Genomic DNA, 72089 nt, shown 5'->3' with positions numbered 1-72089 from the left:
ATTGGGTAATAAATGAAATGCTGATTGGCCAGTAGCCAGGCAGGAAGTACAGGCAGGATAAACAGAGAAGAAAATTCTGGGAAGAGGAAGGCTGAGTCAGGAGTTGCCAGCCAGACACACAAAAAAAGCAAGATGTAAAGATACTGGTAAACCACGAGCCACATGGCAAGGTATAGATTTGTAGAAATGGGTTAATTTAAGATGTAAGATCTAACTAACAAGAAGCCTGAGCCAATAGGCCGTACAGTTTTAATTAATATGAGCCTCTGTGTGTTTACTTGGGTCCGAGTGGCTGCGGGACTGGTGGGTGAGAGAGATTTGTCCTGACCACTGGTAGGCTGGGACACAGAAAAATCTTCTAGCTACACTTCTCTACCTTAGTCTCTTCTGGGCTCCTTTATTCAGCCCCCAGTGATGCTATAGTATCTTCTGCTGCTGGTATCTGTCTACCTCATGGCAAAGCCGGCAAGACAACCAAAGCCTGGCTATCAGGAAGCAAGGCTAAGTTAGTCTCCCTCTCATGGGTGTACCTGGATGCTCTTAGACATGCCTTTCATTTGGTATTATATGAGGAGGATTTTGCCTGGGAAGGGCGGGGTGAAATCATACAGCTCTCTGTTTCCAAAATATAATTTCAATCCCAAGAATTCTCTTCCTCTCTCTCTAGTCCTCTTTTTATACTGAGTAGGGGTGAGGAGTGATGTCATAGGAGAACCAGTTCAGCCATCCCTTTGTAGGTCCTGGAGCTGACTCTGACCCCATTACTTAGTAACTCTCCTTAGAGTTACTTGGTCCTTGGTCCTGGTCCCAGAGAAACAGCATTAAGAACAAACACCAGCTAAGAGAACCAACCAGTGTGTTTTATGTGTTGTCTGTGCCTTAGGGAGCCTCAGCCCAAGCTGGGCTCCAGGTCTCAAAGATCATCAGTCTGGGAGGCACTTGTTGAAAAGACCTCATGTTCTGTTTTACTCAGGGAGGAAAGAAACCAACCAAGACAGCACTAGCAGGGGCTGTGCAGGTCCTCAAAAGCATCTGCTGAGACTATGTTATGAATACTAAATCCCAGAGCCTATCTTAGAACTACTGATCCACGTTGGGAGAACAGAGGTCCTTGTGTTTATAGACAAGCACTAGGGAAACCAGGAATATTAAACACACAGGGTTGTCTCTTCAAAGGAAGAGGTGTTTAACCTGTTTTCTGCCCAGAAGGCTGGGAATGGAGGTGGTTAATTGCCTAGGCAACCTCTACACTATCTGTAGGGCCAAGCTACATCTGCCCCCCCGCCAGGTTCCCATAAGCAGCACCAGAGTTAGTTAATAGTCTAGGTGACCTCTGTGCTATCTATATGGCCAGGAGTATGGGAACCCACAGAGGCTATCTAGTGAGAACTTACTCAGTCAGAGAATCTGAGCTTGCTTTAGCCAGCAGGGCTGAATAATGGAATGATTTGACCACGGGCATGGTTACCAGGTGTTTGGAAGGGTCTACAATTGGCTGTACGGTGTGCTTTGATCTTGCAAGGGGGAGGTCTTTTGCCTCTCCCCTTGGCATATTGTAAAAAACCATTTTGAATAAATGAAGAGGCTGTTGGGTATTGACCCAGGCTCTCCCGAAGCTATCCTGTGTCTCTGTCTTTTTTCTTGTTGGCTAGTCCTCTCTTTCTATCTGTCATTTCTTAATTTCTCTCTCCTCCACCTAAGAACCCTTCAAAAGGTGGGGGAAGGTTGGAGCTGGTCTCCCACAGACTCCCACACAGGGGCTCCTCCAGGCTCTTGCTAACAGGACCAGAGGTGTCCTTTACTCTATCTGCATGACTGAGAATACACAAAATTCTCCCCCAAACCCCTAAGATAATACATGATAATACAGATTGTACATAGAACCCATCTCCATGGAAGTAGTGACATGTACTTTATAAAGAGTTTTGATATAATTACGCCTCAATGTGCACATGGGATTGAGTTACACCAGGAAACTCTTTTCCAAGTTGTACTATACTTAAATATGCCTATAAGAAACTGCCTTGTATCAGACTCTAGAAGTTTGAACCAACACAGGCTACTGAGTCATGTTGAACTGGACTTCTTTCATCTCTCATGCAGACTGTTAATCTGCCAGCCCTGGTGTTTGCAGAGACCCCTACAAATCCAGAGTCTACACTGTCAGCGAGATTAGCAAGTGATCTCTCAGTGAGTGACAGTTTGGGAAGCATGGGTCCAACTGGAAGGATTTATGTTATTTATATAAGCTTGCCACAAGGGAGCCAGCAGAGGGCAGTATTACAGAGCTTGTTGGAGCCTGGTGAGGGATTTCAGTTCAGTGAGGCTTCTTGGTAAAGATTTTGGGCAAATACTGGTCTATCCTCTTTGCATACAGGCCAGCTGCTTGAGTTTGCTGAAGGCAAACCCGCTGAGCGGCTTGAGTTTTGCTTTGTAGTACTGAGAATGGCACCCAGGGCTTCACATCTGCTATGTAAGTGCTCCACCACTGAGCTATCCCTCCAGCCTAACCTACTAAGTGTTTTGTTTCATTTTCCCAATTACCTTGGAGTTTCTTTAAACTAATAAAAGAGTCATAATGTTTTCATGCCATATATACTTGATTCTTTAAATAATAGTTGTGACAAACAACAGAAAGAATTAAGAACACTGCACTTGGGGTCGGAGAGATGGCTCAGTAATTAAGAGCACTTGCTGCTCTTGCAGAGGACCCACACTTCATTTTGCAGAATTCACATGGTGGTTAACAGCTATCTGTAACTTATAACTCCAGTCCTAAGGGATCTGACAACCTCTTCTGACCTCTGGGGACACCAAGCATGCATGTGTTGCACATACACATATACCTGCAGGCAAAACATTCATATACATAAAAATTTTAATTGTTTAAATGCTATACTTTAATGCAGCGTTTTTATATGATCCATACAAAACATCAATATTTTGGGTATGTAATTAAAGAAGTACCTCATTTTTCGAAATACTGTTGTAGCTAACACATAGAGGCATGCCTTATTGTGGCCCCAGGAATGCAATTTAGAAAAGAAAAAGAGTCACACTGGAATGACTCAATTTCTTTAGAATCACTGAGCAAGAAAAGCAACATTGGACTTTCATGAACTACCTTGACTTAAATCCAAGAGCAAAGTTAAGAAGTCCCTCCTCATGCGCCGGGCGGTGGTGGCGCACGCCTTTAATCCCAGCACTTGGGAGGCAGAGGCAGGCTGATCTCTGTGAGTTCGAGGCCAGCCTGGGCTACCAAGTGAGTTCCAGGAAAGGCGCAAAGCTACACAGAGAAACCCTGTTTCGAAAAACAAAAAAACAAACAAACAAAAAAAGAAGTCCCTCCTCTATTTTTGGTAAACAACTGCATGATAAACTCAGATGACTCTTCTCCTAGGTTTTACCTGGGACTGGTCTTTTAGATATTTTATTTAAAAGAGGGCAGGTTCTGCACTTTCATATGGTGTCATCAATGTCAGTATTTCTTACCATCTTGGGAAGATCCTTGATCTTTAAAGCAACACAGCATAGGCTAGAGTCCCTGCTAAGGCAGCCTCAGATTGCTCCAGTTTATTTTGTGCATCAGTTTGTAGGGCAGTCTTGTTTATGTTGGTCTCCAGCACCATTCCTCCATCACTATTTCCGCAAGAACACTGTGAACCTTGTGTATATGGAATACTCAATCCAGTTCACATACATTTTCAAACATTTATGTAATGTATCTATTAAAGCTTGAATTAGATCTAAAATGCCAAGTATGCTTGCTGAGGAATCCACACAGAAGACTATGGTGATATTTTATTTGTATTAAAATGTTATTTGTATGTTAATAAATAAAGTTGCCCGGGGGTCAGAGCTATTAGCAAGCCATAGGAAAGCAGAGCAGTGGTAGCGTACGCTTGTAATTCCAGCACTTGGTAGGCAGAGCTGGGTAAGTCTCTGTGTGTTCAGGGATACAGCCATTATTGGATACACATGCCTTTAATCTTAATACCAATCATGGAAAACCTGGAGGCCTATACAGACAGGCTGTGAGGAGGCGGTCATGTGGTTGGGTTTACAACCAATGAGAAGGCAGGACAGGAACTCTATATAAAGACTTTAACACAGGGGTAGCTCTGGTTCGGAGAGGTAGGACCACCGCAGGAGGAAGGGTAAGGTTTTAGCTCTTAGCTCTGATCTCTTGGCTTTCTTCTTTGCATTGGTTCTGTGTTTCTTATTTAATAAGAAGGTTGGATACATCTACAGAAGACAAATACAGTGTTGCACAAAGTCTATAAATCCATTTGTTGTCAGATCCTCTAATGAATAATCCTCCTTGTAGGAAATTATGAACATGTCCATTTCCCTTAGACACCAATGGAAAGCCTCCCTGATGGTTGGCTGCTGTGTCTCCACAGTAGAACTGGAAAGCTTCGGCTTCCTGTGGTTGTTGAAGATGAGGATGGCTTTGATTTGGGCTGGGCCAGGCTGACCTTGTAGCCACTGTGCCTCTAGGGTAGGCACAGGATGCAGGGTGGGAGCAGATCCCCCTCGAGCCTCACTTCCAGACTTTACTGATGCTGCTTTCCTGCCATCCCCTCCCAATAGCTTTTGATCATAGAGACACACAAGGGCCAGGGAACACATGAGATCAAGGCTTGGTCTTTGCTCTGAAACTTCTAAAGAAGTTCTTTAACTTCTAAAGAAGTCTTAACACAGGCTGTTGTGGGAAGATGTGTTTTTGCCCAGGCGCCTTCTGATTGGTTTAATAAAGAGCTGAGTGGTCAATAGCTACTCAGGAAAGGATAGGTGAGATTTCTGGGCACCGAGACTCCAGAGATTCACCAACCAAGTTGAACATACAGAATGGAGAAATGGTAAAAAAAAAAAGCCATGTGGCAGAACATAGATGAATAGAAGCAGGTTAATTTAAGTTATAAGAACTAGTTGGGGACAAGCCTAAGGTAAAGGCCAAGCTTTTATAATTAATAAGAAGTCTCCGTATCATTATTTGTGAGCTGGTGGTCCCAAAAGAAAGTCAAACACCAACAGGTAGTAGATTTCTACTCTAGTTTCATCTCTGTTTCTGTGATAAGACACTCTGACCCAAAGCAACCTAGGGGAGGAAAGGGTTTATTTCATCTTACAGATTACAGTCCATCATTGAGAGCAGGGTAGAAACTCAAGGCAGGAAACTAGAGACAGAAACCACGGAGGAGCACAACCTGCTGGCTGGCTCACTGGTTCACTCCAGCTCATACTCAGATAGCTCCTTATATGACCTAGAACTCCTGCCCTAGGAATGGTGCTGTCACAGTGGGCTGGGCCCTCCTACATCAATTATCAGTAAAGACAGCCTCTCACAAACAAGTCCATAGGCTAGCCTGATAAAGACAGTTACTCAACTGTGACTCTTTTTCAGATGATTCTTGGCTGTGTCCATTTGTCATTTGCTAATGAGGACAATATCCATGTGTCCACGAGGTACATCTTGCATTGGCATGCAAAAGGGGCCTATAAGCATGTCACATGGGGCCTAATGTTCAGAGTAATACTACACTTGAGTTAGTGTTCTGCTGTCATCATCTGTAAATTCTCCACCAATCCATCTTTCAACTTGTGTTTTTTAAGCCAAATCCATTAGAGCGGTGGAACATGTATGTGGGAGGAGGACATACATGGAAGATGTTGCCTCATTCACATTATACAGTCCTCACGATGCCCCGTGAGCACAGCACTCTAGTGGACCCACAATATAAGGGAGTGCGTTTAAACTCAAGTGAGGTCAAAGCAACTCCATTTGAGAAACCAGTGACTTTTAGGGAGCATTGGGAGATAATGTGCAATGTTTTTTGGTTAGCATTTACCTTATTATTTGGCACAGCCATATTTGAATGGAATGACCGAAGTTATGAAACCAGCACAGCTATTTGACAAAGACCCAGCAAAGCTGAGCCACATGATAGCTGCCATGCCACCTTTGGTTTTCACCTCTACCTGTTACATACTTGAGGCACTTTTAATATTTGTACAATCTGAGGATACCGGATTGATGGAAAATTTCTTATGAATCATTTATGCCTTCTCCCAGGAACGTTGCTTCAAAGCTTCCCCAGGAAAGTCCTGAACATACTATTTCCCCCACTTTTAGGGAGATATCCTTATCTACTTGAAGATCTTCCCTATACCTTGGAAGTTATGACACATAGAGAAGCCAGAGGTCTCTTCATGAGACTATGAGACATTCTTGAAACATCTGTCCCTGTACTTACTTGGGAACAAGATAATCAAAATAAAGTAAACTCAAAAAGGTCAACAAGATTCGGTGGGCTAGAGGAGTTGGCCATAGATCAGATTGCAACTCTCTTCCCACTATACAGTCAGACAATTACATGGCATATACAGCAACACAGTTAGATTAACTGAAGTTACTCTGCCCTACATAGAGACTTACACTGATGGGCAAAGAATGTTGTAAAAAGATGCTAAAAGAATGAGATGTCAGGACCTCCCTCTCTTAGAAAAGTTAGCTCATGCAGAGCCAATATGGTGACATATGACCAAAGAACAACAGAATGCCAGGATTAGACATATAGATAAATTCTATAAAGATATAAAATATAAACATTGTATTATGTCAGAATTTGAATAATAACTGCAGCAGCTTTAGCCTGAGGATTTTTTTCCTGGGCACTCTGACCATTAAGAGTTAATAATACACTGCTTGGGACATGGCAAAATGCCTGGGGTGGCTTGAAGATTTTGTTTTGGTTTTGCATCCTTGAAGCAACCAGAGCTACCAGCCTGAGAATAGGCTGTCATATATCTCTAGATTCTTAAAAATTGGGTTTTGGGTTAATGAGTAAGAATGATGTCAAAACTTGAGGGAAAATGATTGGAAATGATAATTCTGTTCTGTCATAGTTTATTAATGATGACTAAAAGATGAGCCAGAGGAAGTGAAACACATGTCCAAAACCAAAAATGATATGCTATGTTTTGGAACATCATGAATGTATCCCTGCTTACTAAATTCTGTATAAATAAAGAAGCATTCTAGCTGCTAGTCAGTCAGGCTGCAAGATTCTCCCAACCACCATGGTATGGCTTACTTCCTTCCCTTACCAACTCCTTACATCCTCTGCTGGAACTTGTCCTGCTGGGGATGGCTCCCTTTAGAGCAGGACAAGCCATACTGAGATGTGCTTGCTCTCTGTCCTTCTCTTGCATCCACCCATCTTCAGACTCTGCCCTCATCTGGAGCTGGACTCCGGCAGTTACTGTAAAACACAAATGCATATATGAACTACAAAATATGGGCTGGGTAATTTCAATGATTTCACATATAAATGAAATGTTCTTCTATTTGCATTTAAAACTGACTTTATGATATGCACAGTAAAATTTATGACAGTGATTTAAAATTTAGTGTTTTATTGATAGCAATATTAAAAAGTGAATGTAAAAATGTCTCAGATGGAAAGAAAAACTGCAGATGAAAAGGAAACATTTTGTAATTTAGACTTTAAATGATATCCTTTTCCTGCATTTTAAACAAGGGGCTCACATTTTTATGCTTGTGTTATAGCAGAAATTCTGTATCTGGTGCTTATGACCTGGACCATCTAAGATGGGATTTGCCTCATATTTCCAAGTTATCAGAATGGATAGTAATGTGGTTCCTGGAGAGGCATACCTGCCTCAGCATCTGAGGAGCATGCTCATTTGTGACATAAACAGACATTTCTTTTCTCATTACTGTTTTCCCAAAGTGTATCTTTTCGTTCCATTCCTCCTCTCCCATCAGGAAAACTGGGGGCCAGAAAAGGGTGCTACTTCCAGAAGTGAGGCTGAGATAGCCCAATTGGAGGAGGCAGTCTGCTGCCTTAAGGAGGCTAGGATAGCCCAATTGGAGGAGGCAGTCTGCTAAGATCTGAGGTTGGAATGGGACCATAGGCTGAACTGAGAAAGAGTAGCTGTCTTAGTGTGAGCACAGGCCAACTTCTGGTACAGGCAAAGTCCAAACTTTCTTGCATGCATTTATAATGCAGACAAAGTAGCTGCTCTCCAACCACCAGTAGTTCAAACCCAAGCTCCTTGCATTATGCCATTCTGCTTCCCAGACTGGCACATCAGTTCCATATTTTCTGTTGACTAGAAGCAATCACGTGACTGTAGCTGAAACAAAGGAAAAAGACAATTTTTCTGATGACCAAAGGAAAAAAAGCAAACAGTTTGGTGAACAAGTAGCATAGCCTCTGCCAGCATGATATGTGGAGAAGGGAAGGGCTTTACTTACTTATTTATTTGTTGGTTGGTTTATTGTTTTGTAGCCAGTAAAAGGAGAGGTGGAAGAGACTGATCTAGGTAAGCAGAAGGTGGTCTGTGGTGGGAAGTGTCCTGCAGGAAGACAGCATCCTTTAGTGACCTCTGAGTTCCAGGCCCATGAGGAGATTTAGAAGAGGGAACGTAAAGAATAAATCCTAGGAGTTACTAAAGGGTGAGTCTGGCAACTTCTGTCTGCTTGTAACGGAAGACCTTGCTGAGGATACCAGGTTGGTTTGATGGTTTTACTGTATCTAATGTATTTGAGTATTTGCTAGTATTTGAGTTGCTGTTTCAACAGAGACAAATGATGAAAGGACAACTGAGCACTCAGGTTCCCATGAAAGGCCTGGGGCAAAGCCTTGTGATAAAGCTCATGCTCAGTTCTCAGGAAACAAAGCTTACGTCTATTCACAGGAGACCTAAAGGGGCTCTGTTCAAACCACTGATGGAACTTGGTGGGAAGGAGGGAGCCTTGGAAGAGCTGGAACCCCTGGCATGGCATGGATGTTAGAGGTAGCATAACTGACCTTTCAGGTGCACTTACTCATAGGTGCCAAGATCTCTCTCTGCATTGTGTGTTTCCTACTTTGTCCAAATGCATGGAACCAGTACTTATGAAACATTTGGAACAACGGCAAAATTCTGCTTTGAGGATATCAAATATTTATTTAAACAGATAAGAAAACATTTGCAGGAGCAGGCATATAGTCCCAGCAGTAGAGCACCTGCCTACCATATACCAAGACCTAGTTAACCCTCACACAAAATAAAAATAAATTATCTTTAAAAAATCCAAAAAAAGCAGAATCTCATCCCCAGCTTGTAGCAGAACACCTGCTGTGGTCTCCTTTTTCTGTCCGACTCCATCCCTAATGGATCACAAAGAACTTCTCCAAATTTCCTTCCCCCAGTTCATCCCATGATTCCAGGCTCCAACACCAGCAGGCATTCCTTGCTAACATACCAGCTGAGCACGGAAAGGGGTAAGCTAACTCAAGAACTTCACTGCTCCCTCCTCTCCTCCAAATCCAGTCCCCCAGTCTCATCCCTAGCTCTGCAACAGAACAGCTGCTGCAGCATTCTCTCTAAGCACCGCCCCCCGCCCCGCCTCCGCCCCCGCCACCCCCACCCCCGCCCCCGCCCCCGCCCCCTGCTGCCGCCCCATATTCTGTGGCTCCCTCGGCCCTTCCCCGGCCCCACTTATTGCTTAATCACGGCCCCAATTTCAGCAGGCAGCCCCTGGGAACAACAGAGGCCACTCCTGCCAGAGAAGCAGGTAAGCTGCTGCAGATCTTCCCTCTCCTTCTGTTCCTCCAGATCCAATTCCCCAGTCTCATCCCAATGCTATAGCAGACCTTCTGGGTGACCTCTCTTCATTGTGCACCCCCATTCCACAGGACACCAAATAAGAAGATCCTGATTGAACAGTCTGTTCTCCTCCCTCTTGTGACCCCCCCCCCCCCAGCGCCCCAGATCCTTAGTTATCCCCTTGCCTAAAAGTCAGCTCTCCATAAGCAGGAACACATTTTATCTGGAACCCCAAGCGGTCACACCTTTCAGGTCCACAGAAAATTTCCTACCAGACAACACACAGCTATTACACTCTCCTAAAATCCAGAGAGGAAATGGAAACCAGGGAACAAAGCACCCACCCAACAAAAAAAAAACTGAAATCAGCCCTGAGATCTACAATCATTCCAATCCTGGATGCCTAGACATCAGCATCAAAACACAGTCAATAACAGCCAGGGTAATGTGTCTCCACTGGAGCCCAGCAACCCTACCACAGCTGGCCCTGAATATTCCAACATAGCTAGGCACAAGAAAAAAGACCTTAAAACAGCTTGTATAAAGATGATAGAGGCTCACAAAGAGGAAATAAAAATGAATAAATCCCTTAAGGAAAACACAAACAGTGAAAGGAAATGAATAAAATTGTTCAAGACCTGAAAATGGAAATAGAGTCAATAAAGGAAACCCAAACTAAGGGAATTCTGGAAATGAAAAATTTAGAAATTTGAACAGAAACTACAGAGACAAACTTAACCGACAAAATACAAGAGATGGAAGAGAGAATCTCAGGCATTAGAGGTGTGATAGAAGAAATGGATGCACTGGTCAAAGAAAATGTTAAATCTAAAAAACTCCTGGCACAAAATATTCAAGAACTCAATGAATCTGTGAAAAGACCAAGACTAAGAATAATAGGAATAGATGAAGAAGAAATCCAGCTCAAAGGCCCAGAAAATATTTTCAACAAAATCATTGGAGAAAACTTCCCTAATCTGAAGAAGGAAATACCTATCAAAGTACAAGAATCATACAAAACACCAAATGGATTAGACCAGCAAAGAAAGTTCCCTCAGCACATAATAATCAAAAGGCTAAATGTAGAGAACAAAGAAATAATATTAAAATCTGCAAAGAAAAAAGACCAAGTAACATATAGAGGGAGAACTATTAGAATTACACCTGACTTTGCAGTGGAGACTCTAAAATCCAGAGGGGCTGGAAGATGTGTTGCAGACTCTAAGAGACCACAGATGCCATCCTAGACTACTGCACTCTGCAAAGATTTCAGTCACCATAGATGGAGAAAATAAGACATTCCATGATAAAGCCAAATTTAAATAATATTTTCCACAAATCCAGACCTACAGAAGATGCTAGAAGGAAAACTCTAACCTAAGGAGGTTAACTACAACCATGAAAACACAGGGAATAAATAATCTCAGACCAGCAAAATAAAAAAAAAAGGAACACACACACATCACCACCACCACCAACAACAACAACAAAATAATAGGAATCAACAAACACTGTTCAATGATATCTCTTAATACCAATGGTTTCAATTCTCCAATAAAAAGACATGGACTAACAGAATGGCTGCAAAAACAGGATCCATCCTTCTGCTGCATCCAAGAAGTACACCTTAACATCAGGGTAAAGGGTTGGAAAAAGATATTCCATGCAAATTGACCTAAGAAGCAGCTGTGTAGTCATTTTTATATCTAACAAAACAGACTTCAAACCAAAACTAATCAGAAGAGATAGGGAAGGACACTACATATTCATCAAAGAAAAAATCCACTGAGAGAACACTGCAATTCTTAACATCTATGCCCCAAACACAAGGGCACCCAAGTTCATAAAATAAACAGTACTACAGCTTAAATCACAGATTGACTTTCACATAGTGATAGTGGGAGACCTCAGTAACCCAGTCTCATCAATAGCCAGGTCATCCAGACAAAAACTAAACAGAGAAATGCTGGAGCTAATTGATCTGTAAACCAAATGGACTTAAGAGATATTTACAGAACATTTCAACCAAGCACAAAAGAATATACCTCCTTCTCTGCACCTCATGGAACTTTCTCCAAAATTGACCACATACTCAGACACAAAGCAAGCCTCAAAAGATAGAAGAAAACTGAAATAACTTCTTGCATCCTCTCTGACTACCATGGATCAAAGCTGGATATCAATAACAACAGAAAGATTACAAATTCATGGAAACTGAACAACTCAAAATTGAATGAAAAATAGACCAAGACAGAAATTAAGAAAGAAATTAAAGACTTTCTAGAATTGGAGGAGAAAGAACACACATCCAAACTTATGGGATACAATGAAGGTGGTTCTAAGAGACAAGTTCCTAGTACTAAGTGACTATATGAAGAATTGGATAGATCTCACACTGAAAGTTCTAGACAAAAAAGAAGAAATCACACTGAAAAGGAGTAGATGGCAAGAAATAATCAATCAAACTTAGGGGAGAAATCAATAAAATATAAACAAGAGAACAATACAAAAAATCAATGAAACAAAGAATTGGTTCTTTGAGAAAACCAACAAGATAGACAAACCCTTATCCAAACTAGCTAAAAGGCAGGAGAGAATATCTAAATTAACAAAATCAGAAATGAAAAAAGGAACATAACAGCAGACACTGAGGAAATCATAAGGACATATTTTAAAAGCCCACATTCCACCAAATTGGAAAACCTAAAAGAAATGGATAATTTTCCTTTCTTTTTAATTTTTTTCCTTTTGTTGAAAATAGATTCTTTTCTCATACAATATATCCTCACTATAGTTTTCCCTTCCTCTACTCCTTCCAGTTTCTCCCCACTTCCCTTCCTCTCCAGATCCACTCCCTTTCTGTCCCATTAAAAAAGAGGAGGCTCCTAAAAGATAACAAACAAACATGACAAAATAAAATATAAGATAAAATAAAAACCATCACATCAATGCTGGACAAGGCAACCCAAAAGAAAGAAAAGGGCCCCAAGAGCAGGCACAGGAATAGGAGACCCATTCATTCATCCACTCAAGAGTTCCATGAAAATACTAAGCTATAATGCATATGCAGAGAATCTTCTGCAGACCTGTGTAGGCTCTTTGCTTGCTGCTTCAGTCTCTGTGAGTTCATACTAGCCTTGCTTGGTTGATTCAGAGAGCCTTGTTCCTCTGGTGTCCTCCATCCCCTCTGGCTCTTCTTATATACTTTCCACTTCCTCTTCCATGGGGTTCCCTGAACTCAGAGGGGAGGGATTTGGTGGCGACATCCCATTTCGACATCCCATTTAGTCTTTCTCTGTGTGTAGTATCTGGCTGTAGGTCTCTTCATCTGTTCTTGTCTGCTGCCAGAGGAAACCTATCTAATGATGACTGGGTAAGGCACCTATCTATGAGTATAGTGGACTATTATTAGGAGTCATTTATTGTGACTTAAAAAAAACAGTAGTGTTTTGTTTTACCCCAGGTCTCTGGGACATCAAGTCTCTGGCCCCTGGTCACTTAAGCAGTGTCAGGCATGTACTTCATGTCATGGGGTGGGCCTTAAGTCAAATCAGACATCGGTTGGATACTCCCACAAGTTCTGTGCCACCAGCATACTTGAAGGAAGGACTGATCATAGGCCAAAAGTTTGTGGCTGGGTTGGCTGGCATTCACATTTCATTTTTGATAGCCTGCAGAGTAGCTTCCTGCATGAAATATACCAGAATGCAAGGGTGAAATTTCCATGTACGTACCAGTTCGACTTCTCCATGTTCATTGAACTGTGTGGGTGTTGACCTCCACAATGGGCACTGTTGTCAGATTGTGAAGAGCAATAGCCTGGGTTGTGTGGGGATTTCCATTGGACCCCCTTGGCCAAAAGCTAAATTGAAACCAACCCAGTCCCACTACTGGAAGCCCCATTTGGTGACAGGAGTTGGCCAGTTGAGACTTTAGAAAGTTTGTACTACACTAGGCTTCCACACCAACCCTCAAATGCCTGTCAATTCCAGCCAACCCTCCCCAACTTCTCCTCCTCAACCCTATATCCCATCATCCTCTCCTCTTGATTCCCCTCCCATTCCTGTCCCTACCAACCCTAGTCCATCCACAAAATACATTCCCTTTTCCCCTTACAGGGAGATCCATATATCCCTCCCTAGACCCCTCCTCCACATTCAACCCCTTTGGGTCTATAGACTGCAGCTTGGCTTTCACCTATGGAATGGCCAATGTCCATATAGATGCAAACACGCACATACAATATTTATCTTTTGGGTCTGGTTTACCTCACTTAGGATGACCTTCTCCAGTTCCATCCATTTGTCTGCAAACTTCACAATGTCATTCTCTTCAACACCCAAGTAACACTCTACTGTGCAAATGGACCACATTTCTCCTATCCACTGCTCTGTTGAGGATCATCTAGTCTGCCTCTAGTCTCTGGCCATAACAAACAGAGCAGCAGTAAGCATTGTTCAGCAGATGTCCCTGTGATAGGATGCAGATTTCCTTGGGTATATGCCAAAGAGTACATACTGAGTGGTACAGCTCGATCTTGAGGAAGATCAATTCCCAACATTCTGAGGAACTGCCATATTGATTTCCACAGTAGCTGTACAAGTTTGCACTCCCACTGGCAATGGATGAGTGTTTCCCCAATTCTATATACTCACCAGCATGTGCTGACACATGTTATTGACACATGCTACACACTTAGCCGTTTCTGACAGGTGTAAGATGTAATCTCAAAGTAGTTTTGATTTGTTTTTCCCTGATGGCTAACATTTCCCCACGTGTTTCTCAGCTATTTGAATTTCCTCTACTGAGAATTTACCATTTAGATCTGTACCCCATCTTTTAATTGAATTATATGTTGTTGTTTTTTTGATACATAGTCTCAGAAAAGGATAATTTTCTCAATATGTACCACTTACCAAAATTAAATTAAGATAAGATAAACAATTTCAACAGACCTAGTGAAATAGAAGCAGTCATTAAAAGTATCCCAACCAGAAAAAAGTCATGGCCAGATGGTTTTAGTGCACAATTCTACCAGACTTTCAAAGCAGAGTTAATGCCAATACTCCTCTTCAAATTATTCCACAAAATAAGAACAGAAGGAACATTGCTCAATTTGTTTCATTAGGCCATAGTCACCCTGATACTCAAACTACATAAAGACCCAAAAAAGAAAGAGAATTACAGACCAATTTTCATAATGAACATAGATACAAAAATACTCAATAAAATACTTGCAAACCTAATCTAAGAAAATATCAAAAAGATCATCAACCATGATGATGTAGACTTCATCCCAGAGGTGTAATGTTTCAGTATATGAAAATCAATAAACACAATCCACCATATAAACAATCTGAAAGAAAAAAAATCACATGATCATCTCATTAGATGTAGAAAGGCCTTTGTCAAAATCCAGCACCCCTTCATGATAAAAGTCCTGGAGAAATTAGGGATACAAGGGATATACCTAAACAAAGTAAAAGCAGTTTACAGCAAGCCTATAGCCAACACCAAATTAAATATAGAGAAACCCAAAGCATTTCCACTAAAATCAGGAGCAAGATAAGCTTGTCCACTATCTCCATACCTTTTCAATATAGTGCTTGAAGTCTTAATCAGAGCAATAAGACAACTGAAGGTGATCAAGGGGATACAAATTGGAAAGAAAGAAGTCAAAGTATATTTATTTGCAGATGATATGATTGTATACATAAGTGACCCTAAAAATTCTACCAGGGAACTCTTACAGCTGATAAACACTTTCAGCAAAGTAGCTGGATAGAAAATTAACTCACAAAAATCAGTAGCCCTCCTATATACAAATGACAAATGGACTGATAAAGAGATCTGGGAAACAGCTCCTTTCACAATAGCATCAAATAATATAAAGTATCTGTCTTAACTCTTAACCAAGCAAGAGAAACACTTGTATGATAAAAAACAAACAAACAAACTTTAAGTCATTGAAAAAAGAAATCAAAGAAGATATCAGAAGATGGAAAGATATACCATGCTCATGGATTGGTAGGATTAATATAGTAAAAAGGGCCATCCTGTCAGAAGCCATCTACAGATTCAATGCAATCCTCATCAAAATTCCAACACAATTCTTTAAAGATCTTGAAACGACAATTTTCAGCTTCATATGGAAACACACATACAAAAAACCCAACAGGATAGCTTAAACAATCCTGAATAATAAAAGCACTGTGGGAGGTCTCACCACCTCCAATTTCAAGTACTGCAAAACTAAAAACTGCATGGTATTGGCACAAAATCAGATATGAATAAATGAAATCGAACTGAAGACCCAGACATCAACACACCTAGGAACTCCTGATTTTTGTTAAAGCAACCAGAAACACACACTAGGGGGAAAAGACAATAAGTTGTCTTTTTAAAAATAAACCATTCTTCAATAAATGGTTCTGGTCAAACTGGATGTTTGCATGTAGAAGAATGCAAGGAGATCTATACTTATCACGCTGCACAAAACTCCAAAAGGATCAAAAGACCTCAATATAAAACTAGATAGATTGAATGATAGAAGAGAAAGTGGGGAATAGTCTTGAACTCATTGGCCAAGAGAAGAGTTCTTAAACTCAACACTGATAGTGCAGGCACTATTATCAACAATTAATAAATGAGACTTCATGAAACTGAAAAGCCTCTGTAAGGCAAAGGACACTATCATTTGGACAAAGCAGCAGCCTACAGAATGGGAAAATATTTTCATCAATTCTACATCTGATAGAGGACTAATACTCAAAATATATAGACCTCAAGAAACTAAATATCAAAAATCGAAATAGTCCAATTAAAATGGGGTGCAGATCTAAACAGAGAATTTTCAATATAGGAAACTCAAATGTCTGAGAATCACTTAAAGAACTGTTCAACATCCTTAGCCATCAGGGAAATGCAAATCAAAAGTACTTTGAGATTCCATCTTATACCTATCAGAATGGCTAAGATCAATAACACAAGTCAGCTCATGCTGGCAAGGATGTGGAATAAGGGTAACATTCCTCCACTGCTGGTGGGAGTGCAAATTTGTACAGTCACTATGGAAATCAATATGACTGTTCCTCATGAAGATGGGAACTGGTCTACCTCAAGATCCAGCTATACCATTCTTGGGCATATACCCAAAGTTCATGTCTTCCTATCACAAGAACACTTGCTCAAAACCATGTTCATTGCTACTCTATTCATAATAGCCATAAATTGGAAGCAAACTAGATGTCCCTCAACTTAAGAATGGATAAAGAAAATGTGGTACATTTATACAATGGAATAATATTCATCTGTTAAAAGTGACAAATTTAATGACATCATTAAATTTGCAAGCAAATGGATGGAACTAGAAAAAATCAGCCTGAGTGAGGTAACCCAGACCCAGAAAGATAAATATGGTATGTATTTGTTTATATGTGGATATTAGTCATTAAAAAATGATAACCAAGTTACAATCCAAAGACCCAGAGAAGTTAGGTATAGAGGAAGGGCCTGGGGAGACACAAAGATTTCCTTGGAAGGGGGAAATTGAATAAATTTTATGGATGGAATGGGGGATGGGGGACAGGAACAGGAGGATCAGGTAAGGAGGTGTAGGGGGAATAGGGTTGAGATAGAGAATGTGGGGAGAATCAGATAGAATTTAGGTGATTTGAGGAGTGGTGTAAAAAGCTAGTGCAGTGGTATAAAAAGCTATATGAAGACAATCCTAATGAAGTGTAGCATGAATCTTAAAGAGTCTTATTAATAAGATCAAACCTGAGGCCAGTTATTGGGGTGAATGCTGGAAGATCAGAAAAGCAGAACAAGCCACAGCCACCTCATCTCGCCATTTTCTCATCTGATCCTGTTTCCTTAGACTGGAAGCCTCTGAGTCTTCATCCAAATGGATTTCAGCTGAACTGCTCCTCAAAAGCCTAAAAGCTTAACCAGCTAAAAGCTTCTAGTTTCTGGTCTTCATGCCTTATATACCTTTCTGCTTTCTGCCCTCACTTCCTGGGATTAAAGGCAGAGATCCAGATGGATTTCTGCCTCTGGAATGCTAGGATTAAAGATGTGAGTGCCACCATTTTCTAGCCTCTGTATCTAGTGGTTGTTCTGTTCTCTGACCCCAGATAAGTTTATTAGGGTGCACAATATTTTGGGGGAACACAATACCACCACAATGAAGTCTCCAAGTAATGAGTGAGATGGAGTCCCAATTGGCCATCTCTTGTCTTCAAATGAAGCTTCCAGTACCTAGACTGGGTTACATCCAATTGAGTTGTTGGCCAAAAAGGTTGAATGGAAATCCCCAAACAACCCAGGATGTTGACAAGAGCATAGGTTGCTCCCCACAAACTGACAGCAAGGCCCCATTGCTGAAGACAACACTCACAGAACACATGGAACATAGAGATGTCAAGCAGGTATCTACATTGAACCTTCACCCCTATATTCTAGAGTCTTTGGTACAGGAAGGCACTCTACAGGCTACCCGAAGAGAAATGTAAACATCAACTCAGTTTCAAAAGTTTTGATCTACAATCTGTCCTGCCTGAAAAATATGCTAGAACAATGGTGGCACAAAGCTTGTGGGAGTAGCCAACCAATGTCTGATTTGACTTAAGGCCCACTCCATGAGATGGAGCTGACACTGCTTGAGTGACCAAGAACCAAAGACTAGATAGCCTAGAGACCTATGGTAAAACCAAATACCACTGGTCTAAACAAAAAGAAAAAAGTAACAATAAAATGGCTCCTAATGGTATTCTGCTACTCTCATAGATCAGTGCCTTATTCAGCCATCACCAGAGAAACTTCCTCCTGCAGTAGATGGGAACAAATACATAGTCCCACAGCCAGATGTTATACAGAGAAAGACCTTGTAACATAAGGCTCTAAATGAGATGTCTCCATCCAATCCCTCCCCTCAGGGCTCAGGGTACCCTGTGGAAATGGAGGTGGAAAGAGTGTAAAAGCCAAAGGGGATGGAGGACACCAGAAGAACAAGTCTCTCTAAATCAACTGAGTAAAGGTCATTATGAACTTACAGAAACTGAAGGAGCAAGAACAGGGCCTATACAGGTCTTTATCAGGTCCTTTGCATATGCATTATAGCTTTAGTTTAGCATTTTTAATGAGACTCCTGAGTGTGTGAATGAGTGGGTCTCTGATTCTTTTTTTTTTTTTTTTTTTTCCGAGACAGGATCTCTGTGTATGTAGCTTTAGCACCTTTCCTGGAACTCACTCTGTAGCCCAGGCTGGTCTTGAACTCACAGAGATCTGCCTACCTTTGCTTCCCACATGCTGGGATTAAAGGTGTGTGCTACCACCACCCGGCAAGGTTCTCTGATTCTTGTGTGTGAGCTTGGGGCTCTTTTCCTTTTTGGGAGTTGCCTTGTCCAACTTCAATGTGATGGTTTTTGTTTTAGCTTATTATATTTTATTTTGTTTTGTTTTGTTGTTACTTCTTAGAAGTAGTGATGAACTGGGAGAATTAGAGGGAGGGGAAACTGTAATTAAGATATATTGTACAAGAAAAGAATTGATTAAAAAAAGAAAGAAAAAACCAACAACATTAACATAATGTAGTCACATATTTCAGTGAAAAAACTCCATTTATCTTCAATGAATGTTGGAAAACAAATAGGGTATATAAAATTAGATATTAACCACAATTTTTAAAAGGTTATTATAAAATCTTTGTAAAGGGATGGACACACAGGTCAGAGGCACATCACTTTTGTAGCATGCACAAAGCCCTGGACTTAACACTAGAATGGTAAGAAAATGCAAATCCTCACAAATGTTCAACAACACAATTTCTTCTGTCCCATAGAGCCAGAGCTGCTTTCCTGGTTAGGAGTACTGCTGGTGATAAAGGCAGGGTCTTGTGGCCTTGTAGTTTCATTCTTGAGTGAGAAGAGTTCATCTCAGGTCAGCAGGAAGGCATAAATGATGGGTACCATGACCACCAGCCAAGTTGCAATCCAAAGTACTCCAGAGGATTTGACTGAAAGAAGAAAATCCCAAATACTTAGACCTTGATCACTGTGTTGAGAAGGGAGATGAAGACCGGGCATAGGGGTTCCTCCCTGAACCTAATCCCAGGTGCTCAGGGAAATCTTCCTCCTTGCAAAAACTCAACCTCTTCAGATGTAAAGACTTTGGAAATTCCTTAAATATCATTGGCTTGGCTGAACCCTGTAGTGGACATTTACCTTGACTTATCTGTAGGACTAGGGAAGAACCAATCCCATACACAGGAGGGCAATGAGATAAGGTCATGCCAGGTGTAGATAGATGGCCTTGAAAATGTGCACCACTGACTGTAGGGACAGAGGGACCACATCTCCTTGTTTCTCTACCTCAATAATCATTTGTACTAACTAGGAGGAAGGTGGGGGGAGGGGACAGGAAAGAAGGAAGACAGATCACAACGAAGGGAAGAGGAGAAGTGTGAGCATAGGAAAGGGAATGAATGATAACAATGAGAAGGGAAATTGGAACACTTTCTAGGAAATTTCAAGTGGTAAAAGAATGTCAGGATTGGTTTAGCCTTTCTCAAAAGGGGGGGTGGTGGTGGCTTTGTTTTCTCTGTGGTCACTCCCACTTTTAAAGGGACAGGATTACACCTCTTGCTTTTTCCAGGTCTCAGAATGTTGTATTGACAGGAAAATGGCCAGCCTGATTGTGCTCTCATAAACCCATGTCTATTACGTTGGATCTGTAGCGAAAGAGCACGTTAGGAGAGGATAAAAAGACACGACCTGTCAGCTGAGGTGAGAACAAGAACATCTAGGCCCATGTGCAGAAGCAGAGGCAAAGGAGCTAAGGCTAAGCCCTGAAAAACCCAGAACAGTAGTGTCTCCAGGACCCAGGGTGTCTGGTGAGAGGATACTATGGAAGTTGCTATGGCCAGAATCTGGGCCCTGGTAACCCTAAGAACCTAGGGTCAGCCACTCATCTTTAATAGTTCAATTAAAGAGACAAAACAATAGTGAAAGCATAAAGGGGGGGTGTATTAAAACTACATTGGGAAGAGGGAGAAATAGGTCCAGCAACATTTCCCACTACAATGTCCACATTCAGCTTTTAACATGAAGTTCAGGTTTGAATAGAAGGCAGGAGGTGTGCATACGTTTGCTGTCTTAGTCAAAGTTGGTCCCTTATGTCATTGTCCTGGTTTTAATCTCTCCTGCAAGGTGTTCTGACAAGATGTCATAACTGTGTGAAATCTCTTCCCTGGAGACAAATCCTTCCTCTGGCTGGTGCCTGGCTTTATAGCCCCCATTTGTTTTATTATCAGATCCTGGAGAAATTCTAATTTTAGTGTGTGTGTGTCTGTTTTAGTCAGTGTTCTATTTCAGTGAAGAGACACCATGTCCATGGCAACTCCTATAAAGGAAAGCATTTTAACTGGGACTTGCTTACAGTTTCAGAGGTTTGGTCCATTATCAGCACAGCAGGAAGCCTGGTGGCATGAAGGCAGACATGGTGCTGGAGAAGGAGCTGAGAGGTCTACATCTGGCTCAGAAAGAGATCTTGGGCCTGGCTTGAGCATTTGAAACCCCAAAGCCCACTCCCAGTGACATGCTTCCTCCAATAAGGCCACAGCTACTACAACAAGGCCACACCTCCTATTCCCTGTCAAGGAGTCCCACTCCCTAATGAGCAAACATTCAAATACATGAGCCTGTGGGCACCAATCCTCTTCAAGCCACCACAGTGTCCATTGCTTTAATGGTCTAATCCAAATGGAAGGTAACATTATCTCTTTATTAGAATACCTTTATTCCTGCTAAGATGGTTACATTTCTACATTTCCGTGCTTTTTGTTTTTATATCTCAGTTTTTTTTAGTTGAAAAAATATTTTTTCATGCAATATGTTCTGATCATAGTTTTCCCTCTTTCCTCTCTTCCAGATCTTCCTCACTTTCTCACTCATCCAACCCTATACTTTCATTCTCTGTCTCTTTAGCAAACAAACAAACAAACAAACAAACCAGAATAAGACAAACAGAAAAAAAGGACAAAGAAAAAGATGAGAAACACATACACATGCAGACACATAACATCAGAAACCATAATATGTAAAGGTAAAAAATGCCCAAACAAACCATTATGAGACGAGTAAAAAATATTGCCCCAAATACCATTGAATTCATTTTGTGTTGGCCATCTACCGCTGGGCATGAGCCTGCTGTGTGGTGAGGTTTGTATATTCAGTGAGGGATTGGGGCTCATGTCCACTTCTCTCTCTCAGTGCTGGGACCTCATCTAGCTTGGACCTGTGCAGGCCCTGTACATGCTGCCATGGTCTCTATGAATTCATATGTGCGTCCGTCCTGTTCTGTCTGGAAGGCACTGTTTCTTTGGTGTCTTCCATCCCCACTGGTTCTTATGATCTTTCTGCCTCCTCTTCTGCATAGCTCCCTGAGACCTAGTGCACCTCAGTCTTGAGGTAAAATATGCTTACATCTGAAATAAATATCACAAATAGAATCCAAGTAGGGGCTGCAGTCAGAAGATAGTGAGTGTCCCCTAATTGTGCATAGTAATTTCTCCATAATCCCTTGGCTTTAGTTGCTTTGGGAAGGATTAGTTCAAGTGACTCCATTTCTATTGTTGGCATTGAGACAGGGTCTCACCACAAAGACCACACTGGCACCAAACAAATTTTATCCTCCTGCTTCAGTCTCCCAAGTGCTGGGATTAGATGAGCCAACATGCTCCACTTTCAACAGCTAATATTGAAATCACCTGTTCCCAAATGGAGAGCACATGTTTCTCTTTAGAGTATGTTTACTCCTGCCAGGAGAGTGTCATGAGCATGACATGGGTCACAGAAAAGCATTGTAACCACAGGTAGGAGATGGTCTGAAGAAAAACGTGTATTATCAGGGCTGAAGGATGGCACTTTTAAATATGGAAGATGGGATGGCTAGAGAGTTCTGGAGACTGTAAACAAATTCGTTAAGGGGTTCCCCCAAGTCCAGTTGTCTCCAGAGATAGAGGAACCAAACCTAACTTAGATATCATTAATTCACCATTAATTAATTACTGTTTACCATTTGTGACTATTTTGCCAGGATCAACGTTAGATAGATTACATGTATCATTTATTTATTCCTTGTAGCGTTGTAACTATATTGTCTTACATTTAAGAGAAATGTAGCTGGGAGAAACTAAGCCACCTAGCTAGTCACTAAGTGACTATGATAGCTAAACTCAGTGGTCAACTTGGTGAGCTGCGGACTCACCAGGAGATGCACATCTGAGAGTGTCTGTTAAGGATGTTTCTGGAGATATTTAACTAAGGAGGAAAGATCTGCACTGAATGGGGCAGCAGCATCCCATAAGCTAGGGAATGGAAGATGGGAAAGGAGGAAGACCACCGAGTACCAGCACTCATCTCTCTGCTCCCTGACTGTGGACACGACACGAACCGCCATCTTACATTTCTGTCGCCACGCCTTCCCTGTCACGACGGGCTGAATTCTTACCTTCCTCCCTTAAGCTGTTTTCATATGGTATTTTATCATATCAACAATAAAAATAACTAATACAGAGACTCTCTCAGGAGCGGCCTGAGGTGTGACTAACTCTAAAACCTAGGACTGCAGTGGCACCTGGTAGGTCTGAATTAAAGGGGCGTGACTCTATGTGAATGCATGTTTCTAGGCAACCCAGAGAAATCTGAAATCTGAAGCCTAGAGTTTGCCTTCCTACCTTTACCAAGGAGCATAATACTGGGGCAGTCTCTTCTTGCTTCTACTCACCAGCCTCTCTTTCACTCATCCACTTTTCCTGATTTCTTTGCCTGGACTCCTCTCCCACTTTCCTACTTTCCCTAATTGTTCTGATATCTCAGGCTGTCCTGCAATCACCCAGGACTCAGCTTTTAGGAAAGACAAGATGAGCTGGGTGGTATGTGACTGTAGAGCCGGGTAAAAGCCAGGTCTCTGAAACTCCAATGACACCTTTGAGACTCTCCACCACATTCTCTGTCAGAAGGCAGAGTAGGAACCCCATATCTTTCTTCATTCAAAGGAAATCAGTCATCATGTGCCCACTTCAGCTCCCTGGAAGATAATTCTTACCTGTACAAAGTGAAGTGAAGTACATGGTGTCGTTTTTGCTGCTTACAGGGTTGCTGACTTGGCAGGTGTAAGATGTAGACCAGTTCTGGGGAGTGATGATGAGATCAAGCACATCTCCTTGACCCTCTTTGGGGAGAGGCCTCGTGCTGTCATACCAAGTGTAGTCAACATTCTGTCCCTCTACCTTACATGATAGCTTTAGATGACAAGACTCAGCCGAATCTTCAGTCTTCTCAAAATTTATGGACGGCTTGGACACAGGATCTGAAAAAAGTTTGTTATGAGACAATGAGCTTATGCATTTTGGGGGCATTCACGATGCAAGGATTTGGCCAACAAACTACAAAGGCAAACAGGGAGGAGCCGTGATTGCCATTCAAGGTGGTTATGGACGAGAGACTCCTACAGATAGAGCCAAGGGAGCAACTTTGTCTTCAAGAGGCTACCTTTTGGTGGTGATGCTAAGGTAGATCCAGGAGGGGGAGCCAGAGTTCATTACATGCCATTAGGAACAGTGATAGTCATCTGTGAGCCAAGTGCTAATGGGGAGATCAGCTGGCTTCTGACTGTGTTTCCTAACTATCTGAGATACTCAGGGCCTGTTATCTAACAAAAGCCCACAGCCAGCACCAGTGGGGGCCACTCTGAACCTGGAGTTCAGATTCAGGGAGAATCCTGAAGGGCCTCAACCTGCACACAGCAAAGCCCTTCACACTGTCATTACAGGAGGCTTAGATCTATATACAAACCTGCCATCTTCGTCTTAGTTGTGAATCAGAAGCTCATAAAGAAAAATGAATTTGTTTAGTTTGCCCAGATGATATAATGTCATTTTCTATATGACTTTCTAAGTACTTAATAAACTCATTAAGTTTGCTTCATTCCTGCCCACCATGAATTCTTTTCTGTGGGGTAGTCAAGGATCCAGCTTTACCTGAGCAGAAATTCCCCAAAGGGAAGGTGAACTCTTTAGGCCACTGGTGGCTGTTTGGTTATCTCTCACCCCAAACAAACATTGTGCCTGTGGCCATCTTAGAAACTGTAAAAAGCTAGGAGACAAAGGCTAGAACACATACATTTAACTGCAAAATAGACTAATTGGTCTTTTCCTGAAGAAAATGGAATCTGGACTTTGGGTTGTTTCTGAAACCACTTTTATTTAATTCTGGGCCAAGGAAAATGTTTTAAGCCCAGCCATCTTGAAAGAGAAAAGATGTAGGGTTTCTACTCATTCTTGGCCTCATAGATTTCTTTGTTCCTAGCTCTGCCGGTGCAGCAGGGAGACACACCACAATACAGCCACCTAAGGAGTTTCCTATCCCTTTGGGAACCTTCATTTGGGTAAAGCTGGATCCTTGGTGACCTACAGAAAAGAATTCCATAGTGAACCATAATGAAACAAAGTTAATGAGTTTACTAAATATTTAGATGGAAGGTCACATAGCAAAAGACATTAAATAATCTAGGCAAACCATAAATAAATGGATTTTTCTTTATGAGTTGCTGATTAGGCGCTAAGCCAAGCACTGATAGTTAAGTCATTTTAATGGCCAGATCTGTAGATTCCTGAAGCTTGGGATTGAACTGGCCCTGTTCTCAGTCTTCCACCTCTCAGGCCTTCTTAGCTCTTTGGCACTCCCTTGAATTGCTCTACAGAGTTCCTTAGAACAACTTCTCCTTTTTTGGTAAAGGTACAAAAAGTTGGCTTCTGTCACTTCCCTCCAAAGAACCTTACCTAATATGGACAAAGAGATATTAATATCTTACCCCATGGTGCCACAGCTACTGAGTAACTGACCAGGGGGGTTTTAAAGTGTTAACGGGCACATAATAACTATATGGATTTGTGGGATACTATGTGATAATTAAATATACACATGTAATAATTACTTCAAGAAAATTAAGATTTGCCTCCTCAAATATTTATCATTTCGTGTTGGGAATATTTGAGATGTTCTTTCCCAGCTATTTTGAAGCACTGTGCTATGGAACCCCAGAGAGAACTCCTTCTATTTAACTTTATCTTGGTTTTCATTATCCAACTTCCCCTGAGTGACCATGAAATCAACCTTCTTGGCTTCCACAAATGAGTGAGAACATGGAGTGTTTGTCTTTCTGTACATAGTTATTTCATTGAACTGGAGCTTTGAACCTAGGTCTGTCTGGCCCCAAAGATGATGCCCTAATCTTATTTCTATATGAACTGGTTAGGCTGAAGCTGTAAGTAGAGGTTTTTGACTCAGTCTGATAGAACTCTCCTAGAGAACTGTCTCAACTTACATTTTTACTATCTTTTTTTCTATAAGTCTGATGCAATTCGAGTTCAGAAAGAATTAAGGTACCTTCAAAACTAATATAGGTTGCTTACAGGATGGAATGAAGGAACTAGAGAAGAAATAGTCTTTTTTGTTTTCAGTCTGGTAAGGTTTGTTTCTCCCTGTTTGTGGTTCCTCAAAGGAGACTCACATTGAAGGTTTGGTCACTAGTAGGCAGTACTTGTGGAAAGTGATTGGTTTAAAAAGTTATGATCTCATCAATTGATTGATTTACTGATGGACCAATAATTGAATGGGCTATTGGGAAATGGTAGAAAGTGGAAGGAGGGACCTAATTGAGAAAGGGAATCACTAGGAACATGTCTTTGAAAGATATATCATGTCCTTGGCCCTTAATCCTAGTACCTCCTTCCCAGTGGTACTAGGTGAGCAGCTCTGCTCCATTGCCCCTTTCCCCTACCCTGCCATGATGCTCTGCCTCCCAGAGTTCCATAGTGATGGAGCCAATGGACCATGGATCATACAATCTCTGAAGCCCAAATCAACCTTACCTTGTCTGAACTCTTTATCTGAGGATTTTATCTTAGGAATGAAAAACTAACACAATTTTTCCTTAAATCTTAGACTCACTTACTTCAGAAAGACTTTAAATGGGTGACAGTTATCAGCTTTGCTATTTGCTGGGTCAGACTCACTCACAATTAGATGTGTCTCTGGGAGAAATTAATTAAATGTATCCTGATGGTCTCTTCTCCCTGTCCAACTCCCTCCCCAACTCCCAGTAGACCAGCAAGGTCCCTGAATAGGCACTTGTTCCTTGACTCCAAAACTCACCAAATACATTCAGGGTTATCCTGTACTCTTCCTCAGTTTCACGTAATACTCTCATGTAGTAGAGACCTTTGTCTTCTTTCCGAACATTAGAGATATGAAGTTCACCACTTGTATGGTCAAGTTTGACCCTGTCCTTAAATCCAGAATTGTAGATAGTATCTGTACCATTGTATTCATATTCTAAAATCTTTTGTTTGGTAGTGTGAAGCCAGGTGAGACGTTTGTAGGATCCAAGATCTTTCTTGAGGACTTTCAGGGTTATGTTGCTGCCAGTTGAAGCATTTACCTCTAGTTGTGAATGATCTGCCAATGAAAGTCAGAGTGAGACCCATCCTGGAGAAAGCAGTGCTGTCCAACGGCCCAGCTTTTGCTTGAGCTGGTAGAAGAGGAAGAAGTTAGAAACTGAGAAACAGGGGTGGGGTAGGGTGGAGCAGAACATATTGATTATAATCCCAAATTTTTGCTGTCATACAAAAAGACAAAGGACACTAAGCTGATCCTGTTACTTTCTTGTTCATAGCCCCACCCCCCAGAGTTTTAAATAAATTGGTTCCAAGTCATCTCCCTCTGTGGGCCTGTTTCCTATTTATTCAGTTGTATTCAATAAACACATTAGTCATAGACATAGACATCATTATTATATAATTACACTCTAACAGAATTAATACACAAGTGTAAGCTGAACATAAAAACAAATCAGCCTGGGCTGAGGGTGTAGCTTAGCTGTTAGAGTGCTTTTCTGTAATCCTAGCCTTCAGGGGATACAGGCAAGAGGATCACAAGGTCAAGGTCCTCCTTGTCTACATAGTAAACTTGAGGCCAGCTTGGGATACATAAGACTCTGTCTTTAAAATTTAACATATAATGTCTTGTTACTACAGTAAAGACAAGGACAAGGTGGTGTGGGAATAAGCCACAATATGGAGTATAGAATAGGGGGCGGGGGAAAGCTGGGAAAAGCTCTTTGAAGCAATGGCCACTAATGTGAGTTAGAAGATGTTTAAAAGGGAATACTTGTTGAGAAGCATGTGTTAGGTGCTATATGAGGAGGTGGGAATATGTCGGTGAGTTAAACGTAAGAGGCCCTTGAGCTAACAATAAGAAATAAATATTCCTGCCAGAGAAGCAGGTAGGCTGACTGAAGATCTTCATCTCTCCGTCTACTCTTCCAGATTTAATCCCCCAGCCTCATCTCTAGATCTGCTTCCTTCTATTCTGTGGATACCCTCAGCCCTGCCAGCCCATACTCTAATCTAAGTGTCAGCTCCAATACCCATAAAAACATTTTAGCTGGAATATTCAGTGGCCACACCTATCAGGGCACCAGAAGAATTTCCAAAAGGCAATAGCCATCACACTATCCTAAAATCCAGAGAGGAAAAGAAACCAAGGAATGAAACACCCACCAACAAAGACAAGGCCGGATACCAACACCTAGAGCTACAATCTTCCAAATCTCAGATGCCTAGATACCATTGTAAAAACACAACCAATGATAACCAGGACAATGTGGCTCCAATAGAGCCCAGCAACCCTCTGACAGCAGACACTGAGGCACAAGGAAAAGACCTTAACAGCCTTTATGAATGTGGTAAAATTCCTTAAAGAGGAAATGAACAAGTCCCTTGAAGAAATCTACATAAACACAAATGAAGCGTGGAAGGAAATGAATCAGACCATTTAAGACCTGAAAGTAGAAATAGAATCAAGCCAAACTGTAGGAAATCAGGAAATGAAACATTTAGCAACTTGAATAGGAACCACAGAGGCAAGCTTCACCAGTGGAAGATAAGAGACAGAGAGAATCTCAGACATCAAAGACATAAGTGGATACACCATTCAAAGAAAATATTAAATCTAAAATCTCATTGTACAAAACAACCAAGAAATCTGGAACACTATGAAAAGACCATTTCTAGGAATAATAGGAGTAGAGGTGGGAGAAGAAACATAGGTCAAAGGCCTATGAAATATTTTCATATTTCAGAAAAACATTTTCAATGAAATCATAGAGGAAAATTTCCCTAACCTAAAGAAAGAAATGCCTATCAAAGTATAAGAAGTATACTGAATACCAAATAGACTGGACCAGAAAAGAAAGCCCCACCCCCTGCACATGATAATCAAAATGCTAAATGTACAGAACAAAAAAAGAATATTAAAATCTGCAAGGGGTAAAAGGCCAAGTAACTTATAAAGGCAGACATATTAGAATTACACCTGACTACTCAATGGAGACTTTAAAAGATAGAAGAGTCTGGACAGATGAGCTGCAGACTCTAAGAGACCACATATGCCATTCCTGACTAGTATACCCAGCAAAACTTTCAATTACTATATATATATAAAAAAAGATACTCCATGATAAAACCAAATTTAATCAATATCTTTCTAAAAATCCAGCCCTACAGAAGGTGCTAGAAGGAAAACTCCAAACTAAAGAGGTTAATTACATCTAAGAAAACACAGGGAATAAATAATCCCAGACAAGCAAAGTCAAAAAAAGGGAACCCACACCCACCCACACACACCACCACCACTACCACCACCAACAACAACAGCAATAACAACGAAATAATGGGATACAACAAACATTGCTCATTGACATCTCTCAATATCAATGGTCTCAATTCTCCAATTAAAAAAACCCACAAATTAAGAGAAAGGGTACAAAAAAACAGGATCCATCCTTCTGCTGCACCCAGCAAACACACTTTAATATCAAGGCTAGGCATCAAATCAGGTTAAAGAGTCGGAGAAAGATATTCCAAGCAAATAAACTAAAGGAGCTAGCTGGTATTGCCATTTTGATATCTAATAAAATAGATTCAACCCAAAACTTATCAGAAGAGATAGGGAAGGACACTACATAGTCATCAAAGGAAACATCCACCAAAAGGACATTGCAACTCTTAACATCTATGCCCCAAATGCAAGGGTACCCACATTTGTAAAAGAAACAGTACTACAGTTTAAATCACACACTGACTCTTACGCACTGATAGTGGGAGACTTCAATACCCCAGTCTCACCAATAGACAGGTCATCCAGACAAAAACTAAACAGAGAAATGCTGGAGCTAATTGATCTATAAACCAAATGAACCTAACAGACATTTACAGAACATTTCAACCAAGCACAAAAGAATATACCTTCTTCTCTGCACCTCATGGAGCTTTCTCCAAAATTGACCACATACTCAGACACAAAACAAGCCTCAAAAGATGGAAAAAATTGAAATAACTTCTTGCATCCTCCCTGACTACCATGGATTAAGCTGGATATCAACAAAAAACAGAAACAGCAGAAAGCTTACAAACTCATGGAACTGAACAACTCACAACTGAATAAAAAATAGACGAAGACAGAAATTAAAGACTTTCTAGAATTGAATGAAAATGAATACACAGCACACCCAAACTTATGGAATACAATTAAAGCGGTTCTAAGAGGCAAGTCTGTAGCACTAAGGGTCTACATGAAAAATTGGAGCAATCTCATACTAGTAACACAACAGAACACCTGAAAACTTTAGAGCAAAAATAAGTAACCACACCAAATAAGAGCAGAAGGTAAGAAATAATCAAACTCAGGGCTGAAATTAATAAAATAGAAACAAAGAGAACAATACAAAGAATCAATAAAATAAAAAGTTGCTACTTTGAGAAAATCAACAAACCCTTATCTAAATTAACCAACAGGCAGAGAGTGAATGTCCAAATTAACCATATCAGAAACAAAAAGGGGGGACATAACAACAGACATTGAGGGATCCATAGAATCATAAGAATATACTTTAAAAAACCTGCACTCCCATGAAATTGGAAAATCTAAAATAAGTGGATAATATTTTGATACATCCCACTCAACAAACCTAATCAAAAAAAGCAATTTAAACAGACCTAGTGAAATAGAAGCAGTTGTTAAAAGTCTCCCAATCAAAAAAGGTCATGGCCAGATAGTTTTAGCTCAGAATTCCATCAGACTTCCAAAGAAGAGTTAATGCCAATACTTTTCAAATTATTCCACAAAATAAAAACAGAAGGAACATTGCCCAGTTCATTTTTATGAGGTCACAGTTACTCTGATACTCAAACCACATAAAGACTCAACAAAGAAAGAGAATTACAGACTAGTTTCCCTTATGAACATAGATGCAAAAATACTTGCAAACTGAATCCAAGAAACATCAAAAATATCATTGACCATGATCAATTGGGCTTCAGCCCAGAGATGCAGGGATGGTCAATATATATATATATATATATATATATATATATATATATATATATATATATATATATATATAACTAAATACAATCTACCACATGAATAAATTGAAAGAGAAATTAAATCATCATCTCATTAGATACAGAAAGGCCTTTGACAAAATTCAATAGCCCTTTATGAGAAAAGTCCTAGAGAGATTAGGGATACAAGGGACATACCTCAACATAGCAAAGGAAGTTTACAATAAGCCTATAGCCAGCATCAAATTAAATGTAGAGAAAATCACAGCATTTCCACTAAAATCAGGAACAAGACAAGGTTGTCTGTTCTCTTGCTAGCTATTCAATATAGTGGTTGAAGTCTTAGCCAGAGTAGTAAGACAACTGAAGGAGATAAAGGGGATACAAACTGGAAAGGAAGAAGTCCAAGTATCTTTATTTGCAGATGATAGGACAGTATATAGAAGTGACCATAAAAATTGCCCCTGGGAACTCACACAGCTGATAAACACTTTCAGCAAAGTAGCTGGATACAAAATTAGCTCACAAAATCAGTAGCCCTCTGGGGTGGTTTGAAAGAAAGTGGTCCCCAAAGGAAGTGGTACTCTTAGGAGGTATGTATTTGTTGGAGTGTGTGTGGTCTTGTTGGAGGAAGCAGGTTTTGAGGTCTCATATATGCTCAAGCCACACCCAGTGAGACAGACCTTTTCCTGTTGCCTGCAAATCAAGATGTAGGAATCTCAGCTCCATCTCCAGCACCATCTCTGCCTGCGTGCTGCCTTGCTTCCCACCATGATGGTAAGGGACTAAACCCCTGAACTGTAAGTGAGCTACCCCATTAAATGTTTTCCTTTATAAGAGTTGCCATGGTCATGGTGTCTCTTCACAGCAATAGAAACATTAACTTAAGGCATCTTTCTATATACAAATGACAAACAGGCTGAGAAACAGATCAGGGAAGTAGCACCTTTCACAATAGCACCAAATGATATAAAGTGTGTTAACTCTAACCAAGCAAGTGAAAGACTTGTATGATAAAACCTCAAGTCATTGAGGAAAGAAATTGAAGAAGATATCAGAAGATGAAAAGATCTCCCTTTCCAATGGATCTGTAGGATTATCAGAGTAAAAATGGCCATCATGCCAGAAGCCATCTATATATTCAATTCAATCCTCACCAAAATTCCAACACAATTCTTTACAGATCTTGAAATGACAATTCTCACCTTCATATGGAAACCACACACACACACACACACACACACACACACACACACACACACACACACACACACCAACAAGATAGCTAAAACAATCTTGAATCAATAAAAGCTCTGTGGGAAGTATCACTAATCCCGATTTCATGTTCTATTACAAGGCTAAAAACAGCATGGTATTGGCACAAAAACAGATATGTAGATCAATGGAATTGAACTGAAGACCCAGACATAAATCCACATATCTATGGACACCTGATTTTTTTTTTTTTTTATAAAGAAGCCAGACACACACACAGGAAAAAAAAAACCAACTTTTTCTACAAATGGTCCTGGTCAAACTTGATGTAGACATGTAGAAGAAGGCAAGGAGATCCATACTAATCACTCTGTGCAAAACTCAAGTCCAAATGGATGAAAGACTTCAACATAAAACCAGATGCACTGAACCTGATAGAAGAGAAACTGGGGAATAGCCTTGAACTCAATGGCACAATGAAAGATGTCATGAACTGAACACTGTTAGCACATGCACTAAGATTGACAATTAATAAACAGGACCTCACGAAACTGAGAAGCTCCTGTTCAGCAAAGGACACTGTCACTTGGACAAAGTGGCAGCCCACAGAATGGGAAATGAGTTTCACCAAATCCACATTCAATAGAGGACTAATATTCAAAATATATGAAGAACTCAAGAAACTAGATTTAACCAACCCAATACTACAATTAAAAAAACAGGGGACCAATCTAAATTGAGAATTCTCAACATAGAAAACTCAAATGACTGAGAAACACTTAAAGAAATGTTCAACATCCTTAGTCATCAGAAAATGCAAAACAAAACTACCTTGAGATTTTATCTTACATCTGTCGGAATAGAGAAGATCAGTAACACAAGGGACAGCTCATGCTGTCAGGGATGTGGAGTAAAGGGAACACTCATCCATTGCTGGTGGGAGTGCAAACTTGTACAGCCACTATGGAAGTAAATATGGTGGTTCCTTAGGAAGATGGGAATGAATCTACCTTAAGATCTGCTATATCACTTGTAGTAGTTTGAATGAAATTGCCCCCCATAATCTCATAGGCAGTGGCACTATTAGGAGGTGTGCCTTTGTTGGAGTGAGTATGGCCTTGTTAGAGAAAGTGTGTCACTGTGGGGGCAGGTTTTGAGGTTTCTTATGCTCAGGATACCACCCAGCATCTCAGTCAACTTCCTGTTGCCTGCAAGATGTAGGACTCTCAGCTACTTTTCTAGTACTATGTCTGCCTACAGGCCACCATGCTCCCCACCACGATGATAAGGGACTGAACCTCTGAAACTGTAAGCAAGCCACCCCAATTAAATGTTTTCATTTATAAGAGTTGCCATGGTCATGGTGTCTCTTCACAGCAATAAATGCCCTAACTAAGACACCACTCTTGGGCATATATCTAAAGGATGCTTCATTCTACTACAGAGACACTTGCTCAACCATGTTCATTGCTGTTCTATTCATAATAACCACATATTAGAGACCATCTAGATATCCTTCAACAGAAGAATGGATTTTTTTAAATGTAGTATATTTACACAATGGAGTATTATTCATCTGCTTAAAAAAATGACATAATGAATTTTGCAGGTAAATGGATGGAACTAGAAAACATCCTGAGGGAGGTAACTCAGACCCAGAAAGACAAATATGTATGTAATTCACTTATATTAGCTATTAAATCAATGATAACCAAGCTACAATTCATAGAACCACAGAGGTAACGTATCAAGTAAGGGACTAGGGAATACAGATATATTTCCTTAGGAAATGGAAATAGAATAGATAGCTATGGATGGATGGTACAGCTGGTGCATGAAGACCAAGTAAGGAGGGAGAGGGAAAGAGGTCATGAGGGATGGAATATGGGGAAAGACACCTAAAATTAAGGGCAATTTGAGGGGTATTATGGAAACCTAATATAGTAGAATCTTCCATATATATATATATATATGAAGGTGATCTAAATGAAATCACCAAATAATGAGGGAGACAGAGTCCCAAATGGCCGTCTCTTGTCACCAATGAAGCTTCCAGTACCAGGATTGAGTTACATCAAATTGAGTTGTTGGTCAAAGTAGTCCATCTCATGGGAATTCCCAAACAACTTAGACTGTTGTCAAGACTATACATTGCTTTCCACAAACTGACAGCAAGTCTCCATTGCTGAAAACAATACCTACATAAACTCATTGAACATGGAGAAGTCGAACTGGTACCTAAATAGAGCCTTCACCCCTGTGTGCTAGCATCTTTGGTACAGAAAGGTACTTTGCAGGCTACCAAAGGAGAAAAGTGAACACCAAACAAGCCACAAACCCTTGATCTACAATGGTGTCCTGCCAGCAAGATGTGCTAGGGCAATGGTAGCACAAAGCTTGTAGGAGTAACCAACCAATATCTGATTTGACTTAAGGCCCACTCCATGAGATGGAACCCATACCTGACACTCCTTGGGTGACCAAGAACCAGAGACTATATAGGCCAGGTTTCAGTAAAACCAAATACTATTCTTCTAACAAAACAAAGCAAAACAAAACAAAACACCTTTTCAATAAAATGACTTCTAATGATGTTCTGCTATACTCATAGACCAGTACATTCAGCCATCATCAAAGAAGCTTCCTCCTGCAGGAGATGGGAACAAATACAGAGACCCACAGCCACACATTATATAGAGTGAGAACCTTGGAATATTCAGCCCTAAATGGGATATCTTTATCAAATCTTCCTGCTCAGTCCTCAAGGAACTCCATGGGAGAGGAGTTAGAAAGAATGTAAGAGCCAGAAAGGATGGAGGACACCAAGAACACAAGGTCCTTAAAATAAACATGATCAAAGCTCATATGAACTGAGAGAGATGAGGCAGCATGCACAAGGCCTGTGTGGGTCTGCATCAACTCCTCTGTGTATGTATTATGTTTTCCAGTTTAGTGTTTTTATGAGATTCCTGAGTATGTGAACAAGTGTATCTCTGATTCTTGTATCTTCTCTTAAGCTCTTTTCCTTTGATGTTTTTTGTCTTGTCCAATTCAACATGATGGCTTTTAATCTTATTACATTTTATTTTGTTATATTTTATTATTATCTCTTAGAAGCCTGTTTGTTTCCTAACAAGAGACAGAAAGGGAGTGGATCCAGTTAGAATGGGTGGTGGAGAGGAACTAGGAGGAGTAGAGGGAGAGGAAACCATAATCAGGATATATTATATGAGAAAAAAATCTATTTTCAATAAAAGGAAAAATTAATTAAATATAATAACTGAATATGTTATACAGCATATTAGGCAGTGATGATTGCTATGAAAAAAGAGAAAGCAGGGTTACGAATACAGGAGGAGAGTTAGGTCAGGAAGATGTCATGCATAAGGGCATGAGTTTGTTGCATCTGAGCAAAGGCTTCAAGGAGAGGAAACCTAACAGACATCTCCCGTGACCGTGATCCAGGTAGAGGGAGGTCTGCTGCAAAGGCCTGTGGTGGGGAGTGCACCTGCCATGTTTAACCAACACCAAAAAGATCACAGTGGGTGGTGTGGAGTGAAGAAGGAGAATGGGTAAAGAAAGGGGGTAGTGGAAGGGCGGAGGATAATCAGTAAAAGTATTTTTCTTTTAGTGATAGTGTTTTAATTTTGCTATAAAAAAAAATCCAACTAGGTACAGTGACTTGTAATCCCAGAACTAGGGAGCCTGAGGCAGGAAGGTCAGCAGTTTGGGACCAGCCTGGCTATATAGTGGATTTCAGGCTATCCTAGGCTACACAGCAAGAGCCTCTCAAAAGAAAAACAGAAAATTAATTATATTAGTAGTAATAAAATAAAACAAAAATTTTAAATTATCTTTAAAAATTCCCTGTAAAATAGCTTACATTTGCATAGGTATTTACATTGTTCATAAAAGCAAATCATCAGAAAGTAAGAAAGCGCAGATAATTTTCATAAAGTATTATCTGAGAAAGTTTGGTTTCAAGGCAGAATTACTATAAAGTGATGTCATCGAAGGTTTGGAGTTCCCGAGTTAGTCATTTCTCTGTTGCTGTGATAAAGTGTCATAACCAAAAGTAACTTGGGAGGCAGAGTTTAGCCTTCCATCACTGAGGGAAGTCAAACAGGAACTCAAGGTAGGAAGCTGGAGGCTGGAACTGAAGCAGAAACCATGGAGGATTGCTACTTACTGACTTGCTCAGCCTGCTTTCTTATCCAACTCTGTGCCTCCTGTCCTCATTGGCTCGGCCCACCCACAACAATCATTAATTAAGAAATGGCCTATGGATGGAGGCATTTTCCTCAATTGAGGTTTGTCTTCCTGGACAACTCTAGCTTATATCACCTGACAAAAACCTGATCAAGACAATCCCTTACGTCCTCGGAGGTGCCCTAACCATGTCTCTATGTACCAACAGGGTTTATTAAATAGCAATTTCAACACATGCAATGGGACCACTTGTTTTCAGTCCAACAGCATAATCTCTTCATCACTTTCACGCTGGGTGACTTCAGATTTGTGGGTATTTTGGAATCTGCCTAAGAGGAACTAGAATTGGGGGATATTTAGCTTGAGCTCAAAAGAATATGTTTGCATGGGTCATAGACTTTTCCATGAGAGGTACTGCCATCCACATAAACAAACAACTGATGCCCTGGAATATCCCTTCTGCCCACTGTAACACCTCATCTGCCATATGTTCCTGCTACATAGCAAGAGGATTGTTAAGTATCTACCAGCATCAAGAGCCTCCTCTTCAACTACCAAAAGATAAAAGCATCTATAGCCCCAGAGGTCCCAAAATTCATTCAACCCTTCCTTTCAGGATTCACTCATCCTTTCAGCCCACCTATCCATTCAACAAACACTTGTTGAGAACCAACTCACCTGTTAGGTCACAAAGCAGGCCCCCAAATGGCAGTGCTACCGATAATGTCCTAAGAAGATGACCAGGGCCCAACCCAGGTGATCAGAAGAACTCTTACCAGGTAAACCGAGACCTAAACTCAGCATGCCCCCAGACACCTTGTGATTTGGGTCTCTGTCAGGAAAGCACTATTTCCTTTCTCTGTCCCTAATAGTAAACTACTGTAAGCAAAGTGTACCTAGTTCCCAGGTAACTCAAACAGACAGAGTCCCCTAGAGACTCCCACCCTGCTGCCTGTCGTACACAATCTGTTCATTTTCCTGCCCAATCATTGCTCCCTACTCTCTGAGACATTCATCCCACATTAAGCTTTCTCTACACACGGAGTGGTCAGTTTGCTGGTTTCACTCCACTTGCTTAAACTGACTGCCCTGTCCTTTTACCTATGCAGATGCACCTAGACACTTGTTTCCAAGTTGCTTCTGATTGGTCCAGTCCATATTTTACTCTATCTCTCACAGAATCATTTCAGTCAGATACTGTACAGCCTCATACCCTGATACCTCTGGGCTTTGATAGCAATGCATGCAGGTGCCCAGCCTATTAGAGCACATAGCATAAGAGAATATTCCCACTGGGCTTTTTCTCTTAGCTGTTTTTAGATAAAGTGTCATGTAACCTAGGTTGATCTCAAACTCACTATGTAGTTAAAGATGACCTTTAGTAACAGATTCTCTTGCCTTAGCCTCCCAAATGCTGGGATAACAGCCATGTGCTACCATGTCCAGGATTTTAAGTCTTTGGATATACATTCCACATTTGCTCTCATTCTTATTTCCATGTGATTTTAATATGTGGCTTCAGTCAGTGATTTACTATTGATATTTTGATATTTGGGGCCAATGACACACATTTTTAGTAAAGGAGGAGTCTGTTCTGTGATTCCAAGAATCTAAGGTTCTGAGTAACCCTGGTCTCTGCCCACCAGACACTAGTAGCATTTCCTTACTGGGGACAACCAAAAGTGCCTCAGGCATTGGGACAAAAGTTCCCCACCCTCATTCATGAAGAACTAACTTAAGCCATCCACGACAGCCTCTCAGACAAACCAGATGTACACTCAGGAGATGGAAAAGCTCGTGATACAATGACAGAGGAAAATGAGCCCTAGACCCTTCCCACGCAGAGAGTGGCGAGAAGAAGTCATGAAGAGGATGTTGCATCTTCCTCCTCAACCATCTGCTTGTAACAATTCTGAAAAGGCTGACCTAGGCACTGGGTGTGGCTGCTTGCAAAAACAAGGAAGTGGTCTGTGGGTGGCTAAAGTCTTGCTGTACTTTCTTAATGGCTACGATTAATTTTTTAGAAGAGACAAAAGTAAAGGGAATGATTGGTTTTAATGTAATATGACAAAGCAGTTGGTGGTATGTCTAGATGCTTAAGACAAAGTAACAGTATTTTCCTGTAGCTTATAATAGAGATAGAAATAACCCCTGCCTCTGTCCATCCATGTCACTTGTCTGTTAGAAAAGCATAATTATATCTGTTGTGATAGCATATGACTGTATCCCAGCACTTGAAAGTTTGACTCAATAAAATCATGAGTTCAAGGCTGTCCTGTGCTACATGGTGAGACCCTTAAATCATAAACACACACACACACACACACACACACACACACACACACACACACACACACACACACGGGGGAGGGGTCATAATCTCATATGAAAGCATTATTCAGAAAAAAAGAAAATGTTCTAAAGAAGAAATTTTGATTAATAAAACCACAAATCTTGTATTTTTAGCAAAATTCTTAAAGAAGAAATGGAGATGAGTATTGAAGGCATTGGTGTGGTGCCACCTGGAGCTCTCTGATGAGACCAAACATTTAACAAGCCTATATAAACCCATTTAGGAACTAATTTGGCAATAGATATTAAGAGCCTAGATTTAGGTCTTGGTGACAATACCCAGGGTGATCTTTTCTGAGACAGGGAATATAATGAGTTTAGTAGGCCGATTTGACATGGATTCTGAATGTAGAAAGGAAAAACAGAAACCAGCCATCCTTTCAAGATATTACAGTGTGAATGGGAATGGGGCCAGAACATGTGAAAAGACATAGAAGGTGAAGAGAAGTTTCTATTTTTGTTTGCTTGATTTAGGGACTGAAATGGCTTAAATTTGTTGCTCAAGTCAAGGTTCTCTAGAATCACAGAACTGATAGAATGATTTATTAGATAGGGGATTTATTAGAGTGGCTCACAGGCTGTAGACCAGCTAGTCCAACAATGGCTGTCTTCTGACAGAGTGTCCAAGAACCCAGTAGTTACTCAGTTCACGAAGGTGAATTCCTCAACTGGTCTTCAGCATACAACAGGAATCCTGAAAAAGGAGGCTCTAATATCAGTGAAGGAATGGACTTGCCAGCAAGAGTGAGGGCTAGCAGGCAAAGATAAAAGCTTCCTCCTTCTTTGTCCTCTATACAGGCTGCTATGAGAAGGTGAGGCCAAATTTAGGGTGGCTCTTCATAACTCTAATGGTCCAATTAACTAATAATAGCATCCAGTATTCAAAGATGATGGGGCAAGTTTCATTTAAAATGAGACGAACACAGGCTAGGTGAGGGCAGGTGGTGGCTGCAAGAGGATGGATGGACTTCGTGCTCAAAATCTGAGCTCTCATTAGCCATAGCAGTTATTGAGGCATTTCACATTTAAAAAAAAAAGATGAAATATGCATAACTATTTTAGAAAATTTACACAAATAGCAGTATTCAAAATCAGCTAGGTACAGAGAACGGACCAAAAAGAGCAATTAGAATTGGTGAGTGCGACTGCTGGTCAATACCAGAAAGTGGTCATTTGGTCCACTTAGGAAAGATAATGGTAAATGGACTAGCATGTGTCTGGTTGTGAGAAGCAAAGAAAACGACTGAGAATAACTGCTAGAATTCTAGCTTGAGAAACTGAACAGATGGACGTGCTATTAATCAAGGCAGATACCAATGAAAGAATAGAAAAGTTGGGGAGGAGAGAAACTATGGAAGGGCTTTTGTTTTTAGTTAGTTTCTTTTTCTTGTTCCTGCTTGTTTAAGACAGGACCTTTCTATTACGTAGCCCTGGTCATCCTGGAACTTGTTTTATATACCAAGCTGGCCTGGACCACCCGAGTGCTGAGATTAACAGCATGCACCACCACACTTGGGTATGGGAATTTTTATTTTAAGTTGGAGCTGAGGATATAGCTCAGTGATAGAGTGGTCGACTGTCAGAAGCCCTATTCCACAAATTTTCATTTTTATCACCCCTCCCATCAGTAAATGGGTTTCGGGTCTTTTCCCCTTGAGGCCAGGTATGGTGGTTCAAATCTGTAATCCCAGCAGTTGGGAAGCAGACGCAGTAAGATTGGGAATTCAAGGTTGTTCTCAGCTACACAGCAAACATGAGGCCGGTCTGGGTTACAAGAGACCCTGTCTCAAAAGAACAATAACAACAACAATAAAAGAACAATAACAATTGTGTCCCCTCCTCTTGAAGCTGGATAGGCCTTCATGACTGCCTTAGTGAACAGAATGCCGAGGTGTGACTTGCAAAGCTAGGTGACTAATAATAGGCACTATTGGCTGGTGTGTTTTTACTGACTGTAGAGGCACTACAGTTAGACACTGACCATGTGAATGAAAATGCCTTTCAGATGGCCCTAGACTCCACCACGGTTCCGATACAAATAGGAGAGCCTCCTTAAATGAAAAGTACCTAGCGGAACCCACCTCCAACTCATGAGTGAAATTAGTTGTAGCTGTTATTTTTGGCACTAGTGCTTTGGGGGCTCGTTAAACAGACAGTTAAAAAAAGTCAGAACAAAAATGGTGAGTCAAATTTTGAACACAGATCTGGAAAGTCTAGAGTAGACAGTTTTGTTTTGTTTTTTTTTTTTAAAGATGAACAGAAATTCAGGTCTGAGGCACCGGCAAGAGTTTGGGGCCTGAGAGTTCATTTATGTGTATCCCCTGCTCCCATCTGCCTCGGGCTGCAAGTGTGACCTCAGTGCATCCTCACATTTTAAAACTGAGTCTGACTGGAAGTTCCTCATAGACACAGAAAGTATGGTATCATGCCCATTTTAGAGTAGAGGAAAAAATTTTAAAAAGCCCTACAAGATGGAGTCCAGACAGAAAAGAGCTCTTCTAGTTCCCAGTATAATGTCATTTCCAGTGCACCCTTCTACCTGTAGGGAGAGAGCAAAATGCCACTCAGGAGCAGAGGACACTCCGAATCAGCTCCTTGAAATGGACAGCCTAGGGAACCCCGAGGACAGATAAGGAAAGAGTTGTAAAGACTGCTTCTCAAACTGTACCCTGAAGACAAATATTACAAAAGAAAAGAAGCCAGTCAAACGCTCACGAAGTTATGGACATTTGGACCAAAGGGAGCTTTTGAAGCTACTCATTCATTTATGTCACAGCCATTTACTGAGTATATGCCATGCTCCCGGCACTGTGTCTGAGCAGCAGGATGCTGACTCAAGAAGATAGAAACAAATAAGTCATAAGCTACAATCTGAGCCCCAGGATTTCCAGGAGGAAGATGCATGAAAATGGAAGCCCATGGTGAGGCAGGATGAGTTCAGGGTGTACAGAATTCCAGACAGAAAGGCCTAGAGTTAAGAAGGGTGCTTCTTTCTAGGCAAACAACAAAGTTAAGTTCAGTCAGCTCGGTCTCAACAGTGGACCCATGCTTCCTATCAGCTCTAATATCAATGGCCATAATACTGTGCTACGAGCTGATTCAGCCCATGGTAGTAAGTAGAGTTACAAAGGGCCCTGCGGACAGTGCATCCCTAGACTTAAAGCCAGTCTGGGCCACGAGTGCCAGGCACAGATGCATGGCATATCAGTCAACTTTCCTCCACACAGGGCTAGCTCATCTACCTAAGACTTGCACACCAACACAGTCTTTAAATGCTCTATACTCTTGTTCATTTTACTCCTTTTTACCCATGGAACTGAAATTTGGATCTGTCTCTGACACAGTCATTTACCTCTGACACAGTTTTAGCTCAGGGCAGGACTCCTTATCTAAACGAAGTTCCCAACACCTAATGGGACACATTGCTTCTGAACATAAAACACGGCAGCTAAACAATGGAGCCCCCCTCAGCCGAGAGTTTCTCTTACTTAAAAATATGTTCTGTAATTTCACAGACCAACAGCCACGGGTTACAGTACCGAGGGCGTACTTCCCCATCTCCCTGCGTCCTGTCTCTCATGACTCCTCATGAAAAGAAATGGGGCCTGATTTTCCCGGGTTAAAGAATGCTCCCCAGCCTTCCCAGAGCCCTGCTGCCAGCATGGAAGTGCCCTGCCCAAGAGCTCACCCATTTCCAGAGTTGAGCTATGTCCCATCTCCCCTTTCCCAGCTGGCCATGCCTTCACTGCACAACCACAGGCAGGCTTGGTGGAAACTACCTTGAAGTCCCGTTATCAGAGGCAGGAGCAGAAGCGGCAGGACCAGGCACCATTCCTGTGTTCTGAGGTAGCACATGCTACTTTGCAAAGCTTCCCAGGAACGCCGGAGACGACTGTGAGAGAAGGCCGGGCACCTTTCCCCAGAAGCAGGAAGTTGTATCTGGTGGTTTTTTTTTTTCCCCCCTTGAGGCACCATAGCAACAGCCTCTTGTTTGTAACCAAGTTGACCTAGAACTCTCAGGAATCTTGCTTGCCTCTGCTTCCTGAGTGCTGGGATGAAAGGTGTGTGTCACCACCTGGCTGGAGAATCAGGAGTACCTTGAATCCATCCTGAGGGCTACCCACTCAGAAAGCCCAACAGAAGCTATGAACTTTCTCCTCACACAAAAAGCACCGTATTAAATATGGTATATATTACTATACCTTTGATTCTTAAAACCCAATCATTAGATTCAGTCAGGAGCTAAGACATAGAGGTGCCCATCCAAGCATGGGTGGGCAGAAAGTCTATGAGACCAGATCCATTGCTGGTTTTAATGCAGCACTGTGCTATTCATTATGTGGCACTGTTACCATGCGAGAAAGGCCACAAGGCATGACAAAACCTACTATAAGAGTTTTATTAGGAGGAGAGAGGAACAGGACGGAGTGTGTGGTCAGGCATGCTGAAAGACATGTGCAGAGAGAGAGGGAGGGAAAAGAAGAGAGGGGAGGAGTCTGTGATCTGCTCCTATGGATTCCCCTGCACATGCGCATATGGGTTTACAGAGCTACACATGCACATAGATTGCGTGATCACGCTGCACACAAATTACACGATCATGCAGCACATGGATTATGTAGAACATAAGGCCCCTTACTTGGCTACTGAACTGCACATGTGCGGTCATGTAGCTGGGGGAATGGCCAGGAATTCCATCATCCATAACTTAGTCCTGTTTTTTCCTGCCTACTGGTCTTCTCTCAGGGTAAATTCATGGTATGAAATTTCAAATTCTCCCCCACTGGACATCATCAGGAGCGATTCCTTGGCTTGAAAGAATGGATTTCTTCTCACCTTTGTTATCTCAGGCATTTTGAGCCCATTTCTCATTCTAATTTATTGAGTCTAAATAAACTATTTTCTCACCTAAGACAGTATGGGAGATTCAAGAGGTGAGTCATAGTCCCTGAGATAGGATATCCGAAATCATTTCAGAAGTGAAGATATTTCTGATTATCAGAATGGAAGTGATCAATAAAATGGCTTCTCTTCATCCTGTGAACTCTGTAGCCATCATCCCAAGGAGTCCGCAGGAGGAGACATCAGGCCAACTCATTACTTGGCATTGGACATGATGTCCCACTATCTTGATCACACCGGAGACCTGTGAGGTGGTCATGGCAGGCATCAATACCTGCACCTTATTGAAACTCAGGTCACACATTGCCTAAGTCATGTTTTAGCTACAGTGAATTCCCCATGTAGTCTCCACATGCAGAAAGATGTCAAGATTATGAGTCTGGCCCATGCCCTCCAGAAATCAGTCCTGGTCAGCCTCCAGCCTTCTTTCTTACGTCTCTTTGCACCGCGCCTGCTGCTTTCTCTGCCCGTCCCCCAGCCTGGGAGACAACAAAGCTTTGAACTAGAAGAGCAGATATGGCAGAACAAATGACAAAGTTTTAAAGTGGATTTAAAGGCAGGGAAGGGATCAAACCTCAAAAAGGAACTGAAGAAGAGGAGGTGGGGTGAAATAAGTGAGCGAGCAAGCAGGGTACAGGAAATAAGCTGGGTGTGCCCTTGGGTTTCTCAAAACCATCTCCCACCAATCTCAGGAGTGTCTTCCCAGAAAGACAGAAGAGAAAGGGCAGAACTGCAGAAGCAGAAGAGCCTGTGTGGGGGACCGTCAGCAGCACTTGTCAGTACAAAACACCCTTCTCGGGCTGCAGAGTGGCTCAGTAGTTAAGAACACTTGTGGTTCTTGCAAATCACCCAAGTTCAATTCCCAACACCCACATGGTAGATCAGAAGCACATGTAACTCCAGTTCCAGAGGATTCAACATCCTTTTATTACCTGCACGGGCACTAGGTTTACACATGATGCACATGCATACATGCAGACAAAACATTCTACACATAAAAATAAATAAACCTGGGGCTGGAGAGATGGCTCAGTGGTTCAGAGCACTGATTGCTCTCTTCCAGAGGACCTGGGTTCAATTCCCAGCACCCATATGGCAGCTCACAACTGTCTGCAACTCCAGGGGACCCTCACATAGACATAGATGCAGGCAAAACACAAATGCACATAAAATAAAAATAAATAATTCTTTAAAAAAGAGTCTGCTTAAAAAAATAAATAAATCTAAACTTAAAAAAATCATTCCTTACCTCAAAGGGAATATGAAAGAGTTTATTCTTGAATCAAATATGAGAGACCATAGCTCAGGAACACAGATTCATATAATCCTCAATAGCGTGTGCAATGTAGAAACTGTTTATAGAAGCTTTACAGTTACATATAAAAGAAAGCCATGAATCAAGGGGCTTTTGGAATATATTGATGGAAATAGGGTAATCCTTGCAATGCTCTCTGGTGACATTCTAAGCTTTTGGGTTGGTGAAAGGTCTTGATCTGAGTTTAATACATTCCAGGGGTATACTACATGGTAGTCACAAGGATATTTGTCCACAAAGATAATAAATGGGTATTAAAGGGACTAAAACTAGGCCAAAATAATTTGGCTTTGGAATTGCAATATTCTGATACTCTATAGTCACAAAGTTCAATTCAGTCAGCTAGCCTTGAAGAGTGTTTGCCATAGGTACGGCTATTCTTTTGGGAGTTACAGTTCACATAGTCTAGAAGTAGTCACCTGAAGAGAAGCCTCACTTTGAAAGAGAGTGTGCTGGAGGGTTGAGTAGGTCTGTGTTTAAGGCATTCCTCTACCCACCATTTTCTTCTCTCCTGCCCACTCACTCCAAGCTTCCTTGTGCCCAGAACTACCCACTTCCACATGTCCCATGCCCTAGAGATGATTCTCAAGTTCCCTGATCAGCTCCTTTAGGATTTGACTAGTCTAAGAATCTAAGCTAGAATGGAAAGACGTAGCAAATGAAGATTTTATATTGTCATCTTTTTTCTAAAATATGTATGGTTTGAAAGAGATCACAATGAAGCCAGACAATAAAGTAGGATGCTAGTGAGCTTATTGGGATGTTGTTTGGCACACACATTCCATCAACACATACCTGGCCCATCATTCACACATATTCTATTGTCCATGAGGAACCCAAGATTAGTAATCTGAACTGAGCTCTAACTGGCTTCTGCCTAGGCTTTGGTCATTTTTTTCTCTCTTGCTTCCTTGCTAATAGGTCCCCCCTACAATAAGTTTCTCCACTGATGCAGTAAGCTAGATCAAGCCAAATTGAAAAAAAAATATAGCAACAGGCTTATTGAGAGCAACTCCTGGACAGGTTTTCTAATAAGATAAGATATTCTGCCAAATAATTTTGAAATGTTCAATGAAGTTCCTATGTAACCAAAATTCCTCTGGAAACCCCCCAGCCCTCAGAAACCTTTTAGCCTTGCAGTTTTGGGAGCTATATAAACCCTACCTTCTGCTATGTTTGATGCTATTTTCTCAAACTCTGCTTTAGGGAGATAGCCATGTCTGACAGAAAATAAAGCCTGCATAATTTGACCAAAGAATTTGGGCAATGGTCTTTACTCCTGTTTGGTGGGATTAACACCTTCCCCCTTCTACAAGGCATCCCAGGAACAGGCACATTTGGAATGTCCATTCTGAGATGGGATGTGCCTCTTCAAGTCTGAAAAACTATAAAACCAAGGCTGGGAGAAGCTGCACAGAAAGGATCAGCAGCCTGCACAGGAATTAATCAGCTAATTGTGCCTTAGAATTGCAGTTGTCAAACTCCCTGAGGTCAAGATATGCCTACAGGGAGGGCTGCAGACACTTTGTGTGTGACTATGTGCAAGCAGACTGATCTCACCATGTGAATTTAAATAGAAGCTGGAGTATCTTGGCAGACCCTCTCCATTACTGCCTGCCTTTAAAAAAAGAGTTATGATAACAATAGAGTTTTTGAGTATTTGTATTAGTCAGGGTTCTCTAGAGTAACAGAACTTACATAATGAATTCTCTCTCTCTCTCTCTCTCTCTCTCTCTCTCTCTCTCTCTCTCTCTCTCTCTCGTGTGTGTGTGTGTGTGTGTGTGTGTGTGTGTGTGTGTGTGTGTGTGTGTGTGTGTGTGATTTATTAGAATGACTTACAGGCTGTGGTCCAGCTAATCCAACAATGGCTGACTGTTCACAGAAAATCCAAGATTCCAGAAGTTGCTCAGTCCACAAGACTGGATGTCTCAGCTGGTCTTCAGCAGATGCTAGAATCCTGAAGAAGTAGGCTCTAATGCCAGTGAAGGAATGGATTTGCTAGTGAGGGTGAGAAAAACCAGGCAAAAAGCAAAAGCTCCTGTGGTGGTTTGAAAGAAAAGGACCCCCAAAGGGAGTGGTACTATTGGGAGGTGTGGCCTTGTTGCAGAAAGTGTGTCACCCTGGGGAGGGGGAGCTTTGAGATCTCTTTTGCTTAAGCTTCACTCAGTGTGACAGTCAGACCATTTCCTGTTGCCTGCAAGATGTAGGACTCTCAGCTACTTCTCCAGCACCACAACTGCCTACGTGCCACCATGTCCCACCATGATGATAATGGACTGAATCTCTAAAACTGTAAGCAAGCCACCTCAATTAAATGTTTTCCTTTATAAGAGCTGCCATGGTCTTCACAGCAATAGAAACCCTAGACAGCTTCCTTCTTCCATGTCCATATATAAAGGATTACAGCAGAAGGTTTGACCCAGATTAAAGGTGTGTCTTCCCACCTTAAGATCCAGATCAAAGGCAGGGGCTTCCCACATCAAAGATCTAGATTAGAAGTAGATCTATCTACTTCAAATTAAGCAAACACTCCCTCTCAGGTGTGCCCTCTATTTTTGGATTTTAGTTAATTCCAGATGTAGTCAAGTGACAACCAAGAATAGCCATCACAGGTACCTACTAAGGCAGATACTTGACAGAACTTTTACATACATGAGCTTGTTCAAACTAGGCCATCCCAATGAAGGCACCCATAAGCCCTGCTCCCATTTTATGGAAGAGAAAACTCAGGTCCAGGGTTGTAGATGTAACTCAGTGGGTAGGGCTGTAGCTGAAGTTTTCCTGGTCCTGCCTGGCCCATGGTCAGGACAAATCTCTCTCATCTACCAGTCTCACAGCTGCTCAGACCCAACCAAACACACAGAGATGTAGCTAAAGTTTTCCTGCCTGGCCCACAGTCAGGAAAAATCTCTCTCACCTGCCAGTCCCACAGCCCCTCAGACCCAACCAAGTAAACACAGAGACTTATATTGGTTACAAACTGTATGGCCATGGCAGGCTTCTTGCTAACTGTTCTTACAGCTTAAATTAATCCATTTCCATTAATCTATACCTTGCCACATGGCTCATGGCTTACCAGCATCTTCCCATGCTGTTTGTCATCGTGGCGGCTGGCAGTGTCTCTCTGACTCAGCCTTCCACTTCCCAGCTTTATTCTCCTCCTTGTCCCGCCTATACTTCCTGCCTAGCCACTGGCCAATCAGTGATTTATTTATTGACCAATCAGCAACACATTTGACATACAGAACATCCCACAGCACAGAGACTTACATTACTTATAAACTATATGGCTGTGGTAGGTTTCTTGTTATCTAGTTCTTATGTCTTAAATTAACCCATTTCTATAAATCTATACCTTGCCACGTGGCTTGTGACTTACCAGTATCTTACATCATGCTTCTCCTCATGGTGGCTGGCAGCATCTCTCTCCCTCAGCTTTCTACCTCCCAGCATTCTCCTCTCTCCTTATCCCACCTACACTATACTTCCTGCCTGGTTACTGACCAGTCAGCATTTTATTTATCAATCAATCAGAACAACACATTCACAGCATCCCCAGCATAGGGCACTGGCCTAGCATGCAAAAACCATGAGTATGGTCTCCATAACTGCATAAATCAGGTGTAGTGGTACATGCTTGTGTGGTGGAAGTAGGAGGATTCAGAAGTTCAAGGTCATCCCTTACTGTGGGGAATTTATTAAGGCAACTCCATGTAGTTAAAAAGGAGGTTTATTTGGGGGTAACTTACAGCCAGTAAAGGGGTTGGTTACAGGATCTGGGAGAGGTGAGATGCAGTCTAGCAGAGTTCTCTGGAGAACTCCGCTCAGTCTACCATCCAGCATCCAGGATCACAAGGAACCAAGAGAGCTGGCACATCCAGATCTCAGGTCTTAAGGGCTCCTGTTTCAGCCCTTCTCCAGGGGCAGGTCATAGGTAGGTGTGGCAGTTACCAGAATTCGTATAGTGAATTTAAAGCCAGTCTGAGCTACACAAGATCCTGTCTCAAAAACAAACAAGAAACCCCCAAAGTTCAGAGAAAGAAAAACCTATTAGAGAGGCTCAGAGCCCATCCTGGTGGGATGGGATTTGTTTAGGAAGCTTCACACCTACAGTGAGAGTGACACCACCAGCAGACCACTGGAGCCAGAGAGGCTCAAAAGATCTGCACAGTGCTCTCAGGAACACACATTTTAAAGATAAGAAAGGGCTGGACCTGGTGCAGTCACAGCACCTACAAATGAAGATACTGAAAAACTGCTTCCTTTCTAAGTATTTGGTGTTCAGTACTTCAGCATTCAGCACTTGGCACTTAATGGAGCAGACACCATTTTAAAAATGTCTCTGCTGCATTGGTGATTTGACAGCTTGGGATGTCTGTAGACCACACTCTTGGGAAGCTCAGGGCCAGTGTTATGAAACTATTTGCAGAACATAGCTAGACTGTGGGGATAAAACTTTGACTTAGAACTGTGTAGCATTCAGCAAGCTGAAACCCAGGGAGCCAGAGGCTGTAAGGAACCTTCATACATGCCCGAAACAGTACCCTAAACATTGGGAAAGATCATACTGGGGGAGGGTAGCATTCACAAATAGACTCCAGAAGAATTATTTAGAGGTATGACCAGGTCTTAGATTCTACCTGTAAATAACACTCAGAGGCCTGTCTTACTTAGGGTTTCTATTGCCATGAAGAGTCACCATGACCACAGCAACTCTTATAAAGATAACATTTCATTGGGGTGGCTTGCTTACAGTTTCAGAGGTTCAGTCCATTTTCATTATGACAGGAAGCATTGTGGCATGCAGGCAGATGTGATGCTGGGGTAATAGCTGAGAGTCCTATATCTTACAGGCAACAGGAAGTCAACTGAGACATTGGGTGGTATCCTGAGCATAGGAAATCTCAAAGTCCACCTCCACAGTGACACTTTTCCTCCCATACCCACTCCAACAAAGCCACACTTCCTAATAGTGCCACTCCCTATGAGATTATAGGGGTCAATTGCATTCAAATTACTACAAGACCCAGTCAGGACTTGTAATGCAGTTTCCCAAAGAAGGACCCAAAGATGAAAAAATTACCACCCACAAGTATGCCTTGTGGGTGAAAACTCAATTTACAAAGAATGCCCAGGTATGAGATGGGCTTCTAAGAGTCTAGGAAGGGATGCAGAAGCTCAAAACTGAACGTAGCAAACAGGTCAACTCTGTTCTATTCTGTTCTTGTGCCCCTCCTTCTTCCCCTTTCTCCTCCTCCTCTTCTTCTTCTTCTTCTCCTTCTCCTTCTCCTTCTCCTTCTCCTTCTCCTTCTCCTTCTCCTTCTCCTTCTCCTTCTCCTTCTCCTTCTTCTTCTTCTTCTTCTTCTTCTTCTTCTTCTCCTCATCCTCACTCTTTCATTTTACTCTCCAAAAGTACATAGACTGGGTCTGATCTGTGGATTCTCTGTGTTATCACTGCCTGGGGGACCAGCCTCCAGGCAGCACAGGGCTCAAAGGAAAAGCCACAGCGCCGGCACAAAAGAGACTTTCTTATCTGAGAGAATTAGGGAAAAAATACTCACACACTCTCTTGATGGTTTCCTTCCTTATTCTTTGTTCTCCTTTGCTGTTCTGTCTTCTCATGTCTTTCTACAGCTTATATATCCCCAACAAACTCTTTCAGGCAATACAGGAGTCACAAAGAGGTTACATTCCATTATTAAGTGAATGATTATAGGTAAAAACATGTTCTTTTAATCCCCCTTATGTGATTAAAAACAGAGTCATCCTGACAACCCACATACAATATATCTAAGTATCTTGTCACAGAGTAATAGATCATGAGCAAGCAAGGAGCATAATTGACAGGCTTCAAATTGCGGTTACAAAGAAAGAGTCAACACTTTATTATCTATTTTGAGAGGTAATCTTATAAAGAATTTTAAAGGTGTCAGAAACCTGAACTTTTATACATAAAAACAGTCAGTCATTGGAACTTTAAATCTTCAGGGTATACACCCATATCAGAAAATTGAGGTCAGGAATAGGTGCAAGAAATTAACAATCAGGCTGTTTTGTATTTACAATCCCTAGCCTAATGAATCAAACAACTCAGCTATGTGCCCTTGTAAACTCTGGGTTGTTTTTCTGGGGTTATTTATTTTGAAAACCATTAGCAAGGCATCTTTCTAGTCTAACCTGAAATTATTTTTAAGCTTTGTTTCACCTAATGGTGCACACTGAAACCATGACTGCATCTTTTTGATATTATGAAGATTAGAGCCAGCTTGGCTCCTGGGGGAAAATTCAATTGTTTTCTTTAATCATAAACCTGAGCTTTGATCTAAAGCAGCTCCTTGGTGGAACTCATAGGCCTTAGGTATGAAACATATCCTTGTATTTATTTTTATTCATCAAAATTCTGTATAGGTTATCATTATCAATTAGACAGTACAGCATAGGGAGGAATCATCTCCTTGACAATCCACAGATAAAAATGCCCAGTAGACTGGGGGTATTTTCATGAGATAAAAACACTATGTCACACCCATTCACACCATGCCAGGTACCAGAGAAAGACAGCTGCAACAAGTATGTAAAGGCACGGCAGAAGCAAAAGACATTCCAGGGTCTGTGGTCTTGTAGCCTTGCTTAAATGAGATTGACTCATCAGAGAGTTCCCTCCTGGTGGACTGACACCTTAAACTTCAATTGCCACCTGCCGCTCCTTTGACATGGCCACTGTGTCTCATCTCCTTGGGGTTAGAACTATTCTACACGATCTGTTCATGATTATTTCCCTCTTTCTTTTCAGTCTACCTTTAGCCCATCTGCCTTATCTGGCCACAGTGTATTGTGAACACAGTTTATATTCTGTTTGCTTCCTTCTCTGTATTTACTCTATTCATCCAATCTAATCACTCATCTTACTCTGCATTTTTCCTTTTCGCTCACACCCACAGTGATTAATAAATGTAACAGCACACATTGTACTGTCAGAGACCCCTCCTCTATTCCCTAAAATTATTGATGTTTATGGGGGTGATATATTTTTTTCTTTACTATTTCTGTATTTTCATATTGGACCTACCCATTGATAGTGATTGTTCTTATAGATAGTAATCTACCATCAGAAGAGTACTGGGGACTAATCCTGGTGTCCTGAACACCAGTCTAGCAGAGGAAAATGACACATCAACCCAATTATAATCCAGGCTCTCCAGAACATTACAAACAAGTCCACTGAAAGAAGAAAGATGACTAAAAAAAATTTGATCAGTAATCTAACCCCAGATATACAAGTCCCAATGCATAAATACAATAAACATAAAAAACCAAGGTAGCAATTTTTCTTCAAAAATCACCAACCCCACAGTGATACCTGCAATGAGGATGAGTTAGATGAAATTCCAGACAAAACATTCAAAAGAATGACCATAAATAGTTTCAAAGAAATCAAAAGGACACAAACTCCTGAATAAATGTCAAGAAAATATAACAGCCAAATGAAAAAAAGGGAGCCAATATAGGATATGAAAATGGAATTCAATAAAAGGAAAGACTAAAGGAAAACCGTATTTGTCAGGAGCCATGTGAGGAGACCAACAGGTAACATTGGAACTCATGGAACATGGCTGGGCAGTTGGCAAAGTCACGCCCGAGTGAACCTTGGAGGGGCAAAGAGGACTATGTGTCTTGAGGATCTCATGCTGTTATTGAGCATAGCTCTGATTGTTGCCTTCATGGTCACCAGATCCCTCATAACTCTCAAGGGGTGTTCAGCCCCTCACTGGGCAGTGTTACTGGTACTTACAATAATAATGATTGACTTTTTCCAAACATTGCTGCCAGAGCAGATTAATGATTCAACTACCACCCTTAGAAAGAATTTAGACATGTAGATTGTAAGTAAGGTTAGGTTAAAGTGCTTTTGTTAATGCCTTCTAGGTAGAAAATCTTGGAGAACAACTTAAAGCTTAGAAAGACACACTTTTAATCCTTGAACAAGGGACTCATTGAGGTCAGGGAACAGGAATAGTGGCAGCCTGGCTATTGCTGGCTGGCCTACCTTTGTTTCTCGGATGGGTTGGTGATCAAAGGTGATGATTAATTTCTTGTACCCATTTCTGCTCTCTTCCTGATATAAAAAAAGCTGGTGATGAATGGGTATGCACCCTGAAGATTTAAAATAGAGCTGATTAATTGTTTTTCATACATAAAAGTTTAGATTTGTGATTCTTTTAAGATGTTACAAATTACCTTTTGAGAATAATAATAAAGTGATTGATCCTTTCTTTGTAACCACAAAATGCAGCCTGCCAGTAAAAGAACTGGCTGAAAAAACACCTTGCTTGCTTATACTCTGTTAATGGATAACAAGTTGCTTGGGTATGAATATATGTGGGTTCTTGGAAATAATTTGTTTTCACCTATAATATGTAAAATGTTTAATCATGTAAGGGAAATCAGAAACATGTTTGGCTTTTTTTAAACCTGTGTTTATTATAATCACTCACTTGAAAAATAGAACGTAACCACATTGGAATTTTTATATTGGTTGAAGGATTTTGCTGGGGTATATAAGCTGTAAGGGAAAAAATTAAGAATGCACAGAAGGGATACATCTGGATAGAGATAATAAAAGGAACAGAGATTTGAGAGAGATGATACACCCTAAAGGTGTGTGTGTGTGTGTGTGTTTCCCTTTTTTGCTAGCCACAGAGAATTTAGTTTTACTCCCTCAGATAGAAAAGTCAAATTGAGTGATTAGTTTGCCAACTCCGTGGCTTCCCTTCAGTTCCCGAGCTGCTGAAGGCTGGTCCTCACAGCAGCATATATTAAAACACTGGAAGTAAAAATTTCAGTAAGTCCAATAAAAAGATGCCAGGGAAAGACTTTGGTTTTACTGAATCACTGCGCAAGCTTCAGTGAAACATTTCACTATTAGGATAAGAATGTGTACTGTATCAAGCTGATAATAGAAAAATAAAATAAAATAATTTAAAAAAAGAAACAAAAGGAAAAACCTCAGGACCTTTTCTCCACCCCACATGGGCTAGGCCAGCGCTTCACCACTGAGTTAACACCCACGCCTTAGGCCAGCTCTTCAGCTGCTTCCTAAAATAAGAACACCAGGCTGAGGAACACTGAGGCCCCTTCCATACAGCCTCATTCGTTTTCAGGGGGAAGAAGATCTTGTGGCTGAGACAAGAACTGACAACAGAGAGTGGGGATGAGGAGAGAGACCACACTACAGCATCATTCACTCAGTAATAGCAGGCACTCCGTTATCCACCCAGGCACTCACAGTTACAACAATCTACATGCACCGGTTGGAAAAGGAGCTTGCTGTGTTCTGGAGATAGCCTAGTGTGGTTGTCAGGAAGTCCTGGTTCCTGTCTGGGCCCCAGCTTTCTGAGCTTCCTTCCTTCCTTAGGCACGCGTCCACATGTGGCCAGTCTCCACTGTGTGTACTCTTGGGGGGCAGACAGCCTTATTTGTGTCTCTAGCTCATCTCCTTCGTAATGTCTTGTGCAGGTAGATACCAGTGGATCCAGATGTAGAACTCTCAACTTCTTCAGTACCATGTAGGTCTGTCTGCTGTAATGCTGCCCAACATGACATTAATGGACTAAACCTCTGAAACTGTAAGCAAGCCCCCAGTTAAATGCTTTCTTTTCTAATAAAAAAAGACTTGCTAATAGAACTAATAACAAGAAGAACACAATATCATGGCTTGAAGACAAAGTAGAGAAATTTGAATGTTTAGCTTCTGACAAAGACCAACCAATGAAAATGTACAAATGGGCCATGTGAGATCCATGGGGCACCATGAAAAGACAAGATCTGAGCTTAGAAGAAAGAAGACTTTCATGACAAAGGCACAGAAAAAAATTTCAATATACTCATAGCAGAAAATGTCCAAGATCTAGGGGGAAGATACCTATTTACATAAAAGAAACATTTAGAAGACCAAATAGGTGAGATCAGAAAATAAACTCCCCACATCATATTACAGTTAAAACATTAAATATACAGGACAAGAACATATCCTTGAAAGCCATAAGAAACAAATACCAAGCCATGTGTAAAAGCAGGTGACTAGAGGAATGAAAATATTCTAGAGAGACACTGTGTCCCTCACTTTGGCAATCACACTATTGACACAAGGTAAACCAATGAATTAGATTTTCAACCCAGGAATCATGTGCTGGTAGAAGGAAAAGGCTCAAGTCTGGTGCCATCCAGAGGGGGATTCTTGTCTCCCAGAAAGCTGAGGGCTTGTCATCTTGCAGGAGAGATTGGAGATGAGATAATAATGGGACCACAATCAACCACATGACTGGAGCTGCTTGGCTGTGCATAATAACTATGGCACTCTGCCTAAACATAAACCTCCTGTCAAGGTCTCAGAGATGAACTGCGGAGGCAGTGAGGGGAGTGTGTCGTCATCAAATCTCTGTCTCTGTTCTCAAGGTTGCCACATTGTATCAATCTTTAATATTTTTTAATTATTTTGCTTTTCACTATAAAATTGGCTCATTTTTAATTAAAATGTAATTGCATCATTTCCCTCTCCCCCTTTATCCCTCCAACCCCTCCTACATCTCCTCCCTCCTAGTCTCCCCGTTCTCTTCCTTGAATACTATTATTACATATATATGTATTTATGTATATGTGTGCACAGATATATAAATATAATGTGCTAAGTGTAGCAGGAATCTTAGAGAGTCTTATTAATAAAATCAAACCCGAGGCCAGTTACTGGGGTGAACACTGGAAGGTCAGAGAGACAGAACAAGCCACAGCTAACCTCACCTGGCCAACTTCTCGACTGGTCCTGTTTCCTCAGACTAGAAGCCTCTGTGTCCTCATATCCAAATGGCTCTCAGCTGAATTGCTGCTCAAAAGCCTGAAGCTTTAACCAGCTAAAAGCTTAACCAGCCAAATGCTTAACCAGGCCAAATGCTTAACCAGTCAAATGCTTCTAGTTTCTGGTCCTCATGCCTTATAAACCTTTCTGCTTTCTACCACCACTCCCTGGGATTAAAGGCTGCTTTCTGGGATTAAAGGCGTGAGTCACCATGCCTGGTTGTTTCCAATGCGGCCTTGAATTCACAGAGATTCAGAGTGATTTCTGTCTCTGGAATGCTAGGATTAAAGGCGTGTGCTAACATTTTCTAGCCTAAGTATCTTGTGGCTTTTCTGTTCTCTGACCCCAGATAAGTTTATTAAGGTACACAATATTTTGGGGAACACAATACCACCACAGCTAAGCCTGTTTTGGTTGTTTGTTTATATATGGTTTCAGGATTGATCATTTAGTATTGGATCAATTGGGGCTCATCCCTAGGAAAGATTAACTTGCCCTCTTGACAGTTAACAGTTGCCTATGTAGATCCTTGTGCAGGGGTGTGATCTCGTGAGACTCATCCCTTCAGCATTAGTGTGTCTATTGATATTTCTACTGTTAAAATCTTGTTTATGCAGCCATTTCTAAGAAAAACTGTTGTCTCTGGCTCTTACAATATTATCAGCCCCTGTTCTGGGTTGTTCCCTGAGCTGTCAATACAAGAGCTGTGGTATAGATGCATCCATTGGGTCTGGGCTCCCTACAATCTGTTAACCTCTACATTTCATCTATCAGGGACTAAGGGGGTCCAGCCCCTCGATAGTCCCCTCCCAGGGTCCGGGAAGAATCTACAACCAGCTGATAATTAATCTTTGATGAGAAGAAATGAATCTATGTACATGAAACTCCTTAGTCCATATACTTTATTATTCTGTGTCAGTTACAAGCTTATATTCTGCTCTCATATTTAGGTCTTTTCTTGCCTGATTTCTCTCTACACTTGTCCGCGGTCCCCTCTGGGTTCTATCTTAATTCCTTCATCTTGTTCTGCCCCTCCTAGGTTCTCATCCATCTTGTTCCTTCCCATATCATCTTTTCTCCCATCTCTTTCTCTCTCCTCATCTCGTTCTTCCTCATCTTGTTGTTCCCCATCTGGCTCATCCTCATCTTCCATCTCGTTCCTCTAGTACTCTCTTCTAGCCCTTCAATCTAGTTCTTCCCCATCTCAGTTTGTTCCCCTCAAGTTCTTACCCGTCTAGTTCTTCCATTCTCTTTTCTCTTCTCCGACTCTCCGTGCCCTGGAAGTCCTGGTATATAAAGCCAGGCTTCCAGGGTCAAATGGAAGGGTGATAAGAATCACATAGGGAGGCAATAACCGTTAATTATCATTTGCAACCCCAAAGGGAAGTGACCAATGGGGAAATGGATTAACTAAAGGCTGAATTCAGGTAATATCTAAGAAGAGGGCTCTTATGTGCTCAACTATAATCTTAAACGTGATTGGTAGAAAATGTTAAGAATCTATAAGTTGCTAGGTCAATGGGAGAAAGTAAAACTGTCTTCTTTTTTCCTGTGGCTCCTATCTGTCCAAGCTATCTGCCGTTTTTTTCTGCAGGGTGGGGGAAAGTGTGCTCAGTCGCTAGGCAACCTGTGTATAGCTGGATGCCTCTGGTGATAGTTAAAGGGAGGTCTGGAACTGGAGGTAAGGTTTGGGAAAGGAGGAAGTAACGCTTAATTGGCACATCCGCCAGGCCTTCTCAAACAGGTAGCCTAGATGGTTAAGTCTGTTCTTAGAGAATACAGAGGTATCTCTGATAAAGTACTCTCCTCCATCTGGGGATGGACCTGGCCGGATGCTGCTAATGATGATAATTACAGGGAGGCTTGAACTGGGGTTCTGGCTGAGCATAGCTGTCAGCGCAGAAGGTTATCTAAATATTCCTAGAAGTGGTTAGGTAAGGAGTTAGCAGTCTATAAAGTTAGTAAGGCTGTAAGAAAGGGGGGTCTGAGCTGAATTGTGTAAAGCTATTACTTAATGTCCACCTGACCTAGGTGGTGTCTCCTTGTGGAATTTACCAGGAGACTTGCATGTGGACTGTTATTACTGCTAGTCCTTGAAAGTGGCTAAGGGAGATATCTGATTCCAGAGAAAGCCTTTCCTGAGGCTGTTCTCCAAATACCTGGAATATGTATGTCCAGAGAGTGATCAGTCCACACTGTTAGCCCTTCTTAGGGAAAAGTCAATTGGGAAAACTATGAAGGCACACATGATTTTCATAACAGAAGACAGCTGATATATAACAAGCCAAGTAACACCAAAAACTCCTTGGGATTTGGCTTCCTCTGGAGGAATTCCCTGATTCCTCCAGGTAGTGACTTTGTCATAACCAGCTGAGTTCTTATGATATATTCCTGCGGCCTGCAGCATTCATCTATTTGTGCTTTTCTGTGGTGGCCTCCATTTGCTGTAAACAGGAGTTTCTTTGATGAGGGATGATAGTTATACTTATCTGTGGGTATAAGGAAAAGTTTTAGAATGGGTTAGGAATTATGCTGGTCTAGTAAAGTGGTGGTAGTAGATTCTCTTCTAAGGTATGTGACCTCATTAGTCATGGGACACTCAGGTTCCACTACCATACATGGTTTCACTCCTTTTGAGTTCAGGTCTCAGGACCCGTGTAATAAGCTGAGTATGCTCCATGTATATTCTTTTAACCTGGCACTGGGGAGGGCAGAGACAGGAAGGAGGATCTTTATAGCTTGCTGGTTTCCAGCCTAGTTTAAAAAACATAAGCTCCAGGTTCGTGTTCTAGCCTCAAAGAAATAAGGCAGAGACTAATACGGAAGGACATTGGACACTCTCCTCTGTCCTGCACACACACACATGCATGTGCATGCACACACGCGCACACACACACACACACACACACACACACACACACACACACACACACACACATAAAATAAGTAAATGTAAAAACCTCTAAGGTTCAGCTAAGGGACATTTACACCACCGAATAAGTGTTTGGTGTTGACTTGAAGACATAAGAAGACAGATGCCACAATAATTGGAGAAGAGCTATGACGCCTGTGGTTGACACAACATGGTGGGTGGGAGAAAGCCAGCTCACCCCAGTGAAATTTCCCCAAAGTGGTGCAAGCAAAGAGAGGAGTAGAGTCTGTCTCCCTGCAAACAGATAAGGAGAACAGGCTGGTGAGGTTGCAGAAGAAAGCCTTGTCCCCTCTAGGATTCAGACCCTAAGGAATAAGAGCAATAAAGCAGAAGCGGAAGATAGCAAAAAGGGAAAAGCAACATTCCTTTCTGAGGTTTTCAGAAAGACTGCTGCCCAGTGACTGGTTGAAGTACTTGAGGCTTCAATTAGCAGAACTGTAACACTTTATTTTCAGCTCCAAGTCAGGAATCCTGCTGGCATTTCACTACTTCAGTAGGGGGCAGTATAACATAACATTTTCTGAGTCACAGACATATAGGGCATTCCCACTGAAAGAGAGAAAAAATACATGGGCCAGGAGCAGTATTTTGGGATAGGCTTAATTTTTAACTGAGATCAGAACAAAGGGATCTTTTTTTAAAAAATTTATTTTTCTTTATTAAGAAATTTTCTACTCATTCCTCATGCTATCCACAGACCCCCCTCCCACCCTCCAGCCCTCTTTCCCAAGACACCCCACATCCCCACAACCCCAAATCAAGGTCTCCCATGGGGAGTCAGCAGAGCCAAGCACACTCAGCCTAGGCAGGTCCAAGCCCCTTCCCACTGCACCAAGGCTGTGCAAGGTGTCACACCACAGGCACCGCATTCCCAGAAGCCTGCCCATGCACCAGGGACAGATCCCGATCCCCCTGCCTGAGTATCCCCCAAACAGTTCGAACCAAACAACCGTCTTCTGTGTCCAGAGGGCCTAGTCCAGTCCCATGGGGGCTCCACAGCCACTAGTCCACAGTTCATGGGCTTCCACTAGTGTGGCCAGTCATCTCTGCACGTCCTTCCATCATGATCTCGACGTCCCTCGCCTGCAGTATCTCTCCTCTCTCTCATCAATTGGATTCCTGGAGCTCAGCCTGGTGCCTGGCCGTGGATCTCTGTATCTGCCTCCATCTGTCACTGGACAAAGGCTCTGTGATGACAGCTAGGTTATTTGCTAGACTGGTCACCAGAGTAGACCAGTCCAGGTACCCTCTGGACCACTGCCAGCAGACCAAGGTGGGGTCAACCTTGTGGACTCCTGAGAGCCTCCCCAGAACCCTGACTCTTCCTATTCCCATGATGTCCTCATCTATCGTGGTATCTCCCTCCCTGCCCTCCTACTCTGTTCCTGTTCCAGCTTGACCCTCCCATTTCCCTATGTTCTCATCCCCCACTCCTCGTCCCCTGCCAACCCCCCACACCCAGTCCACTCATGTAGATCTTATCCACTTCTCCTTCACAGGGTCATCCATGTGTCCCTCCTAGGGTCTTTTCCTGTTAGCTAGCCTCTCTGGAGTTGTGGGTTGCAGTCTGGCCATCCCTTCCCTCCCATTTAGTATCCACTTATGAGTGAGTACATACTATGTTCTTCTGAGTCTGGGTTACCTAACTCAAGATGATATTTTCTAAATCTATCCATTTGCCTGCAAACCTCATGATGTCATTGTTTTTCTTACTGCTGAGTAGTACTCCATTGTGTATATGTGCCATATTTTCTTTATCCATTCTTCAGTTGAGGGGCATCTAGGTTGTTTCCAGGTTCTTGCTATTACGAATAATGCTGATATGAACATAGTTGAGCATGTGTCCTTGTGGTAAGATTGAGCATTCCTTGGTTATATGCCCAAGAGTGGTATAACTGGGTCTTGAGGAAGACTTATTCCCAATTTTCTGAGAAACCACCATACTGATTTTCAGAGTGGCTGTACACGTTTGCATTCCCACCAACAGTGGAGGAGAGTTCCCCTTGCTCCACATCCTCTCCAACATAAGCTGTCTTCAGTGTTTTTGATCTTAGCCATTCTGATAGGAGAACAAAGGGATCTTGAAGAGGAAAAATAGAATCATCAGTTAGATAGACATAAAGAATGCTAAGAGAAAATGACATCTCAAAAAATCCAGGGATCCCAATACTAAGGACGTAGAGGCAGGGGAATAAGAAGGTCAAGGTCATCCTCACCTATATAGAGAGTTCTAGGCCAGCTTGGAACATGTAAATCCTTGTCTCAAAAAAAAAAAGAGTCACAACTATATGCTGATTAACAAAAACTGTCATTGCATTTAGCAAGCGTATACTTATGAACGATTCTGACTAGACAAGAACCATTTTAGTAAAAGCAAAAACAGGGCTCTCCTTCCTTCCATCTCTTCTTACTCTTCCCTCCCTCTCTCACCCTACTGAAAACTTCTTAATTACATCTGGGGATGAAGATGAGTGAGTATGTGCAGCTTCGCTGAAGAACACAGGGAAGTGTGTTACAGTGTGAGGGTTAATCTTAATTATCAACTTGGCTGGATTTATAATTACCCAAGAGACATACTACTGGGGGTGTCTGTGATGACATTTCTGGAGAACATTAGCTGAGAAAGGGACATCTGCCAGCACCATCCCATGAGCAGGGCCCCTAGATTGAAAATGGGGGAGGAAAAGCTAGATTGGCACCCCTCTCCCAACTTCCTGGTCAGCTGCAATGTGAACAAGTAGCCATCTCACACTTCCATCTCTACAGAGCCACCCACCGTCATGCTCTTCTCACTATGATGGACTGTGTCTTAGTGTTCTATTGCTGTGAAAAGATGCTATGACCATGACAACTCTTAATAAAGGAAAGCATTTAATTAGGGTGTCTTAGGTTTTCTATTGCTGTGAAGAGACACTATGACCATGGTAACTCTTTTTTTTTATTTATTTATTTATTTATTTATTTATTTATTTATTTATTTATTTGAGATAGGGTTTCTCTGTGTAGCTTTGGAGCCTTTTCAAGAACTCACTCTGGAGCTGAGGCTGGCCTCAAGCTCACGGAGATCCACCCACCTCTGCCTCCTGAGTGCTGGGATTAAAGGCATGTGCCACCACTACCCAACGAAGTAACTCTATAAAGAAAACATTTCCTTGGGGTGGCTTGCTTACAGTTTCAGAGTTTCAGTCCATTATCATCATGGTGGGGATGGGGAATGTGGCAGTGTGCAGGTAGATATAGTGATGGAGTAATAGCTGAGAGTCCTACATCTTTCAGGCAACAGAAAGTCAATTGAGATACTGGGTGGTATCCTGAGAATAGGAAACATCAAAGCTTGCCCCCACAGTGACATACTTCCTCCAACATGGCCATACCCACGCCAACAAAGCCATACCTAATAGTGCCACTCCCTATTAGATTATGGGGACCAATTACACTCAAACTACCACATAAGCCAGGTTTATACTTGCAGAGACTTAGTTCATTATCAGCATGGCAGGCAGACAAGGTTGTTTAGAATTTTAAGTCTAGATCCACAGACAGACATGTTTACTGAGAGTTCTACATCTGGATCTGCAGGCAGCAGGAAGAGAAACCCACTGGGCCTGGCTTGGGGCTTTTGAAAGCCTCAAAGCCCACCTCCAGGAACACACTTCCTCCAACAAGGCCATACCTACCAATCCTTTCAAATAGTGCCACTCCCTGGTGACCACGCATTAAATCTATGAGCTTATAGGGGCCATTCAAACCACCACAGACTGCATCACTCCACACCAAAAGCTCACCTTCTTTATGGTGATTCTTGTCAGGTAGTTAGTCTCAGCAAGAAGAGTTAAAATCTAAGGAGTCAAGTCTTTTCAACAGCTGGAAATACAGAAGTGTTTTAGAGTGGCTAAAATAAGCATGAGCTTAGGAAAGAAGGCATGTGTGGCTAAGGTTTTGTGTAAATAAATAAGAGTTTCAGTTTGGTCCTGCAGGTTTGTGAAGGAAAGTCATTGGCTGATTTGAAGAAGATGAATGATATGCCGCTCTAAGTCACAAGTTAGAAAGAATACAGCGATGAAGAGAGAGGTGAGAATGGAAGCAACGAGACAATGTAAAGCTGTGGGATGGGTCCAGCCTTTCTAATAAAGATGTTAACAAAACCACGGGCAATTTTAGAAAGAGAAGGGTCACAATGGGCACAGCTTGATACTTGGTTGTGTGTGGGGATAAGAGTCAGAAAAGAAGTCCAGTTTCTGGCTTGAGTGATCAAATCAGTAGGTGGCATAAAGGATAAATTGGGACCTGAAAAATGATAAGTCCAGTTCTTGAATATGTTAGTATTAGGAAATCTAAGATACAGATATGTATATATGGGGCTCAAAAGAGAGAGAGAGAGATCTGAATTACATATCAGGTATATAAATTATGGTCAGGCCATTTCACATGTATGTACATTAAGGATTTCACTTGGAAAGGATATATGCATTGAGGGTAGTTAAGAAAGAAATTACCCAGAAATACCAACATTCAAGGGATGGCAAAGGAAGAAACATGTAAATGAAGTTGATAGAGACTGATTTGCAAAGTAGGAAGAAGCTAAAACATTTTGAAGGAAATTGGTAGAAAATTAGAGGATTTGAAGACCTGAGATGTTCATCTGGTGGGTGTCAGGGAAGGACAACAGTAAACAGTAGACAAAGACCAAGAGAAATTCAGACATACTAAACTCTAGTTATAAAAGGAATGGCCAGAAGGCCCATCATAGAGCACCAGACAAAACAGTAGGGAAGGGAGAGAATCCTTCCAAATGGGACTATAAGCAGTGCCTCCAGGTGTCCCATGACATACCACGTGTCACTGCGAGAAAATAAAGCTTAAGACAGGAGACCTGTAGCCCACACAGCAAGCAGACACCAAAGAGAGCCCCCTTCCACATTCTAACTTGCTCACTGGTGCCGTGGAGAGACATTCTCATGGGAAAGGTTTCATAGTTAAAACTTTGTCCAGGGAAAAGAGAAGGACATGCATTTTAAGTCTCCAAACCCCATAGGCCTCCCCTTCTGAACTGACTAAGTGAGTGACTGCCTCGAGGATCAGTATAGATCTGGAAAACTGGTTGTGATTGGGACTCAGCAGAGTTGCAGCCCAAACTCTGCTAAGAAGACAGAGAACAGCTGAGCATGGTAGTACATGCCTTTAACCCTAGCATTTGGAGGCCAGCCTGGTCTACACAGAAAGTCCCACTTTGCATATAGATAGATGGATAGATGATTGATAGATAGATAGATAGATAGATAGATAGATAGATAGATAGATAGATAGATGAGACCAATTGTACATGAAGAACTGAGATGTTGATGCTGCCAAATACAGAGTTGAGATGTGATGAGGTTATGAAGCTGTGTGCACTGAAACATGTTTAACCGGTCAATTTATAGAGTAGTATAGTGAGACTAGTGCCCTGCATCCTAGCCAGAGTAACTCCACTTTGCAGCAAGCCACCATTTAGATTGTCTATGGGCCAGACTTCAGACAAACAAGCCATCCTTCTCAGAGCTGGACAGTGTTTCCTGAAACCAACAAGATCCCTGACAAGGGAAGGATAGAGAACATTTATGTGTACAGCTGACCCAGAGCCTGTTTTCATCTGTGCAATATGTTATCTGATCTTGGTGTCATCTCTGCTGCTGTAAAAAAACTAGGCAGCACTGTGAGCAGAGGTTTGCATCAATTCTGCCTTAACTTAGTATCATATAAAATGAGAGTTTGGTAGCTAGAGTAATTGGTAACTTTAGGGAAATGCAGCTGTCTAGTAGTCCACTGTTCTCTAACTCACCTCTGATAACTCTTTCCACTGGTTGATAATCTTATATGAGTCACTCTTGGGACAGGTACTGTCCCTTTAGAAGCAGATGTTAATTTCACATCCCTCAGGGAAGTCACACAAGTCAGAATAAGAAAATAGACGGGAAGCATAGGAAAAGTACTATGTAAGAAATTTGAAAAATGCAAATTAAATAAAAATATTGTTCTCTTCAGGTTGTAAAAATAATTGAATTAATAGATTCCAGTGATGGTAAAAGTAGTAAGGACTACACACACGCAACAAATTGATGCTGTCATTTTGGAGGGAAGTTTAGTGTTATCTGAAATTTCAACTATTCATTACCTTTGGCAATGCATTCTACTTGCAATAAGCCACAGAAAAACATAATAATAGACCTGGAGACATAGCTCAGATGGTAAAGTGCCTGCCATATAAGCGTGAAGACCTGAGTTCGGACCCTCAGAACCCATATAAACATTGCAATGTCAATGCAGGTCTAAAACCCCAGCCTTTGTGAGAGCAGCCAAGATGGGTGGGTCCCTGGAATTCATTGGGTTGAGCTAGCTAACTAACTCACTAGTGCAGCTGAATTGCTAAGCTTCAGGTTCAGGAAGACCCCATCTCAAAAACTAAAAGGAAAGTGATCAAAGATGACACTCAACATCAATATCTAGCCTCCATATCCACATGCACACACATACAACACACATTTGCACACAGAAAAATATGCACAACTGCACAAGTATAAACTCACATACAACATGTGTGTGTGTGTGTGTGTGTGTGTGTGTGTGTGTGAGAGAGAGAGAGAGAGAGAGAGAGAGAGAGAGAGAGAGAGAGAGAGAGAGAGAGAGAGAATGTTTATATGTTTATATAGCTCTGGCTGTCTGGAACTCATTATGAAGACTAGACTGGCCTTGAACTCACAGAGATCCACCTGACTCTCTAGGTGTAGTTTATAATGAAGTTGAAAATGACCTACAAATACCAATCAAAAAGAGGTTAGATGTAGGTGGACTTTTCTTTCCTGCCTGCCAGTTCCCAATAACTGACACGGAATCTTAATAAGTAGTAATTATAAATGATTGGCCAATAGCTCAGGCCTGTTACTAGCTAACTCTTACACCTTAAATTAACCCATTTCCATTCCTTTACTTGCTGCCACATGGGTCATGGCTTGTTACCTCATTTTGTACACATCCTGCTTCCTCTGCATCTGGCTGGTGACTCCTGATTCTACCCTTCTTCTTCCCAGTGTCCTTAGCCTGGTTTTCCTGCCTAACCTTATCCTGTACAGCTATTGGCCAGTCAGTTTCTTTATTAAACCAATCACAGCATAATTGACACAGTGTACAGAAGGATTATTCCACAGTAGTTAGATAAACAAATTCATGTGTAAACAAGGACTTTTAGAGATATTCCAGGAAAATATCTCCAATAGATTATTGGGGGAAGGTTTATAGACAAATCCATATGATACTCTTATTTTTGTGAAAATCTATGTGTATAGGGAAATTGTGTTTAGTTGAAACAGTACTGATAGATTTGTATAAAATTGGACACTAGTTTCTAGCTCAGTATTGTGCTAGAAAGCCTGAATAAAGTTTTAGCCTTTATTGTGACTTGATGTTTTTTTCCACAATAAGCATGTTTTCTTTAAAAAGGATTTATTTTATGTATATGGACATTTTCCATATATGTATATATGTATGTATGTACGTATGCATGCATGTGTGTGTACCATGTGCTTGCCTGGTGCAAATGGAAGTCAGGAAAGGGTATAATGTCCCCTGTAACTGGTGCTATGGATGATTCTGAGGCATCATGGGGGTGCTGGGAATTGAAATCTGGTCCTCTGTAAGAATAGTAAGTGCTCTTAACCACTGAGCAATCTCTCTAACACCTAAGTATATGCTCTTAATTTCATCTGTTACTACACATTCAAAAGGAGTTAAGTTCCCATTGGATTTGATAAATCATCAATTTCAAATAAGTCATGAGAGAAAACATTATTATGTACTGAGTTAAGGAATAAATAGGTAGGGTATAAGTTTGAATTTGTGTTTGTTTTTTGTTTGTTTTGATAGTCCGTGGTATGAAGAAGAGGAAAGAACAACTTTTGGATTCATCCCCTCATCCTGCATTTCTATCCTGCCACACCCCTGGCCTCCACGAAAGGACTAAGGTTCACGGACAACCCAAGGACGTAAAACCAAGGTAGTTCTGCTAAAGCTTCTCTCTTACAATGCCAGAAACCAAGACTCAAGAGCATCTATGAAGAAAAGAAAGAAACTATTTCCCCCACAAAAAAGAGAAGAAAGAGGAAAATGATGAGAAAAGATAGTTTAAAGAGAGAGATACCGAACAGTGACTAGGAACAGAAGACTGAAGGAGCTAGAGATGTCATGTGACATGTGTGCACTTTGGGTTCCTGGCTACTTCTTAATTGTGCTAGATGGAATTTTGTTTTTTCACCAACATGTTAGAGTCATCCCTTGCTTCTACTACCCATTACATGCCACTGATACACTTTGGTCCCAGCTGTAATAACCCAAACTGTCTCCAGAAATCATCAGATATCCCTTGAAAGGCAAAAAATCCCTCTCAGTAGAGGACGGTTGCATACACTTCCAAGTTAGAACAAAGACATTGCTGGGATTTCAGCTGTGATGGCAGAGACCTGTAATCTTAGCGCTGGAAACGGTGGGGCTGGAGATCAGAAGTTTAAAGTCAGTCTGGCCTTGAAACCACAACTTTTTTTAAATCACTGGGGGGTTTTGTTTGGAGGACTATTTTTGCTGTTCCATAGAGAAAAATGTTTTTCAGTCTTGTTATTGATGATCTGCTCCTGTCTTGCTTAAGATACCATGCTGGTTTAAACAACATGTATTTAGTACAATTGGATATGTTTTAAAATACTGATGGAAGCTGTAGGCCACAGCAGAGTTGATAGCATAGCACTGAAATAAGGAAGGAATGGGATCCTTGGTAGAGCACATTTCTAAACTCAGGTCTTCTCACTTCTGAAGCTGGCATTCTACCTGCTGAGGCATCTCCTCAGCCCTGTTCTGACTTTTTGGAGGCAGCAAATAAAAGTCCAAGGTGATCCCTTACTGGTGGTACTCCCCTGGTTCTCTGAGTGAATCTGGAGGATACCTTTACACCCCCTTTACTCCACCTGATCTACACACTGCTGTGTGTATAACAAGCTGTGCTGGCTGGATTTATGTCAACTTGACACAAGCTAGAGTCATCTGAAAGGAGGGAACCTCAATTGAGAACATGTCTCCATAAGGTCTGGCTGTAGGGCATTTTCTAAATTAGTGATTGATGAGGGAGAGGCGAGCCCATTGCAAGTGGTGCCATCCCAGGGATGATGGTCCTGAGTCCTATAAGAAAGCAGGCTGAGTAAAGTATGAGGATCAATTCAGTAAGCAGCACTCCTTTATGGCCTCTGCATCAGTTCTTGCCTCCAAGTTACTGCCCTATTTGAGGTCCTGTCCTTACTTCCTTCAATGATGGACAAATGATGTGGAAAAATAAACCAAATAAATCCTTTCCTCCCCAAGTTGCTTTTGTCATGGGTTTTCATCATAGCAATATAAACCCTAAATAAAACACCAGCAATGTGACCCCAAAATGGCTTCTTTTAAGGTCACCAGAACTTGGCCAGGGTTTCACCATTTCCTTTTGGTCTCTTCCATAGCAATAGGGAAGGATGGTTAGGGACAGGATTCACATTATCAGTCAACCAGTGTTAGAACATCCTATGCTTGCATCCTAAATCAATATACTCTATTCTGTATGTTTGCACCCCCTCCATTCATCTGAAGAAATATTAACCCCATAACTGATGGTATGCAAAAATAGAACCTGTAAGAATAGGTTAAATCATGACAGTGAAGTCCTCATGAATGAGATTAACGCCCTTATAAAAGAGGCCTAGAAGATCTCTGACCTTTCCCACCATTTAAGACTCAGTGAGAAGACTTCATCTATGAATACAGAGGCTGGCCTCATCAGACACTGAATCTACCATCATCATGATGTTGTATTTCCCATCCCCCACAAACTGTGAGAAATAAATTTCTATTATAGCTAAGCTATTTCATTCACCGCATTTTGCTTTAGAAGGCCAAATAACTAAGATGATTCTATTTCTGACCTTCCCTTCAACATGCTTAACTTTTGAGGAAAGGATATTAACCAATGCTTTTAAAGAATCTGTGAAGTAAAGAATATTACTGGGGCTGGAAAGATGGCTCAGCAGTTAAGAACATTGACTGCTCTTCCAGAGGACCTGGGTTCAATTCTCAGCACCCACATGGCAGCTCACAATTGTCTGTAATTCAAAGATCGGACACAGACATACATGCAGGCAAAACACCAATGCACATAAAATAAAAACAAATAAATTATTAGGGGCTGGAGAGATGGCTCAGTGGTTAAGAGCACTGAATGCTCTTCTAGAGGACTGACTGCTCTCCTAGAAGACCTGGGTTCAAATCCCAGCACCCACATGGCAGCTCACAACTGTCTGTAACTTCAAGATCGGACACCCTCACACAGACATGCATGCAGGCAAAACACCAATGCAAATGAAATACAGAGAAATAAATTATTTTTACAAGAGATTTTATTGCTCTTTACAAAAAAGAAAAGAATATTACCTTGGGGCTGGGAATAGAGTCCAATGGTAGAGTCAGACAGCGGAGGGGGAAGAGATGCAAGGAGGGGGTCAAATAGGACAAGGAAGAGGAGGAGAAGCAGGCGGAGAAGTAGAAAAAGAAGGAGGGGAGAGAGAGAGAGAAAAGGTAACCCTATTACTTCACCCAACAAGAGGACTAACATTTGTCCTTGGACTATGAGAAATGGTCCAAGAGTCCTTGAAATATCATGCCTGATGGAGCTGTGTTTGTTTGGAAGAGATTTGCACCAGCTACCAAGCAAAATGATTTGGTTTGAGGGCTTTGGATCACATACAATATCAGCTCAAACTCCCGAAGAACTGAAAATTGAGACCAGCCATAAGCATCTAACCATGCCCACATGACAGCATGCCAACACTAACTCTAGACTTGATATGCTTCCCGATGGGCAATACTCAGTGTGTACTGTCACATGTCAATAAGAAAAGTTAAAGCTCTTGGTGAGTTCACGGGCAGAGGGAAATTGGAATATATGTCTTTGGAACCTTCCTGGACTCAGGTCCAATGTCTCTTCCCTTCAGTAGCTTTTTTACTGAAGGGAAGAGACGCTTTTATACACACTTCTGTGTGTATATAACAATACAGCAGTGTGTAGATCAGGTGGAGTAAAGGGGGTGTAAAGGTATCCTCCAGATTCACTCAGAGAACCAGGGGAGTACCACCAGTAAGGGATCACCTTGGACTTTTATTTGCTGCCTCCAAAAAGTCAGAACAGGGCTGAGGAGATGCCTCAGCAGGTAGAATGCAGAAGTGAGAAGACCTGAGTTTAGAAATGTGCTCCGCTAAGGATCCCATCCCTTCCCCTTATTTCCCCTTGTTTAGTCTTTAGTTTATAATCATTCTCTGGTTATAAACCAACCCTATTAACCCTAACCATAGTATCAGTTTTCTGTAACTCATGTAAATCCTTCTACTGAACTATGTAACTTATCTATGGTTTGGGGAAGTCCCTCAACATATACTGTGAGAAATAAGGGAATTTGGAGGACTGTCCCATAATTTTGCAGTTGGTTAGCTTTCACAAGTCATTTTTGGAGGTGGTAAAATATAGAAATTGATAATCTTTTCAGCTCTTACAGAATGAAGATGAACACAGTCATCAGAGGTGGGGACGCATAACAATGAGGCTAGAGAGTGACTTTCTGTTTTCTGTGTTGGTGGTAATTTATTATTATATATGAGATTAACAAAATTGCTTTTGAGACAACAGGGTAAATACATACCTCCCTGGGGACTTGATAGGTATTAAGCATCAATAAAGCATTACTGAAGTTTGTTGAAATTATTGCCACTTAATAAGTTCTTTAAGTTTATATTGCAAATGCTCTTTCTGATATCTGTTTTGTAAGTTTGTGGGAGACCATTGTCAGGTTTCCTAGTGGCTTTGCCCAGCATGTCTGCATAGAGAGGATGATTGGACCATGGGCCTGAGTGCATGTGTCTGAGATGGTCTGCACTTGGCTGTGCTGGGGGGAGGTCTTTGGCTCTACCCCTTGGCATTCCTATGAACACCCTAGGGCAGAGATAGTTGGACTGGTAGATAAGGATCCAGGCCCACCTGAGTCTACCCTGTGTTTTCTCTCTATTTCTCTCCTCTCTATTTCTAACTAAGTCTCTTATCACTCATTCCTCAAGAGTATCTGGGGTAAAACAATGGTGGGGGCTGGTCCCCCACATAAGTTGGCAAAAACATTAAGGATAGAGCAGTTAAACTCCCTAATTAGCAGCTACTCAAATCTCTCTTGCTGTCCAAGAGATAGCTAAAACAATCCTGAACAAGGAAAGAACTGCTGGAGATCTCACTGTTCCTGATTTCAAGTTGTACTACAAAGCTATAGTAATAAAAACAGCATGGTGTTGGTGTAAAAACAGACACATTGACCAATGGAATCAAACTGAAGACCCAGACATCAATTCATACACCTATGGACATCTGGGGTTTTGTTGTTGTTGTTTCTTTGTTTCCTTTATTTGAAAGCTAGAAATACACACTGAAAAAAAGGCAGCATCTTCAACAAATGGTGCTGGTCAAAATGGATGTCTGCATGTGGAAGAATGTAAGGAGACTCACACTTATCACTTTGCACAAAACTCAAGTCCACATGGATCAAAGACCTCAACATAAAACGAAATACATTAAACCTGTGTGGTAGTGTGAATGTACTTGGCCCCCATAAGCTCATAGGGAGTGGCACTATTAGGAGGTGTGGCCTTGTTGGAGGAAGTGTGATCTTTTTGGAGGAGGCTGGATGACACACTTTTTTAATCCAGACTTTGAGGATGGAGGGCACATTTTTAATCTGGGCCACACATTCTGTTGGAAGTGTGCCACTGTGGGGGATGACTTTTAGGTCTTTTTCTTAAGCTTCACTCAGTGTGACAGTCAGTCAACTTCCTATTGCCTGCAAGATGTAGGACACTCGGATATTTCTCCAGCACCATGCTTCCCGCCATGATGGACTGAACCTCTGAACTGTAAGCAAACCACCACAATTAAGTTTCCTTATAAGAGATGCCATGGTCATGGTGTCTCTTCATAGCAATAGTAACCCTAACTAAGACAACCTGATAAAAGAGAAAGTAAGGAATTGAACTTGAAATCATTGACAAAGGAGAAGACTTTACGAACAGAACACCAATAGTATAGGCACCAAGATCAACAATTAATAAATAGGACCTCATGAAATTGAAAAGCTTCTTTGAG

General features: G+C 41.5%; 1 protein-coding gene and 1 pseudogene across 1 annotated transcript; both read right to left on the bottom strand.

The window, feature by feature from the left end:
- Positions 1 to 3430: 3430 nt before the first annotated feature.
- LOC128109467 (AP-3 complex subunit sigma-1-like) lies at positions 3431 to 5280 on the bottom strand (annotated as a pseudogene).
- Positions 5281 to 19003: 13723 nt separating this feature from the next.
- On the bottom strand, positions 19004 to 42773 carry Cd48 (CD48 molecule). The gene is made up of 4 exons (XM_052736635.1): positions 42643 to 42773; positions 26838 to 27140; positions 23728 to 23991; positions 19004 to 19636 (listed from the first exon to the last, which is right to left on the bottom strand). Exons 1-4 carry the CDS (start codon positions 42716 to 42718, stop codon positions 19557 to 19559), a joined length of 723 nt encoding a protein of 240 aa, XP_052592595.1. The 5' UTR covers positions 42719 to 42773; the 3' UTR covers positions 19004 to 19556.
- Between the last annotated feature and the right edge of the window lie 29316 nt (positions 42774 to 72089).

Source organism: Peromyscus californicus, unplaced genomic scaffold (assembly GCF_007827085.1).
Source record: "Peromyscus californicus insignis strain IS unplaced genomic scaffold, ASM782708v3 Scaffold_14__1_contigs__length_90479793_seg_2, whole genome shotgun sequence".
Taxonomy (NCBI): domain Eukaryota; kingdom Metazoa; phylum Chordata; class Mammalia; order Rodentia; family Cricetidae; genus Peromyscus; species Peromyscus californicus.
Note: the sequence above shows the minus strand (reverse complement) of the source record. Positions and strands in the feature narration are given on the sequence as shown.

Excerpts from the sequence above, each read along its gene's own strand:
- Cd48 (XM_052736635.1), bottom strand. The coding sequence starts at position 42,718 with ATGTGCTACCTCAGAACACAGGAATGGTGCCTGGTCCTGCCGCTTCTG. Across the intron at positions 27,141-42,642 it reads TCTGATAACGGGACTTCAAG|ATCATTCACAACTAGAGGTA; the intron begins GTAGTTTCCACC and ends TTTCATTGGCAG. Across the intron at positions 19,637-23,727 it reads CTTCACTTCACTTTGTACAG|TCAAATCCTCTGGAGTACTT; the intron begins GTAAGAATTATC and ends TTCTTCTTTCAG.